The sequence below is a fragment of the Phytophthora cinnamomi genome, assembly GCF_018691715.1.
Source record: "Phytophthora cinnamomi strain GKB4 chromosome Unknown Contig37, whole genome shotgun sequence".
In the NCBI taxonomy this organism is placed as follows: Eukaryota; Oomycota; class Peronosporomycetes; order Peronosporales; family Peronosporaceae; genus Phytophthora; species Phytophthora cinnamomi.
Genome location: NW_027150970.1, coordinates 1119899 through 1189136, shown reverse-complemented (window position 1 = coordinate 1189136; position 69238 = coordinate 1119899). Strand labels below are relative to the sequence as shown.

The following is a 69238-nucleotide window of genomic DNA, read 5'->3' as shown; positions in this document are numbered from 1 at the left end:
ATGGCTATGCCAGGAACGCCGGAATTCGGTTTGAGAGCAACGGCCGCAAAGCACGCGACCACGTCAAGCGGTTCCTCGAGACTTGCGGTGACCGAGGACTCGAACGGCGCCTGTGCCACCTGCGCATCTCAGATATACATGAGTTGGAAGAGATGATCCAAGAGATATTGAAGATTGACGAGCGCAATTCGTCCCGCGAGTCGCCGCTGCATCACTCTCGAGCTCGGGATGCCTCCCGACGACGTGATGACCGCCGTCGCGACGACTCGCGAGATGCTTACAACCGCCGCGACCGACGCGAACGAGATTATGAGCGTCGTCGCGAAGACTCACGCAACATGCCTCGCGTGATCCTAGCTGAAGCATCTGTCGCCAACATCGTCGCCGAACTTCATGGACGGGATACGCGGGACACTCGAAGCGAGCTGCAGCAACAACGCCACAGATATAGTGGCGGCAGCAACAGCGAAGATGGAAGTGAACACGACAGCGACGACTCACAGCGTTACGGCGAAGACTGGGGTGATAGCTATTCGTCAGATGGGAGCGACCACTACCTTGTGGCAGCCAACGACAACGAACGCCGAGTTGCCGCTGAAGGCACGTACGCCCGGTCTGACAACCGACAACCCAGGGGTGGCTCAGCGGGCTGCAGCCAAGGCCGGGACAATCGGTTCCAGAACCGCGGTCACCGCGACGAGAAACCTCGCCAGTATGGGCCGTGCGCAGCCTGCGGAGGCCTCTAACACTCGGCGCACTACTGCCGACGTCGGTGCAAGCTGTGCAAACAAGTGCACGACGCCGGAAAATGTGAAGTATTCCAAGAAATCACCAAGATCGTCAAGTCCAAGGTGGACAAGAAAGACCTCACACCCGAGCTCCAAGAACTACTGTTTTCGGACCATTTAAACTAGGCAGCCCGCCAACTACGACTGGGTTGGTCCCAATCGGGCTGCCACAGTTAGCCGAGCCCGAAATTGAAGCAGAGTGCATCTTTGCATTCGTGGGCGAGTGCGAATGGACGAAGACTGAGTAAGATAACGGAATGAAAACGACGGAACTGGAAATGGAGAGAGGCGACTGCCTCGGTGGAGGTGTATGGTGTGAAGAAGACGATAAGGAAGAGATTGGAGATACTGCCGAAGACTGGCTGACAAGCGCAGTGCAAGAAGACTCGCGCCGACGACTCGCTCCGGAAGTACGACTCTTAGCCGGAGAACGGATGGGATGGTGGTCGGCGCAGAAATTTGACAAACGCGTAAGGATGCGGACACTGGTGAACGGAGCCGTGGGCGATTCGCGCACGAGGATATTGCTGGACACTGGGGCAAACGTCAGTGTCATCTCGGAGAAACTTGCCAAACGACTGAAACTCCGCGAAGTAGTGGGGCATGGACGTTGCATGGATGTACAAGGGATCACCAAGGGCAAGATGATGACGAGTCGCCGAGCGAAGGTGAAAATCACCCTTGGATGGGAGCGCGTTTATGTTTTTGAAGTCTGGATAATGGATCACTGCGCCAGGGTAGAAGTGGTGCTTGGCACCGACTTTATGATCCCGGCCGGTATCCGACTGGACCTCCTAAACGCGACGGCCAAGCTTCCCGACGAGGTAATGATCCCGCTGATCAAGACTCAAAACATGACGGACGAGGCCGAAAGAAGCCACGTCGCGTACGGTCCGACGGAACCAATGCAAATACCGGGCCACGAATGGGACGAGTTCAAGCTACAGCGGCGACAACCCGAGCCGACGACTCACGTGCCGTGGATTCGCCAAACAGAGACGTTTATCCCAACTGTCACCAAGTTCTACAGGGGACGTCCGGTCAGGATTCGACTGACCAACGCCCCGGATCGGCTAGTGAGCTGCCCTGTGCACTTTCCGGTGATAGTCTGGGTTCCGATGGGGTCGCTACCGAAGACTGAAGGCTACGTGTGGCTGGATTCCGCAAAGTACAAGGAGTGGCAGGTGCTCGCATACGCTGCCGCACGGGACAAGACACTACTCAACTGGCAGGCTGAACTCTACCAACAATGGTTGGCCAAGCACCCTCCAGCGGTGGAACGAGTGAGTTACCCGACGCCTAAGGGTATCCTGCAGCGACCTGACGAAGACTCGGCCGAGAAACCACCCGTCAACAGTGAACGTGACAGTGCCGACGACTCGGTGGTGACGGATGACTCAGAATGGATAGCGGAAGAACATCACCGACGACTCGACGCTACTGCCGGCGACTCGACGGGGGTGACGACAACTGACGATGAAGCCATGACTCCAGAAGCAGCTGGATCAGGACTGGAGACTGCTGAGTCGACGGTGCGCCGCGACGAAGACCGAGGACTAGAGTACAATCCGCAGGGGCATCCACCGATGACTCAGACTGCATCCAGCTGAGAAGCCGGAGCCATTTCAACGACTCTCGACCAGACGTTCATAGCAGTAATGCGCGTACTGGCCACGGAAGGTACCGTCGACAGAGACGACGAGATGACTGAGCACCCGGCGGCAGACATCGAACTGGAGGACTATGCGCATGAATTAGCATTCCTCTCCGATTTATCGGAAACAGTACCGACAACACTCGACTAATCGGCTGTGAACGTCAAGAATCCCGAGTTGTCGGCAGACCAGCAAGGGAGTCTAATCGAGGTACTCCGACGCCATGAAAGTATCATGATTGCAAGCGGGAATGCACTCCCACCGCCAGCATATGGCGTTGTCTGCGACATAGATGTGCAGGGGCACGCGCCGATCAAACAACGGGCCCGACGGATCCCATTCAAGCATCTCAAGAAATTGTACGAACTACTCAAAGGACTGCTCAAGGCAGGGCTCATCGCGTTCTCGACTTCCTGTCCCATGAAGTGTCAAAAGACGGCATTCGGCCCGACCCGAAGGAGCTGGACTCGATCACCAAGCTGTCGTTCCCACGAACGAAGAAGGGAATGCAGTCTTTCCTAGGTGCGCTGAATTATTACAGCCGCTTCATCCAAGACTTCGCGGTCTACGGCGCGGCGCTGTACCAGCTGAAGGAAGACGATTTCGCTCCGGAAGGTGACCTCACAGTTGCCCGCTGGAGTTTTCAAACTCTCCAAGACAAGGTTGCGGCAGCGCCGATACTCCGCCACTTCGACCGCACCAAGGAAGTGCACGTCATGCTGTTCGCAAATGAGTGGGCATTGAGTTCCACGTTGCTACAGCTGCATGATAACAAGTTGCACCCTATTCGCTTCTGCGGACGTGTATTGAAGGATGCCGAGATGAACTATCATGCGGCGGAGACAGAGGTGCTAGCACTGTTGCTACTGCTGAAGACTTGCTACACCCAGTTGGCGGGACGGACAATACGAGTCTACACTCGCTTCTCCACATTGGAATGGATTACCAAGTCGAAGTCACTCTTTGCTGTACAATTCGCGGTATTGCTCTCCCCGTGGCACCTGATCGTCCAACGAGTCAAGGAGACGGACTGTGCCTTCACCCAGTTGCTCCAGTCGACGGTGACCAACTTCGTGGATCTCGGTGACTCACTGGAACTGGTTGCCCCGCCGACTAAAGGCTCACCGACGACTCGCATGGACCCAAACTTGCTTTACGCACGTCTACCGACGACTCATACAGGCTTCGTGGTCTCTTTCGATGGGTCAGCGAATATTGAGAAGTACGGTGGTTACGGCAGTTGTTCATGGATCGTGTGGAGCCTTCCGGAGTGGAAAATAGTTATTGCAGCGAACGCTTACCTCGAGAAAATCACGGTCAACATCGCCGAGTACACCGGCATGAACAACGGCGTTCTCGCCGCGATCGAACACGGCGCCGAAGACTTAGTGGTCGTGGGAGACTCGAGACTCGCGATCCAGCAATCCATAGGGGTGATAGCTTGCCGGAAGGAATCACTGATGGCACAGCTGAATCATCACAAGGAAATCACGGCACGGTTGCGGTCAGTCAAATACCTGCACGTGGTACGCGAATACAATGCTGCCGCGGACTCGTTGGCAACAGAAGCCTTGGAGTCAAAGGTTTCCAAGGTCATTCTGAGTGAAAACCGGAAAGCAGAGTTGGTCGGACTTAATCGGATACAAGACGTGATCTACGAGTCGCCGCCGCAAGGATCAGAAGCGCAAAACCTGGTTCCAGGAGGCTCTATTCAAATTCTGAACGGCGTCTCAACCGTGAAACGCAAAACATTTGCTGATTTCGAACGTCCAGAGCCTGGCATGCTACTGGCGATGACTCCGGCGCAGACCAAGAACAAGAAAAACATGTCCGATTCACACACGACAAGCCGAAGCCACCGCCGAAGACTCGCCCTAACCGGAAACCTCCCGAGATTCGACCTCCAGAACCAACTCAAGCTCCACCAGCAGCTCCTAACGCACAAGACATTGATCCTGTGGAAGTCCAAGAAGAGAGACGACGGAGCATAGCTGCTGCACAAGACGAAGAATTACGATGGGCTAACCTGAAGGCCTTATTACGTGGAGTTGTCGAGAAATTTGGATACCGAGCCGCCAGAGATGCATGGAAAATCGCAGATAAGTTCGTATTGTCGGAGGACAATTTGCTACACTACATGGGAAGGAGTCGTCGGAGCGACGCTGAGTCGCAAGAAGAGATCCCGCTGCGTCTAGTGGTACCCACCACAATGATTCAAGAAGTACTCCAGAATTGGCATGACTCGCTGGAAGGTGGCCATCAGGGTGTGGTGAGAACCTACCAGCGAGTCAAGCGAGATTACTACTGGTTGGGACTCTACACCGACGTGGAGAAGCACGTGAGATCGTGCCCCGATTGCAGCACCAGCAAGAGCCGCCCCCAACTGAAAGGATACTCTCCTGGCAACGTGCTGACGGAACGGCCTTTCCAGATAGTGTCTATGGACTTTGTGATACCACTGCCGAAGACTCGGAGGGACAACACAGCCCTGCTGCTCTTCCAATGTTCTTTTACGGGTTTCATCATTGCGAAAGCCATGGCGGATACGAGCGCACTCAGGGTGGCACAAGCATTCGAGGAATGCATATTCCGACGATTCGGTGCGCCATCACTCATCCGCCATGACCGCGACCCACGGTTCATGAGCGAAGTGTTCCAAGCGTTTGCAGAAATGATGCAGTCAAGGTCCCGAGCAACGCTGAGTTACCGGCCGCAAGCCAACGGACAGCAAGAACGGTCAGTCAACACTGTAATGCAATCCGTCAAGGCATACGCCGAAGACCCGCTCCAACAAGACTGGGACGAGATCGTGGAGCGCTTGCTCTTCGCCATCAACAACTCACAAGACACGACTCGGAAGGAAACACCATTCTACTTGGTGCACGGGTGGGATGCCCAGTCAACGCTGAAAGCCATGTCATCCTCGCTCCACATGGCAAGCCCGAAGCAGTCAGACGCACTGGCGTGGCGCCGCGAGGTCAACAGACAACAGCAGATTGCTATGGAGATGGCCAGGGAATACCAAGCCACCGAGAAGACTCGCAGAGCACGGGAACACAACGCCAAACTAAGCAGGAAAGAGAAGACGATACTGGCGAAGACTCGGGATCCCGAGTCGTCGGCGGCGGCACAAGACCAACCGTCTACGGGACAAGACACCCCCGTCCCAAGTGACCTGTCGCTCAAACCAAGTGCGCATGAGCCACCGACGATTCGCGAGTCGTCGGCGAGTGCCCCAAACCAACCGTTTGCGGGACAGGGGGCACATGTCTCTCGGGACAGGGTGGATCCACCGAAGACTGGCGGAATTGAGCCGATTGCAGGTCGGAAATGAATGTTGTCGACCCCGTTTGATGTCGGCAGCAGGGTCTGGTTGTACATGGAGAGAGTCAAGCCCGGCCTTACCAAGAAACTGGCACACCGGTGGCATGGACCCTTCCGGATCAAAAAGAGGATCGAAGACTATGCCTTCGGACTCGAGTTACCGGACCGTAGTGAATATCGATTTTATCCGGTCGTCCATATCTCCCGACTGAAGCTTGTTGATGAGTTTGGAGATCGACCGAAGACTCGTCTCGCGCCCGGAAATGTCGACGAAACGCGGCTAGACTTTGGTGAAGAGCTGCTCCCCGAAGACAGCTGGGAGCCGGATCATGTGACCGGGGGATATGAAGCTGAAGCCATCTTCGACGACCGTGTGCCACTGTCCACGGGTACTGAGAGAGCAGTGCGCGAGTTTAGAGTCACATGGGTCGGCTACGATGAACCAACGTGGGAGCCAGCCGCTAACCTTTTTTGCCGCGGGCTCCTCTATGATTACCTGCGCCGAAAAAGAAGTGAACAGCGCCTGCAGATGGTTCAAGTCGCTGACGAAGACTAGTCTCGCCATGATGACCTGTGCTTGGGGCAACGCAACCCAAGACCACAGACGAAAACAGCTGCTGCGGCATTATCTTTTACATTAAAAATTAAACGCTACCAAGACGGGCAGCTAACTCAACGACAACTGAGAAGCGAGATTGAAAATGAAAGCCAAATGGATAGAAGACGCTGCCGACGACTCGCTTGAACTCAACTTCAACTGAATCAGGATCGGAGGTAACAGCTGCTGGAGCCAAAACACCAAGCAGACTCGAGTCGTCGGAGCCACCAGCAGCATCCGGAGCTTGTCCTCCCGGAACAGACGCAGCATTCGGCGAAGACTCGGACGCAGCAGGAACACGAGCATCACCAAACTCGGCCACCCATTCTGAGCTCAATTCACCCGGTTGCAGCGACGAACTTGGAACGACTCGACGACCAACATTGGCGCGCGAAGAACCAGGCGGGACAAAGAGCGGAGCCGACGGGTTGCACGGGACGAATGTGGTGTTGTAGGGGTGTTGTTCCGGCACATCGATCCAGCCGTTCCGCCAAGGCTCCGCAGCGTCCAGGGCCGCGACCTCGCTCAACCAGTCGACAGTCTTGGGCTCCCAAGGCAAGTACTCCAAAGAATACCCGGGCATGGTTGGCTCGAGCATGAACTCGGGCTTCACCTCCGAGAAGCCAGGATCCTGGCTGCTGCCCCACTTCCAGATGTACGGGACCACCTTGGCGCGGAGACGGTCGCTACGTTTGTTGCGCTCGACCACGTACCTCGACCAGGCAGCCTTCAAAGCATCCAAGTCCTTCCTCGTCCGAGTCTTCCGCGCGGCAGTCCAGTCCATCATATCCAAGTCAGCAGCAACTGCGGAGAACGTAGTATCCACGGCCTTCGGAAGGATCCAGTGATCGCGCTCCCAAAGCGAGAAACCAAGGTCGGCGTTGTCCGAGTCGCCACTCCCACGGAAATTGCTCCAATATCCCATCACCCGAGCCATCGGCGAAGCCCGCTGGGATACCTTGGAGTCGGGATCAAACTCTGAAGTGTCAAAAAGACACGCTTGAGACGAGAGTCGCCGGCGAAGCTTCTGCCACGGATGATCGGGGTTCTTGTAATCCGCGAATGCCGCGATGCCTTCAGGACTAGAAATAATTCGGAGATCCCGAGGCACCGGTGCAGGCAACCGAGCATTCAGCATCTGGGTCCAGCACTTGAGAGCCCCAGGACGTGTGAAAGGCGGCTCGATGTAAGGCACAGCCCACTTGGCCACTTGCTTGGAAAATCGGACGAGAGGTTGCTGACCCCGCACCGGCGACGGCACTGCAAGAGGACGTTGGGAGCTCGGATCCGACCCATGGGTGGACGACAAAGTGGCGACGACTCGACTGCTTCCGGAAGACGCAGGCTGGCGTGGAACGGAAGGACGACGACGTTGTCGACGGTGACTCGTTTGAGTCTTCGGAGGAGCAGGAGGTGTCTTCTTAGGCTCCACACCAACACCCTGGACAGCTCCCGACGACTCGGAACCTGGAAGCTCCAAGAGAGAAGAGGATTGGGGAACGCCCTCCGGTAACTCAATCACTGATCCAACAACCAAATTCTCCGCCTCCGAACCAGTGTCTGGAAACCACTCGAGAGAAGCGCCAGAGTCGACGTAAACTTGCTCGAACGGAGGAGAAAGAGTGCTTGGCGAGACAGCATCTTCATCCGAGGATCCCACCACACGAGAAGGCTTGCGCGAAGGAATGACAGGTGAGCTGTCCGACGAAGACTTGGCAGCGGCCCCGGAGAAGACGGCGCGAGCTGGCGGACCGGTAGACGGCCCATCGCCCCTTGGTTTTCCGCTTCGACTTGCCCTTGGACGACGAAGCCCCAGAAGCACATGAAGCTTGCACCGCCGACGTGGACGGTGATCTTGCAGCCGCGGGAGCACTTCCGGAAGACTCGACAACCTCCACCTCCGCTTCCAAGTGCTCACCATCTGGAGCAGAAGCCCGAGAATCACCAGGAGCCGTCACCGAAGACTCACGGCTACCACCTCGACGAGAAGGAGATATACGAGATCCACGAGTAGCAGAAGCTGAGTCTTCGGCGAGGCGGCGAGGTCTCTTGCCAGGACGACTGGCGGACGGACTGTGACGGAGTGACGAAGAACGAAGACGCTTTTGCGACACCGAACGGGAAACAGAGCTTGACCGACCACGCACATGACGGGAACCGGCCTCCTCTTGCGAGGAGCGCTTGCGTGAGCAACCAACCTGCGCGGCGCGTGAAGCCCGGTCCGCTTCGATGTCGGCAGCACGAGTTCCAGGCGTTGTCTTGTTCGCCTCAGCCGACCGCTCCTCCGACGACAACTCGACGTGAGAATCCGATTCCAGGAAGGCAGCGTGGGCCAAGTCAACGGCAATGGCATCCTCGGTGCGAGACGGATCGGTATCAGCCAACATGTCCTTGAGGATCCACCGAGTCTCGTGGCTAATGTCCAGCAGGTTCCAGTTCAACTCGCCAGTCGGCAAACCTGTAAGACATGAGTCATCGTCCAGAATGAGAACACAAGCCAGCACATGCAGCAACTCAACAACCAGTACGAACCTTCGGAAATCAGCACAAGGACGTCTGGGTCCATGCCTTCAAACTTGACGTGCGCCCGAAGAGTCCGGTTGGCGCGTTAGCCGCTTCACCTGCTCTTGAAGGTCTTCATTTCGGCGCTGGAGGCGAGTCGACGACGAGTCATCGCCGGTATCCAAGCGAGCCAGAAGATCATGAAGACGCTTGCTTTGTGCGGTCGACGACGCCTCGGCAGCCTTGAACGCCGTCTGCTCGCGAGTGAGCTGGGGAGCCAGACGCTTGCACTCGTCGTCAGCAGCTCCAAGGCGGTTCTCCAAGCGGGCGGCCGTCTCGGTGTGCGCATCCACGGCTCCACGAAGACCCTCCATTTCCTGGAGGTAGTGAGCCTCCAAGACCCGCAAACGCTAGACCTCCTTATTGGAGTGCTCGAGCTCCGCGCGCGCTTGCTTGAAGAACACCATGGTGTTATCGTGCTTGAACGATTCCTTCATCGCCGAGTTTTCGGCGGCAGCACGCGCGGTTTCAGCGGAATGCCACTAGCCTCGCATCACAGACAAGTCCAAGTTGATGTCATCGTGGACCCCCATGTTGGGCTGAGCCGCCGCCACCACGTCTTCCAACGAGCGAGCAGCAGCCAAGCAAGAGCCCACGTGGCGGTCTCCACGAATGTTGGGACCCTGGTGCAGGGTGACATTAAGACGGCCGATGAGATCAAGCCGAGGACCCAACACTGCGATCACGCGCTCCGACGCCTCAGCACTGGCTTCCATGACGATCTGTTCCAGAGCTTCACGCGACACCGTGATCAGCGAGTCGTCGGTGGTGGAACAGCCAGCTTGAGCACTCGAAGTAGAACGCCGAGCAACTAGCTGCGACGACTGGATCGCAACCGAGTCGCCGGCAGTATTACCAACGGGCACGCCAACCAGAGAAGTGTCCTGCAAGACAAGAGACGAAAATAAAAACCTCGAAGGTAAGCGAGAGCAGCTCAAGATCAAGGTGCAAGTCAACGAGACGTACCGAAGGAGCAGCAGGAGAGGTGGCCAGTGACGCAGACGACTCAGCGGAAGCTTCCAGCGAAGCTTGGTTCGGCGTATCGCCGCCAGTGAGTGAACTCAACCCCGGAGATGACAGGAATACCTGGGAAGCAAACGCACAAAGCCGCCAAGCATCAGCACCTCGCGTGAAGCTGACAGAAGGCAAGATGACGGCAGGAAACTCACCGTGGCCGAACTGGCCGTCGACTCAGCAGCGCTCTCATCCTCAGACACCGCCGACTGCGAGGGAGCAGGAGCAGCAGGCGAACTACCAGCACCAAGCGAGCTTCCTCGACCTGGCGAAGACTGACCAAGATACCAAGATCCTGGTTAGCAGTGAAGACGGCGAGCGAACAAGAGAAGATGGCTTACCTGGAGCGAAGACCGAGCCACACCGAGAGCCCTGAGCGCCGAGTTCACGGCGGATTGGGCAGCGCGGGAAGAACCGACCATGGTGCAGGAGCGCCCCGACGCTCACCAGCACGCGGCTCGAGTTGTGGTGGGGGCAGTGGTATCGGGAAATGAAGCCGAAGCCAAAAACCAAAGGCGGGACGAGGGGCGAAGGAGACTCGAGGCGCCGGCGCTAGCTGGCAAGTCACAACCCATCGCCAGTCATTGGACTAAACTCCCCGATCGCTGATTGGCCTAAATAGGTCGGTGACGATGATTCGTCGACGGTCCCAAGTCAAGAGCGGGCGGTTGCAGCTCGCTAAGTACAGTGCGAACCTACTGGCAAGATCCAAACTTATGAGTCGTCGGCGCCTGTCCCCAGTCGTCGGTGGCGTTTCAGCGGCCGTTTGAGTCGTCGGCAACGCCGCCACGTCGCAGAGAAAGCGTCGAAGAGTCGTGAGTTACAACTGGCGGTCCAAAATCGGACGCGTTTATACTTGATATTTGTATTGATCGATAGGAAACTTAAGAGAAGACAAGATAAGCCTTCGGGCAACAATAACAGAACAGCTTTTCCGCCCAACCACGCAAGGGCGACACCGATGCCTGTAGTGAACGACCTGCAGCTCAAGGTAAACCTGGTAGGTAGGATTATGACTGTCGGTGGGCACATCTACTAGTGTAGCGTGTGTTCATCCCTGGCAGGGCCAAGAGTTAGTGGCCGGTGTATTGGTAGCGACGAGTCGTCGCCAGGAACTGGAGGAGCGAGAGCGCACTCCATTTATTTCTTCCCGCCGGAGTATAGCTCCGGCACCCTCGTATCACGCCGTAAAAGGCCGGGACCCTTCCTTCTGAGGGCCTGCGAGGTATATTTTGTGTGTGAGAACGTGCTAGCCTTTGCTCGTGGCTAGTGACGCTGAGTCTTCCGTCGGTCGACTAGCGGAAGCTCGGTACACAGGGGAAACATCAACCCGGTGCAAGGGGAAGTTCCTGGGCCTTCAGGTTCTAACCCTAACAAGCCCATTGAGTCTTCGGTGACTTGGTGGGTGTTGTTGGTGGGGAAAGTGTGCCATATATAAATTAGCGCGTGTTCCTATACGACACAAACGCCAATGCGGGATCCAATATTCCACGTCAAAGTGTTCTTGGAGGGCCAACAGAAGGTCCTCGTAGCGCTGGCCGTGTCGTAGAATTGTCAGCGTCGCCTGCCAGGCAGGGCGGCGCACTCCGCCGTCGGCGGCGACGAGTGGACCGTGATCGGTCGGCTGAAGAAGCTTGGAACGGCGGCCCAGGGTCGCGTAGACCGGTCCCTCCAACGCTCCGTCGAGATCATCCGGCGCTTCGAGCCGCACAGTGTGGTTGGCCAGGGTGGAGTCCATCGAGGTACGGCGAGGCGGGTTCGTAGCAGGGGGAACCGTCTTGGTCGCAATGGCGGCCATAAAAAAAATTCCCTCAGGCAGCCTGGATCCGTCTTCTGGTGGCTCTGAGTTGTATCGTCGGGGAGCTCTGAGCTCTGGCGAGACGAACGGCGAATGGACTGGCTTCTCCGTTCTGTCTCGGTTCGAAAAACCCCGCTTCAGCCACTCCCTTCTCTCGTACTTAAAGCGACCACTTTCACGGCCAAATTTGGCCACAGAAATAGCTCTGGGATCGGAAAGCTATTTTTTGTTTGGCATTTGGCGATACCGTTGGCGCCACCTGTAGCTAAATCCAAGCCAAATTTGGCATTTGTCGGCTGGATAGCTCGACCGATACGGCTAACGTTAATACTACATGTAGTTCAACCTGTTGACTCGAACTCAACTTTGATGCATACAGCCCTTTTGGTCCTGGCCGGGCGGAATGTGTAATATAGAAGTTACTTAGATTGCAAGACTTGAAAGAACATCTGTACCCCCTTTGTAGCTGGGCTGGCGTCCGTCCACCGTGCGTGGCTGAGCTGGGTGACCAGTGGATTACAATGGATCATCGTGTCCACCCAGCTCAGTCACATGCTGTTGAAGGCAGAGTTCTTGCAAGGTCGACACCAATTCATTCGTCCAGCGCAGCTCGACTAGACTCGATTATGTAGCTCGAGTCTGCGCTAACCGCCCGCTCCGAGCGAGGCAAGCACCACGGACACCAACTCGGTGGCGTCGGCCACAGGAGGGCCGCGGGCTCGTTTGCGGGTCTCAACAATCGAAACAATCGAAACCCGCACGCCATCTTAGTCTCAAGTCCATCCCCATGAGTCGTCTACATGGTAGGTATGTGTACATACATACCGCATACCACGCCAAACCAACGTGGGGTCACAACAGGGACTGGAATGCACCAGACGCCACCGCGACTTAATGCGGCGCATGCGCCCCGACGATTCCGGCCGGACTGGAGCCCGTGCGCCAGGATATGTCGCCGTAGGCGAAGCATCTGACAGTCCACGCATGCGTTTGCGCGACGCCTGGGTCGCGCTTGCGCGCGATGGTTTGGTGCCGCCTGGCCTCTGTCAAAGATACTTTCGCGCGAGTCTTGCCTTGCATGTCGAGCCGCTGCGCGTCGATCTCGATGTCGAGGGAGCCTCCGATGCAGTGCCAGGGAGAGCCTTCCCAACGAAAAATTCATCCGCTTTGCCCTGACCAACGGCTCTCGCCAACGGGCAGGCTGCCCGGGGCAGCCTTTCAACACGGACCAAAGACTCGATCAGCCGCCGTTTACATGTACACGCGCTTGTCCACGCTCACAAGGCAGCAACCACAGCGCAGCGCCTTTGTAGCGAGAATGTAAGGTGGGCGGTATTTGCATCCGCCGAGATATGCAAACCATCTCGGCGCGCGCACCACTCTGCTCGGCGTGCACAGTGCTGTGTCCTCCGTGGCTGAAGTCCATCCGCATCCATCCTCGAAGACCCGTGCATAGCTAGCTTCCTGCGCTGCTATCTGTTCATGCGGGCAGGCAACAGCGTTCCGGCCGGCCGGCTGAGCCTCAGCCTGAGGGCTGGCACCGCCGTGGACAGGACACTCGGCCAAAGGCTCTTCAATTTGCGGCCATCTGCTCTGAACTTCAACGAGCTCCCTCCGCCAGCTAACGAAGATCGGCGCCAAGGCTCTGCTCTCGTCTCCTGCTGGCAGCACTGCATTTTGCTGCAGCCGAGCAGAGCGCGGAGCATCTCGGGCTTCCTCTGGGCTGTGGTTTACGCGAGCGTCGGAGCTTCCGCTGCATGAACCGAGAACAAGCGTGTTTGCTTTTCTCGCATGAGATCGTGAAGGGCGGAACGTCTGCGAGTCTGCGCCCGTGGGGGCTGGGCAAGCGCCATTGACGAACAGGAGGCAAGTTGTTGCATGCTCGGCTTGGCGTGGACATGTTGAGGACAGATGATGCGGGGCAGACAGCCTGGTCTCCTTGCGGTTGCTGTGGGCTACAACAGCCTGCTGTTTGCGGCAGTGCTTTGCTTTGCAGGCGATGCCCTCGAACTGGCGAGATTTTTTGTCGAGTCGAGCACGCCCAAGTAGCCTATTTTGTGGCTAACTCGATTGTTCTTCCAGAGCTGAGCTCCCCCATTCCAATCGAACCATTATCGGGGCTCGTGCAAGCGCAGCTACTCCGTCCTGCCTCACGGCTTCGAGAACTTGTTTCGATGAGAAACTACTAGGGCGAGGAGCACCGTCGCCCTCCCCCTGGGGAGAATGTGTCAACGCGAGACAAGCAGTGTTGGCTGGCTGCAATAGGCGCCGCCGCACTATGTGGTTTTACTGCCCCATCGCAGCCGCCCTCGTGATGCCCCCAATCCACCGCGCTTTGCATCCGCAGCGCCGAATTTCAGCTGACATTCCGCCCTTGATATCCGTTTTGGGCGTAACGCTGAATTTCTTAGCCAATCGCGCGCGTCCATCCGCACTGTTATCTTGAAACGAAGTTGACGCTATTGCACGCGCGACGATGGATACGGCGTTCAGGACAGCACCAAGCGCTAACAAACGCATGGAGCTCCACGATAGGTTGCGAAATCACCTCGTGGTGGCTCGCGGAGCACAATCCTCGTGGCGGGTTCAGTAGTAGCCGACGTCATGCTGCCGCGCTACTGAATTTTGCTGCTTGGTGAAGATTTGTAACGGCGTTCAGTTTTGATGGCGGCTTTGCTTGCTTGCTCGGTCACGCCTTTCAGGGCTTCCTCGTCTGGGGATCAACGCGTCGCCCGCACGTTTCAACGCTGCTGACCTTGCAGGTTTTTGATGGTCTATCGAAGATGGGCCAGCTATTAATCGGGCACGGGTAGCGGCGACCACTTGACTAGCAAAAGCTCGTGTTTCTCGCGCCGGCCGCGCCTGCACCAGCTCCCTGTGCGCAGGTCTACTCCCCGGGGAGCTCACAAGGGGTTATCACATGCAGCTGCTCTAAATGTTGATAGAGCGGCAGAGGGCGGGCGTGGGCCGCATCGGACAAGGCCGCCTCGCAGGGTGCACGCGGCCCTCGAGCACGCGTCGCATGCCGACCAGCCTCCGTTTCCTCCGAGGTCGCGGCCAGCCTGGATCGTGCTGTCGCCGCTGCTGCTACTGGCAGTGAAAATCCCGGCAAGAAAAACTTGTCGGTCGCAGTGGAGCGTGACGCTCCGAGCCCGCCGGTCTTTGCGGCGTTGAAGTTGTCCGCGGCTTTTCTCGCGCGGTGACTTGTTGCCTTGTTTGCGTCCGGCACAGCCGGCCGCGCCGAGCAAGCGATAGGTCCGTCGGGACATCACCGCTCGCCGGCGCCGGCAGCATGGCTCCGCGGCGAGAGCTTTTTTGCCGAGGCGCTCTCTCGCTCACTTCCGCTTTTGACGCGCACTGCACAACTCGCTCCGCCCCACACTCGACTTCCCCGGCGCCTGCGAATTTGACATGAAGGTTCTGCTACAAGTGGCTGCGGCGCTGTGGGCGCTGTCATCGCTGACAGCGTCGGCGTCCACACCCGTCTTGGACACTACGCTGACCGACGGCAACGGCAACGACTTGCCCGTGGTCAAGGACGCCAAGTGGTACTGGGAGAACGACCACGTCTTCACCTCGGAGCACCTCGATTTCTTCGAGAACTTCCACCCGAACGACGAGAACCAGACATGCTCCAGCGATAGGCACGCGACGCCCTTCAACCGACAGGTGCGCGGCGCCAATCTCGGCGGTTGGCTCGTGCTGGAGCCGTGGATCACCCCCACGCTCTTCTACCAGTTCCTGAGCACACAGGAGCGCTACGGTGACAAGGCTCCCGAGAAGACCGCAATGGACACGTACACCTTCTGCACGGCGCTCGGCAAGGAGGAGGCCAACCGTCAGCTCCGCGTTCACTACGACTCCTGGGTGACGGAGAGTGACCTCAAAGAGATGGCTGAGGCCGGCGTGAACTCGTTGCGCGTGCCTGTGGGCGACTGGATGTTCAACCCGTACGAGCCCTACATCGGGTGCACGGACGGCGCCGTCGAGGCGCTCGACCGCGTCGCCAACCTCGCCTTCAAGTACAATATCGACCTGCTGATCGACATCCACGGCTTGATCGGCTCGCAGAACGGCTTCGACAACAGTGGCATGTCCTCGTCTGTCAAGTGGACATCGATTGCCAGCACTCGTCCCATCGGTACCACCACGTTCGAGCACTGGCCCGTGCGCTCGGCAGGGTGGGCCGGCGAGTTCGACCCCGCCACCAACACGTACAAGTCCATCAACTACGAGCACCTGAACCACTCGCTCTCCACGGTCGCTGCCATCGTGGACCGATACGCTAACCACCCGGCAATCATCGGTCTGGAGCCTGTGAACGAACCGTGGGAACTGACGCCAATCAACCTACTCAAGGATTACTACTGGAAGTCGTACAAGCGCGTGAAGGCCCGCGCACCGCACTGGAAGTTCGTGCTGCACGACTCGTTCCGCTTCGGTGTGCAGTACTGGTCGCAGTTCATGCGCGGGTGCCCCGACATTGCGCTCGACACGCACATCTACCAGGCTTGGAATGCCCCCGGCACGCGCTCGGACTACTTCTCCAACGCCTGCCAGCAGAAGTACATGGTCGCAGAGATGGAGAACGCCATGATGCCCGTCATTGTGGGCGAGTGGTCACTGGGAACCGACAACTGCGCCATGTGGCTGAACGGCTTCAACGACAACCTGCCCGGCTTCCCCAACATCCAATGCCGCATGACGAAATGCCCCGTTCAAAGCACCTACCTGGGCCAGGGCTTCCCGGGCACCCCGCTGGACATCACCAAACCGATCCAGGGCCCGTACGGCACGGGTCAGTCTGGTCCATCGTTTGGCATGTGTCCGATCACTAGCAACACGTCGTTCGGCCAGCAAAACGACAACGACGAGCTCGAGTTCACGCGCAACCTGAACATGAAAAAGCTGAACGCGTTCGCGGTGGGTCACGGCTGGTACTTCTGGAATTTCAAGACGGAGTTTGGCTCGCGCTGGAGCTTCTTGGACCTGGTCCGCAAGGGCGCGTTCCCGAAGAACGTGTCGAACTACCGCACTGAGGAAGATGTGTTCACGGCCTGCCTGGCAGAGGACAAGGGCGCCTTTATCTGCGCGGCCAAGCGTGGTGTTCGCCACTCCGACCTTGACAGAGGCCTGGACTTCGCTTGCGGTGGCAACGATGGCAAAGTGGACTGCTCGGACATTGAGAAGCGCTTCAGCACGCTCGAGGAGCGCTGCGACTGGGCTTTCAACGAATACTGGCACGCCCACCGCGAGGAGGGCGCCACGTGCGACTTTGGCGGTGCTGCTCACCTGCTGGCCATCCCCAGTCCGTCCAGCGTGGAGCGCCAGGAGTTCCTGGCCACATCGGTGAGCAAGGAGATCCTCATCTGGACCCTCATCGGCGTCGTCGTAGGCTTCAGCGGACTGGCCGTCGTCATGGCCATCACTCGTCACAGGAGGCGGGCGGAATACTCGCCGTTGATCGGGCACGTTGTGAACGTGAACGTGAACGTCTAAGCCGTGACATCGATTTGTATGTTCTTGAGTTCTTGAAACCATAGCAGGGTAATACGACAACAACTTTATCTACTGACGCACGTGTGCTATGCTTGGAATTTAAAGCTGCATGCGCTATCGCCGTGATACATGATAAAGCTGCCGCCCGCGGTACAAATCAGCGCTGGGACGGATGCGTGCAACAGGTCGTAGCGACATACACTTACGGATCCTTCCTTCGTGGTGATGGCTGATCCAGCTTTCCGCTTGCCCGGCGCGTTCTGGGCCATGGCGCCAGCGGGGTATCTCGCCTAGAGTGCTGCTCGCGGCAAAACTAGGACTGCTCGGATCGTGGGTGGCTCTGAGACTTGCGTATGCAAACTTCGCATTGCGAAGCCGTGTATCCGGATAGGGAGAAGCTGTACAGCAGTGCTGACTCAGGTCCTCACGGCGGTCTATGTGTGCCACGCAGCATTACGAAAAAAACATGCTCACAGTCTCCGTTCTAAACCAAGGTATCCTTCCGGGATAGAGTGCTTCCACAAGAAATGCGCTTCCGTGAGCGCCGCGCCGCGCGCCATGCCATGCCATGCCGGTGTCAAGGTGGCCTCTGCTTGATGGCGATGCCATCGCCAATACTGGGCGAGGTTGACGTCGATGGCCGTCATCGCGGATCTGTCGCATGGTCCTCAAATGCCCTGATTTTCGGGACTCGACTCGTTTACCTTCGGGCGCACGCCAGCCTCCGCTCACCATCAAGCACGAGCGCGCACCAACTCCTCAGCTCCTGATCATTGCTTGGTCTCACTGGGGGCGGCACTCGTGCTGGCGCCCGAGGCTTTCCTTCCGTGTGCCTGCGGATATGGCCAGGGGTCCCGCCGCAATGGCTGGCAGCCATCACGCGCCGGAAGCGGAACGATCCGACGACTTCAACGCCCAAGATCTCAACGCGGCCAGGCTGTAATTGTCAATAGTATTTGCAATTGATATAGATGTAATTCTATTGTATTATTATGTCCACTTAGTAATCACAATCACAACGGCGTAGTAGGTACCGATTTATTACTACAATATCAGGATAGTAGTACTAATGACGCCAGCGCTTTTATGGCAGAAGCTGTACCCCATAGCACAGCGGTCGTCCGTCACCAGATCGCATAATGAGTGAGCGCTCGGCTAAAAACCTGGGTCCGATAGTCCAATTGTTGTTTACATGGCAGACGTTCTCAGTACTAAGTGCCAAACGTCATTACGCTGACAGAGCAATGTACACTTCGGACAAGAAAACTCAAACGCCGACAACTATTAACTAGTCTACACGCCAATGTGATACACGTATTGGGTGTTAGTTGTTGTGAAAACTGTCGTCGTAGGCGTCGACGAATTTCCTTAGTAAGAGTGCTAGTCATTTGCCAAAAATACAACACCGGCTTCTTCCAAGTTGCGCAAAATGCATCCAATTTTTGCTACGCTTCAACGTAGGGAGTAATTGAAGAACAAGAGCGAGAAAAAACTGCTAAGATATGAAGGAAAAAAAAACACCCGACGACCTCATGAGAAGTCTTCCTGATGTTTGTAGCTGCGTAGTACTAACAATCCTAAGTACTTCTACTAACAGCATAATCACTCAGTACTATCTCTAAGTAGTAAAGTATTAATACTAATACATGTGCCGGTGCATCCAAAACTCAGGCGGCTAGTTTTGCAAGACTGGGGTCGTATCTTCGTTCGCAAGAGGGCGCATAAGCCGAAAAGATCCCGCTTCTCTCATTTCCGCATCGGCTCCGTGGTGCGCAAGTGGCTTCTTCGTCGTGGACACCGAGCAAAGAGCGAGAATGTTGGTCGCGTCGCGCTTGAAGACGGCCGCGGCGCTGTGCGCGCTCTTGGCGGTGGCGGCGCTGCAGCCCGGCGCCGTATCCGGCGACGCCGTCGTGGCCGCCGAGCCCGCCGACGTCGTGTCCATGGACATGCCGCCCGAGGGCGAGGACAACTCGCACGACGAGCCACAGCCGGCGGACCCCACGCCCGCGCCTGAGGCCCCCACGGACGCGCCTACGGACGCGCCCACGCCCGTGTCGACGCCGGTCCCGGGCCCGCACGACACGCCCGAGACACCCGACTACGAGTGGTACTGGAAGCACGGCGAGGCCTCCATGTTCTCGCAGGACAGCCCCGTGTTCAAGACGTTCAAGCCCAACGACACGGACCAGACGTGCTCCCAGGATACGCACGCCACGCCCTTCAACAAGCAGGTGCGCGGCGTGAACCTCGGCGGCTGGCTCGTGCTGGAGCCGTGGATCACCCCCACGCTCTTCTACCAGTTCCTCAACACGCAGCAGCGCTTCGGAGACAAGGCGCCCGAGAAGACGGCCATGGACCTCTACACCTTCTGCACGTCGCTCGGCAAGGAGGAAGCCAACCGTCAGCTGCGCGTCCACTACGACAACTGGGTCTCGGAGAAGGACATCGCCGCCCTGGCCGCTGCAGGCATCAACTCCATGCGCGTGCCCGTGGGCGACTGGATGTTCAACCCGTACGAACCCTACAGTGGCTGCACGGACGGCGCCCTCGAGGCGCTCGACCGCGTGGCGGACCTTGCTGTCCAGTACGACATCGAGATCCTGCTCGACATTCACGGCCTCATCGGCTCGCAGAACGGCTTCGACAACAGTGGCAAGTCCTCGTCCGTCAAGTGGACGTCCATTGCCAGCACGCAACCCGTGGGAACCACCACGTTCGAGCACTGGCCCATCCGCCAGGCCGAGTGGGCAGGCACCTTCGATGTGGAGACCCACAACTACACCAGCATCAACTACGCCAACCTGAACCACTCCATCGTGGCTGTGGAGGCTATCATCAACCGCTACAAGGGCCACAAGGCCATCATCGGCCTCGAACCGGTGAATGAGCCGTGGGAGCTCACCCCCATTGAGGTGCTGAAGGAGTACTACTGGAAGTCGTATAAGCGTGTGAAGGCACTTGCTCCTACCTGGAAGTTCGTCATCCACGACTCGTTCCGCTTCGGCCTGTCGTTCTGGGCTGATTTCCTGAAGGGTTGCCCCGATATCGCTCTGGACACGCACATCTACCAGGCATGGAACCCGCCTGGAACGATTGCGGATTTCTTCTCCAACGCCTGCCAGCAGAAGTACGTGATCTCCGACATGGAGAACGCTATGATGCCTGTCATTGTTGGTGAGTGGTCGATCGGCACGGACAACTGTGCTATGTGGCTGAATGGCTTCAACGACAACCTGCCCGGCTTCCCCAAGGTGCAGTGCACCATGGTGGACTGCCCGATCAACAGCACGTACCTCGGTGAGGATTTCCCGGGCACTCCACTTGACCAGACCAAGCCGATCCAGGGTCCGTACGGCACTGGTATGTCTGGCCCGTCCTTTGGCAAGTGCCCCGTTACCAGTGACAATTCGTTCGACCAGCCGGATGACGCCGCATTGACCAGGTCGCTGACTCTGAAGAAGCTGAACGCTTTCGCCGTGGGTCACGGCTGGTACTTCTGGAACTTCAAGACGGAGTTTGCCACGAAGTGGAGCTTCTTGGACCTGGTGCGTCTGGGCATGTTCCCGAAGAATGTGTCAGACTACCACGAGAGCGAGGGTGTGGAATCGGCCTGCAGGAAGGAAGACAGGGGTGAGTTTGTCTGCCGTGCCAAGCGTGGCGTCCAGGAGTTCGAGCTCAAGAGTGGCCTCGCGTTTGCGTGCAACTTCCCGGAAATCGATTGCAAGGACATCAAGAAGCGTTTCCTTACCCTGGAGGAGCAGTGCGACTGGGCGTTCAACCAGTACTGGCACCTCAACCGCGAAAAGGGTGCGACGTGCGATTTCGGTGGTGCTGCCCACCTGCTGAACGTTCCGGGATCTGCTCCTACCCAGCTGCCTGCCGCGGTGCCCGCCCCAACGCCCGAGAAGATCAAGGAAGAGAAACCGGGTCACTTGCTCGTGTCGGTGGCCAAGTGGAGTATTGCTGCCATCTTGGGCTTCGTTGCTCTGGCCTTCGCGGCGGTCGCTGCTGCGATTTTCGCTGTGGTGCGTTGGCGCCAGAACCGCATGCGCCGCCAATACTCGCCGATTGGCAGCCGCGTGTAAGTAGATCAACTCGCAGCTCGTATGTAGTGCTTGCCCGATTCGTGAAAGCGAATTTTATTTTTCGACAGCTAGAAAGTTATTCGCTCGCAGGGTTGAGCAACATGAGCATCGTAGGGAGACACGTATGGTGTGGGAGGTCTGTAACATCGACCTAATGCAATTGAAGTTACAGATGCAATGAAAACCAAGAAGTGATCAAAACAAACTCGCATTCGTTAGGAGCCTTTCAACCTGAACCTTGGTTACTCCAGAGCTTACTCGGCGCGCTGCGCGTTAGTAAGTGGAGCCGATGTCGCCCACGCGAATGTTCATGAACTTGACGGTGGCATCCGGGTGCTGTGCTTCAACTTCCGCAGGGCGACCACCCGACGTCGGGCACGTACCGCGCTTGACTCCGGGCTTGGACGAGTCCGCTTCAGCAGGGTAGCTGCTGTCAAGCCAGAGACAGTAGGCGGCGTGATCCGACCACAGGCTCATGGCGAGCGTCATACCGTTCGCCATTTGCTTGCCCATGCGCGCTAGCCCGCCCTTCGCGGCATGGTCGTTCTGATCGCCGAAGACCTTCTTGGACGTCTCACACATCGAGTCGGTGATGGAGTTGGCACCGTTCAGGCCAGGCCAGACGCTGCCCGGTGTCGCTACGACACGATCGTCCTGCTTGAACAAGCGTCGGATCTCCACGAGGTCACCGGTAGCAGTGTTGTCGCTAGTCAAAAACTGCGTGATGATCGTGAACTTGCGCGTGGAGTCGATGGTGAACTGCGAACCGGGGCCGTAGAAGGTCTGGTTCCCCATCCGGAACGGGTTGAAGTCGCAGCCATCCTTGTCACACACGCCCTTGTAGCGATTGCCGTCACCGGAGCCGCAATTTTCTGGGCTCGAGCAGCGCGTCTGTCCCTCCGGCGTGCACGGGTGCGAGGTGAATGCGTTGCTCACACTGTTGGCCTCCCAAATATCGAGTTCGGCGCAGCAGGCACCGTATTTGCCACCACCGGAGTTTTCGCTCGTGGCACCCCAGTCCAACGTATTGGCTTCGCCGTTGATGAACTTGATGTCGTGGGGACACTGTGCATCGCAGTAGCCCGTGCCGTAGTTCGACCCAGCCTTGTTGGTAGGGAAGCGGCCGGTGCCACCGTCAGCGTCCATCTCGACGAAGTAAAGCGCGCCATTGAGTCCGCAAGGTAGCTTCGAGACGTCCACGTCGAGAGTGAACTCTTGGTTCAGCAGCTTGAACTGCTTGTACTTGGAGCCCGTTGCATCGAGGAGGTACACGCGAGAGCCGACGTTTGTGCCATACTGGGTTTGCGTGACCAGCTTGAGCTGCAACTCATCGGCGGAAGTCGTGATGCCGTAGGTGCCTTGGTAGTCGGCGCCTTCGAGAGCGCAATTTTGGGCACACGCCTCCGGACTCGAGCACAGCGTGGCGTCCCACTGGTTCCCAGTGTAGCAGTTCTTGTAGTCGCCGACTTGGTGCAGCCAGCGCCAGTTGGCATCCAGCACAATCGATGTGGCATCAGTCACGCAGCCGCCAGCCTTGGAACATTGTTTGGACACAAGGGAGGGGTGCACTTCAGGAGTGCTGGTTCCGACCTGCTGGGCAGGTACCTGGAGCACAGCCATCGACACAACGGCGGCCACGAGCGCGAATACAGAGGTCGAGGGCTTCATCGGTCGGTTTTGGCTTGATCAAATGCTTGGAGTGAAGCTGCAGTCGGTGGAGCTGGCAGATTGAAAAGTGAGCATGGAAATGGAGTCTGACTGAGTGTGCTTGCCACGTTCGTGGAGTGGCCGAAGAGCGCAATGCGGACGAACTCAGATTGAGATGACGTAGACCAGTTCCTTGACACACGCTGAGATCGCAAGGTACTGGCGTACTTCTCAGTCTTCAGCGCCAATGTTGTATTTGGTCAATCGTCAGCTTCACGCGATACAGGTCAATGCCTTGACAATCCGTTCTAGGTGGTTGATCAATTGAAGTAGATGGCACTTCCGTGGCGATTACTTTCGGACAGCGCACGGAGCCCACCTCAGCCTCACACACTTGAAACAAGTGGGCAAAAAATCACCACTTCGCTTTGCGGTACTCAGATTCCTACCACCAGCGGAAGTCCAACGACTTTGGATCGGCCCAAGTTGAAGCGGCACACGTCACAGATTTCATGGTGTGTGGTCCACAGGTCAATAACATCAGCACATTATGGTATACTCGATCGAAGTGTAAAATTGATTGGGCCGCTGGCTGGCGGACGCGCGGCAGGCAGCAGCTCAGTCATTCTCCGTTTTCCGGGCGCTAGAGCAAAAAGTGCTCTTGGTAGCTGTCGTATACGACCAGCAGCTCCTTGCTGTTGCACCTCACAGAAGTTCACTTGGTTCTCCGTCTGAGCTGTTCTTTTTTCTGGTGCGAAAGCCACATTGGCTCGCCTGCTTTCACGCCGCGCCTCACTCCTCCGTGGCCGGTGTGCAACAATTGCGAGCCGACATCCCCGAACTCAACTCAGAATATCAATAGCAGTAGATGTCCTAAAAGTAGATGTGTGCTAGCTAGTTACCTGTAGCACCTCACAGAAGGCGGCTTGGTCTTCCCGTCAGAGACCGTCTTTTTCGGTGCGAGAGGAACATGGGCCCGCCTGCTTTCATGTCGAATCAGAGCTCCGTGGTCGACGTGCAACACTTGCGTGCCGAAATGCCCTACTCAGACTGCATGGGCTGCATTTCCGTAGCTGGCTGCAGCTAATTCGCCTGTCAATAATAAGCACAGGCGTCAAACTCTGACCACAAAGATAGGGCCCTTGGCCGAAGTACGTGGCAGTTTTGGGAACACTTGTCGTAGATAGAATGAAACGTATCTTCAGAGATCAATCGGGCGCAGGGCATCACGCCCGCCCTCTTCATTGCTACGCCCAGCTCCACGCCGCTAGACAGCCCTCTTGCGGGCACCATCCTTCTCTACTACTACCACCGTAGCGTATTGGAGCCGATCTCTGTGTCTGTCTGGCTCTGGGTTGGTCTAATTGGCAGCCACAGCGTCAGCACGCGTCTGCTCGAGCGGCGAGGCCTTGAGCTGCACGAACAGCTGCCGCATCCGGGAGACGTCCTCCTCGTCCTCGGGCGTCTTCTTGGCGGGCACGGCCACGGGCTTGGGGTCCTGCTTCTTCGCGTCCTTCTTGTTGTTGAGCGCGTCCAGCTTCTTCTTGCGGCTCGTCTCCAGGTCCACGAGCGTCACCACGCGCTCCCACGGGTTCTCGTTCTGCAGATCGGCCACCATCTTCTCGAGCGTGGCCTGCTCGAACACGCGGTTGGACTGCATCTTGGACTCCTTGATGCGCTGGCGCTCGGCCACGAACTGGGCCATGTCCTCCTCGGCCTTGGCCTTGCACTCCACGGCCACCTTCTCCTGCTCCTGCGCCTTCAGCGCGATCTTCTCCTCGTACTCGCGCATAAACTTACTGGTAACATCAGCAACGAAAGAATAAAACCAACGTCAGCAACTAGCTCTAATTAAATCCCCCCCTCTGCAACTCCCCACGCCGCTGCGCAACGTACGTGAGCTCGTTGTCCTCCTCCACGACGGGGATCTGGGCGGGGATCTCCATGGGGGCAGGCACCTCGGCCTGGAAGTCGGCGGCGGGCGTCTCTACGGGCTGCTCCTGGGCGGCGAAGTCCATGGGCTGATAGCTCTCCGTCTGCTCCTGGTACGAGTGCTCCTGGTACGCCTGCTCCTCGAACGTGCCGTTGCTCGCGGCCTCCGTGGGCTCCACCTCGTAGAAGCTGCCGCATCATAGAGTAAAAATGAGTAAATTCCGGATCTAGAATTTGGTTTTGGATTCCGATCTTCCTGCTGCACGCACTCTCCGGTGTTGTCCGAGGGCGGCGCGAAGTCCGAGATCTCGGCGGGCACGTCGCCCTCCACGGGCTGGCTGTCTCCGAACGGGTCCATGCTGTCTCTGTGTCTGCTCTAGCGAGGCGCTCTGGCGGGGCTGCGGCCGTTCGGTCGCGCGCGGTCGAGATTTCGGCTTTGGCTCCCCCCTCCGTGCTGCTGAAACGACGGGGCATACTCAGGCCAAGTCAGAAGGTGGTGTACGCCACCTCACTCTTCTACAAGGTTTTATCAGCGCTTCAAATTGAGGTTTTACAAAAATAACGTGGCTCACATAAACACTATTCTAGGACGACGTTCAACCTAGTGTGGCGCACATTTGCGCGAATCGACTGGTGGCTAGCGTTTGGAGCCGCCGCGGGAGACCCTCAAGCGAGACGAAAGCGCCGCCACAGTAGGAAAACCAAGCCAATCCGACGCCAAAATGGTCAAGCAGAAAAACCACACCGCCCGTAACAACACGGTGAAGGCTCACCGCAACGGTATCAAGAAGCCGAAGAACCACCGCTTCCACTCCACGCGCGGCGTACGTCCCCGCCGCCAACCTGGTTCAGAGACGCAGGACAGTGAACTGACCTAGGACATCTCCTCCTCTTCCTTGCACAGCTGGACCCCAAGTTCCTGCGCAACCAGCACTGGGCCAAGAAGTTCGACAAGAAGCACCGCAACCGCAAGAACAAGGACAAGGTGCGTGCGCCTCCCTTCGCCGGAAGGGTTGAATCAGGTGGCTTATCAGTCGTGGATGGTGTTTCAATGATACAGGAGGAATAAGTTAAGCGCCATGGACACTAGTCGACGGAGAGTTTCTCCTTCCTGCGGGCTACTCTCCCAGTGAACGCCAGTGCTCGGTTTTGGCCGGGGGTGGAAGAAAATGGAGCGCTTTTCCTTCCTTTTCCTTCTTCTGTTGGCTGAGCCTGAGCTCGGGGGATGAGTGGCGAGTTAGGGTCGGTCGTGGTTGATTGGGGCGCGATGCGGACGGGCACGGGGGCACAGGATTCTGCATCGTCGTGTTCCGAGGCGTCGCGTCTTCGCTTGGAAAACCGAAAATGCAGTAAAGCAGAGGGGGAATGGCTGTTCCTCTCTCTCTTTCGTTTGCATCGAACGCTCGCTGGGACTTCTATTGTTTGTGGATGACAGGGCTACGGGACGCGTGTGAGGCAGCAAAATACAGGCATAAGCAGCATTGACAGGAGTACTTAGGTGTGTGGCGGTGTGAAGAGTGGACTGGGCGAGTCGCGAGAACGGAGATGACGATCCAATCAAATTATCTACATTCTCCGAACCAAAGCGTGAGCATGGAAAACAACACACGGATCCGTTCTTAAGACAGCCCAGTGCACTCAAGAGTTTGATGCACCGAAATTGCACGGATGCGTGTTTGCGGACTTGGATGAAGAAGATGATGATTTCCAAATCTTATCTACATTTTCTGAAGCTGCTTCAAGCTGCTTTATGAAGACTACTTTCGGCGTGATTCTTCATCCAGGTTTCTTTTGTAGTAGTAGTAGTGTAGCCAAATGCAGCAGTTTTTAATGAAAAGATTTCTATTTGAATTCAACACCTTGAGTCAAACGAACTATCCTATTCCTTGGTTGCGACATCTTCGCTCGACTTGTCCTCCGTGGTCTCGTCCTTCTTGTCTTCCGCTTCAGCCAAGGCATCCTTGACTGCGTCATCCTCCTTCTTGTCCGCCTTGCCATCCTTGTCTCCCTTCTTGGCTGTCTGCTGGCCAGGGACGGGCGGGTCAATGATCGAGCGCACGTTGTACTTCTTGAAGCGGTGGAAGTCCGTCAAGATGCTGAATCCGCACGTGTTGCGGAACACCTCGATCAGCAAGACCGAGCGGGGCGTCGTCAGGTTCACCTTGGTCTTGTCCTCCCCGACCAGCTCCACGAGCCCGTTGATGACGTCCATGCTGTTGAGGTTGGTGCAGTTGCGGCGCTTGAACTCCACCGCGAACTCGAGCGGTTCGTCCGTGCCCGCAGCCTTCTGCTCCTCCTTGAAGGCTTCCAGGTGGGTCTTGATCATGGGGGCTGCGAGCTCCTTAATGGCCTCGACACTAGAATAGCCCACCTTCTCCAGCGGGATCATCCTCATGATGAACCTGGAAGCAAAGTCCTTGGTGCACTCCACCTGCTCAAAGATCTTGGACAGCAGTGCCGTGGGGGACACGTTGTCGTCCTTGAACTGGATGAGAATGGCGCCCTTAACGCCCGTGTCCAGCGGCGTGAACCTGCCAGTCTGGCGGCTCTTGGCCTGCGTCTGCAGCGCCGCGATCTCCTCCTGCAGTTTCTTCTGCACGGAGTCGGCTCCTTCCTCCTCCGCAGCCTCCTCCGTCCCCTGGTCCTTCTTGTCCTCCTCCGCCACCGGGAAGAACTTGTCGGCCGCCTCGTTGAGGATGTTGAGGGCGTCGCTCACGCTCTGGCGCTCCTTGGTCTTGTCGCACGTCACCAGCACCGCGCCGTGGCCCTTGGCCGTGGCGGCAGCACCCAGCGCGCCCTTGTGCCGCTTGTTATTGCCGTCGCGGCCGCCCATCCACTGCTTCTTGCGCTTGTCGCCTCCTCCTTCACGTCCCATGGTCACCACCCAGCGTCACCTTCGATAATGACCCCAGCACTGCTCATCGTCTATTTTCAACGAATCAGCGTGCTGGAAATCGATTTTCCACTCAAATTCTGCCAATCATAGCGTCGCAAGGTATTGGACGTCAATGCTTGGGCGTCATTCCCGCATCGAAGAGCTCCGCTAAGCACTAAGCATGGCGACCACGGCGCTGGCGGACCACGTGCTGCTGCTGGGCTCGAGCCAGGAGAACGAGCTGCTTGTGGCCGACGCGTCCACCGGCGGCCAGTTGTACTGCTTCAAGAACTGCCGCTCGGCGCTCAATGGCGTGCACCCGGTGCCCCGCACCGACCACTTGGTGGCCGTGCAGGAGGGCAAGCTGGCGCTCAACCTCTGGAACTGGGGCAAGGACATGCCCGTGTGGAAGTGCCACGTGGCCGAGAAGATGGGCCCCGTGACGTCCTCGAGCTGCGGCAACTTTCTGTTCGCTGGAGCGGAGTCGGGCAAAGTCTACGTGTGGGATGTCAAGACCGGCGAGCTGGTGACGGTGTTCGACGCCCACTACAAGCGCGTGTCAGCGCTGGCGCTCACGTCGGACGACTCGCACCTGGTCACGGCCGGAGAGGACGCGCTGGTGCACGCCTGGAGGCTGGTGGACTTGCTGGACGAACCGGACGCTGCGTCGAGCTTCCAGCAGGGAGTGACGCCAGTGGTGAGCTTCACGGACCACGTGCTGCCGGTCACCTCGCTGCACGTAGGTCGCGGTGGCGTCAACGCCCGCATCTACACGTCGTCGTTGGACCGCACCTGCAAGATTTGGTCGCTCAGCTCATCGCAGTGTCTGTACAGTGTGTCGTGCCCGTCGTACGTCAACGCGTGCATCGCCGACCCCATGGAGCAGCGGCTTTTCATGGGATGCGGCAATGGACAGATCTACGCATTGGACTTGAACGCTGCAGCGACGGCAGCCACCACTGCTACGGCACGCGTTGCCAGTGTATCGACGGGTCCAGCTTCTGCCAGCGGTGCCAATGCTTCGCCGTGGGGCCCGGAGGCTTTGCTGCCGGATTCGTTTGAAGGCCACGAAACCAGCGTAACCACATTGCAGATTCACGCCAGCGGTGCGTTCCTTGTGTCGGGAGACGAGAGCGGCGCTGTGCACGTGTGGGATAGTCTGAGCCGCCAGTCGCTGCGCAACATCAAGTTGTTCAAGGGCAAAGTTACCGCCTTGGTGCTGCTTCCTCGGCCGCGACACCTCTTCCGCCAGGCGAAGGCGGCGTTCACCATGGAGAGCGAGGACCCCGATGACATGCTGGCCACGCCGCTGCCTGTCGCCCCACTCAAGAAATATATGAACGCCACCAACGACAACTAGATAGCACCATTGTAGTCATTCAACAGCGAAGCCATGCTGAGTGTGTGGCGCATCATGGAAAAATAGACCTTGCATTCTACATGAACTTGTCTTGTGCTTTATTTCTAGCTTTTCATTTCCGCGTATATTTCCGTCCTGGGACGTGGCGGAGAATGAGTGAGCGAATGAATACCTTGGCATACCTGGAAGCAAAAGCTCAAGGCGACAAGCTGCCACGCTAGACTAGTTGATCAATTGGTTGCAATGATGGACGATGGTACGCTGAGAGAGCCGCAGCCCACGGGCGAGTTTGAGGAGGTATCGACGCCCAAGCTCCAGGAGCGGATGGACAAGGCCACGCAAGACCAGGTTCGTGAAGATATCGGTTAGTCGAGTTGTACGGGTAGCTAAACGAGCTCGTATGACCGCAGGAGCGGCAACTTGATGCCATTTACTCGGGCGTGAAGAGGCTCCACCAAGCGGCTGACGCAACGAACGAGGAGGTCATTTCGCAAAACGCCATGCTGGACCACGTCAGCGTGCAAGTGAGTGATACGGACCAAGTCGTGCAGCAACAAACGAAGGCAGCTCGCAAGGTTGTGAAAGCGCACCGCAAACTAGGCTGCTACTACGTGATCATCTTCTTGCTGCTGGTGGCGCTGCTCATCGTTATCTTCATCTGAACAATTGACTTGCTTCCGAGAACTTTTAATGCAAACGAAAGAGGAGATTGAGGAATGACAACCAATTGGTTGCGAATGCTTAACATTAGTTTCTGAATACCATTGCAGTCTTCTTTGGTGCTACGTTGGCTACGTGGGTTGGACAGAGCATTGTGGTGGGCAAAGCAGCAGGAAGACGCTTCTCAGCACAATGAAAGAGCGGCAGCTCTATCTCTGCCGGGGCTCAAACAGCCTCAGCACCCAGCGGAAGACCGAGCGAGATCTAGTCGAAACGAAGACGGCAGAACCCGCCGCTTAGTAGCGGTAGGTCTCCGGCTTGAAGGGGCCCGTGGGCTTGACGCCAATGTACTCGGCCTGCTCGTCCGAGAGCACGGTGAGCTGGGCGCCCAGGTTGTCGAGGTGCAGACGAGCGACCTTCTCGTCGAGCTCCTTGGGCAGCACGTAGACCTTGCCGGTGGCGTACTTGCCGGAGTCGCGCTCCTTCCAGAGCTCGATCTGAGCCAGGGTCTGGTTCGTGAACGAGTTGGACATGACGAACGAGGGGTGGCCCGTGGCGCAGCCCAGGTTGAGCAGGCGGCCCTCGGCCAGGATGATGACAGCGTGGCCGTCCTCGAAGATGAAGCGGTCCACCTGGGGCTTGATGTTCTGGCGCTTGGCGATCTTGGTCACGCCAGCCATGTCGATCTCGTTGTCGAAGTGGCCGATGTTGCCCACAATGGCGTTGTTCTTCATCTTGGCCATGTCGGTGGCCATGATGATGTCCTTGTTGCCCGTCGTGGTGATGAAGATGTCGGCCTCGGACACCACAGTGTCGAGACGCACGACCTGGAAGCCCTCCATGCAGGCCTGCAGGGCGCAGATGGGGTCAACCTCCGTGACGTACACGACGGAGCCGGCGGCCTTCATGGCCTGGGCGCAGCCCTTGCCGACGTCGCCGAAGCCGCAGATGACGACGCGCTTGCCCGCAAGCATCACGTCCGTGGCGCGCATGATGCCATCAGGCAGCGAGTGGCGGCAGCCGTACAGGTTGTCGAACTTGGACTTGGTGACCGAGTCGTTCGACGTTGATGGCGGGGAACAGCAGCGTGCCGTTCTTCTCCATCTGGTAGAGGCGGTGCACGCCCGTCGTGGTCTCCTCCGAGACGCCCTTGCAGCGCTGCGCGATCTGCGTCCACTTCTTGGGGTTCGTCTTGAGCGTGCGCGCGATGATGTTGAGCACGCACTTCATCTCGGCGTTGTCCGTGGACTCCGGGTCGGGCACGGCGCCGTTCTCGGCGAAGGCCTTCTCGGCCTTGAAGCCCTCGTGGATCAGCAGCGTCATGTCGCCGCCGTCGTCCACGATGATGTCCGGGCCGTCGCCCTTGCCGTCGTCCGAGGGCCACGTGATGGCGTTCAGCGTGCACTCCCAGTACTCCTCGAGGGTCTCGCCCTTCCAGGCGAACACGGCGGCCGAGTTGTCGCGCGCGATGGCGGCGGCCGCGTGGTCCTGCGTCGAGAAGATGTTGCACGAGCACCAGCGCATGTCGCCGCCCAGCGCCTTGAGCGTCTCGATCAGCACGGCCGTCTGGATCGTCATGTGCAGCGAGCCAGCCACGCGCGCGCCCTTGAGCGGCTGCGACGGGCCGAACTCCTTGCGGCTCTGCATCAGGCCGGGCATCTCGATCTCCGCGATCTCGATCTCCTTGCGGCCGAAGTCAGCCAGCGAAATGTCCGCCACGCGGTAGTCTCCGAGCGAAGCCATGGTTCAGTGAAGAAGAAGGGGAAGGGGTGAGGGGTGCTTGGGCTTCTAGGCGCGAATTCCGAAGTGAGCGCTAGGGGCGACAAGAGGCAACAGGATTGGACGCAGTCAAGGCGCCGGAGGAGAGCGCTACACCACCCGTTAGAGAGCGTAGACGGAGTATCCATATATGCGATTCGATAGTTCCTTTGAATAGTGGATATTTTTGATCTTAGAAGCACTGTTATTTGAAGTAAATATGTACAGAACTACCTTCATACAACGATCCCCGTGAAAATCATTATGTATGATAGTAACGTTGATTGGAAGGTATACGGATAAAGTGATCTTACCAGATGGCTACACTTCGCAACTGAGCCGTGAAACAGTTGTTGCGTGGATGAACCAGATTCCTGCACTGCCGTCGCGCGCAATATTCCTCCGACGGCGATGGCGAACGTGAACGATGCCCTTATGCGTCGCGGCAAAATCGGAGGGGGCAACTCCGCCGCTAAGCGCAAGCGCAGCAACAAGAGCTCCAGCGGCGACGACTTTACCGGCAAGAAGTCCAGGAGCTCCGCAATGGCTTCGTGGCTGTCGCCTGCGGTCCCTAGCAAAACCGTCAAGCCGACGATCACGCCGGATCCGAAAGCTGCAGCGTCCTCAAAGGCTCACGACGCACTGCTGTCTCCGAGCAAAGCGCGTCCTTCTACGCAGTCCTACATTGATGTAGGCCAGCGCAGCTTCGGCAAACAAGTCACCTGCCCTACGTGCGGGCTGCTCTACACAGCTGGAGAGGAAGAGGACGAGAAGGAGCATCAACAATTCTGCAAGCAGATGAAACGAGGAATCACTTTCTCCAAGTGGAAGACGGAGAGGGTGCTGAGGAGCTTTCCGGACACCGGCGCGAGGATCCTGGAAATCCGAGGAGACGACCCTACCTCCCACGTGAAGAAGCTGCTGGAGATTAAGACCGTGCTGGATGACGCGTTGGGCTTCGTCGAAGAAGAGGCGTTCTTGCGACGCAGCCACTTTGTGTACATTCAAAACCACAAAGTGGTCGGGTGCGTCAACACAGAGCGCATCGCGGAAGCCTTTACATTAGACAAGAGCGCGACGAATTTAGTTACCCAGACAAACTCCGACGAAGAGGGCTCAGTAGGTGTGGAAGGTGCGGTGACTGCATCTGCGGCCTCGCAGCCCGCCGTTGTTGGTATTTGCCAGTTCTGGGTGCACCCTTCGATGCGCAGGAAGAGCATTGCCACCCGAATGGTGGACGTCGTGCGCGAAAAGTCAATCTACGGCATGCGCGTAGCCAAGAGCCTCATTGCCTTCGCACAACCGACCCGCAACGGTCTTCTATTCGCACAAAAGTACATGGCTCCGAGCGAGGTTCTTATTTATTGAGATCGTGATAATGCAAGTACAGTACAGGGAACGTCGTATTGAATCTGCTCTCTCGTCCAATCACAAAACTACTCGCACCAAAATGGCACCAAATCCCCACAGTCTCCGCTTCGTGAACGTTGATGCGTGGGACCCGTCCTCCCCTGAATGGCATCGACTGTTGCGCCAGCTCCCTGCGCACGAGCAGCAGCAGGTGACGCGCTTCGTGTTCGCGAAGGACCAGAAGCTGGCGCTGGCCAGTCGCTTGCTTCAGCGGAAGCTCATCCACGAGCTGTTCGGCGTCGACTACGACACCATCGACATTGCACGCACTCCCGAGGTGAGTCTCACTCGGTTCTGTTCGTGACAATACTGCTTGTTGTGTGGCTCACGTGTGTTGCTTCTTAATAGAATAAGCCATACTGGAAGCGTTCGTCGGAGAGCCCTGCCCCTCCATCGTGGAACTACAATGTCTCTCACCATGGCACCGTCGTGGCAATTGCCAGTGATTCTCGTGCTCTAGTGGGGGTGGACGTTGTCCGGCTCACAGATCGTCCTAAGCGAAAGACGTCGGTGGAGGAGTTCTTCGGAGCTTTTGCTGATCACTTTAACCCTGGGGAGTGGAAATACATCCGTGAGATCGAGGACGAAAATGAACAATACAGTCGATTTTATCGACTTTGGTCGCTGAAGGAGGCGTACATCAAGGCGGTGGGCATCGGGCTGGGATTTTCATTGCTGCGAGCCGAGTTCGCCCGCGTAGATTCGACCGGGGAGGACCACTGGGAACTCTTTCTGGACGGACGGAGGGCTGGCGAATGGCGATTCACACGCGCCCAAATCGATGCAGTGCACCTGGCGAGCGTTGCATACGGACCATTCTCGGCAGCGTGGAAACCCGAAGCAACTTCCCTGTTCTCAAATACTAGATCGCTTACGGATGCGCAGAGTGCCGATGTTGCTGGCGAGAGTGAAGACAAGGTCGAATGGCGGGAATGGAGACTACATGATTTTCTTCGTTAGCGCCAGACTAACGATGCCAATACAAAATGATCGGGGCATTTGTGTGGGTGATATGCATCCCATGGAGCTGCGAGACCGAGGTGCTTGTGCAACATAGACGACGGAGCGCAATGAGGCAAATGAAGTGCTGGCGGCAATAGCCTCTGAAGGTGCGAAGTCAAGCGAATGAAGTGACGCCAAAGATTTTTACCATGCACAAAGTTCATTCTACACGTTCCAATTCCCTAATCGGAATCGCTTCGTAAGAAACGGTTCAGCGATCAGCATATCCATCTCTAGGACAAAACATGAGTATGGTGTTTGCTGAGTTGCGTCCGGCGTCAGTGTCGGAGTGCCTGGTCTCGCGAGTGTCGGCGTCGGTCTGGGCAACGGCGGCGTGAACGTCGGCGCCAACGTGCTGGGCCTCGGTGCGAACATCGGAGTGGGTGTGCCGGGCCTCGGCCATCCGTACGGCGCGCCTGTGAACAGCTACAATGCCCCTCCGCCCGCTGTGAACAGCTACAACGCTGCCCCCGTCTACCCGAACAACGGGGCGCCCGCTACTGTCGTGAACAGCGCCCCTACAGCGGCAACGACTACGACCTCCGGCGCCAACGGCGCGTCCACTGCGAATGCCAACGCGAACGCCGGCAACAATAGTCCGTACTCGAGCAAGACCGTCACCGTCACGAACGGAGACGGAACGTCGAAAACTGCGTCCGTGTCGAACGGTAATGGCGCAGCGACTGGTGGTGCGTCGGCGAGCGCCAGTGCGAGCGCCACTGCGAGTGCGTTTGCTAGGGCCACGGCTGGCACGTCGTCTCAGAAGACGTACCGCCAGCTTCGCTCGGTGGAATGAGCGAGTTCATTGTCCTCAGCGTCTGTGGAGGGGTGAGGTGAGGTGAGGTGAGGCGAGGCGAGGTGAGGCGAGGTGAGGCGAGGCGAGGCGAGACAGCTCTGGGTAAGCAGCGCAGCAAAGAGCTTGGTGTATCTGGGCAGCTTCGAATCGCCCCTCCACGAGAGCCTCCTGTCGTTGGCGTTTCCGTGCTTGTCTTGTGTGTAGTCTATAGCGTAAGCAGTAAAAAGGTCGAATGCAATCGGTGTTTTGTCTGAGACTAGGTTGCTCGCAGTGCTGTCGTTCGAGCGTGCATCTGGGTGAACAAGTCCGGCAGGTACGAAGTAGATGCTGGTGTTTGTAGGCACGAGGTCGGTGAGTGTCGTGCTCGTTGCGTCCGGCGTTAATCTAATCAACTCGTTGGATGGGACCTCCTGATTGGTCCAGTGAACTTCAACAAAGTGCATACAAACGATAGTATAAAGTGATAGGATACAAACTCGAAATCGAGGAACCAAGCTGAGCCGAGCCGAGGCAGCGGTCAGATACCTCCCACCCACGTGGCGCCCAGCATCTCCACGGCACACATCACACAGCACGACTGAGACTCGATGCACTATACGAAACGAACGAGCAAACCGAGCTTCGTACATGTAGTGGAAAAGCGAATAAGAAAGTGGTCGGTAAAGTACGAGCTGGGCGAGTGGCTGAACCGTGGGGAGCCAGCACGCAATCTCGACCATTCGCAGATTGGCACGCCAGAGCTCAGAGCTCCAACGACCAGGCCAAGAAGCAAAGAACATCGACCGAGCCCAGGGCTCCACGAAGACGCAGCCAGGCTGCCAGTGAAGAATTTTATGGCTGTCATTTCCTCTCGTCCGTCTCCGCCAGGGCGGACCAATCCCTCTGCGGCCTCGGTTCGTCGCTGCCACAGTCGCACCGTGAGGCTCGAATGCCCCGACGAACTCGCAGGCGTCTGGGACGGCCCTGTGTACGCAACTTTGGGTCGTGACCCTGTCAACAAGCGTCCGGCCATCGACACGCCGTTTCTCGACCCGGACGACAGCATCCAGCGGCCTGCCTGGCAGGCCACTTTGACGATCCTCCGACATGACCAGCGACTGCAAGACTTACCTGCCCCGTTACGAGATCATGTCGACGCCGTACACTTCATCCCGCACTGGCGGTTGACCGAGCCCCAGCGCGACCTCAAGGCCGAGCTCCTGGAGCGGCCCCTGCTATCTGTCTTCCGGTTCGTCCGGTTCTCCACGTACTTCCTCGCGTCGCCGCGTTGCGACACCAAGTTCGTTCGAGTGACGTCAGACGTCTATCTCTGTGGCCAAGTTATTGCCTACTCCGCCGCCTCGCGCATGAGTCTCGTGGACGACACGGACTTACTCATTGAGCCTAGCTCCGGATTCGTATGCCACGTGGCCATTCGCCACTACGCCGACGAGCTCCGCCGCGTTGTGGCAATTCCGCTTGAGGACGTGCGAGTCTGCCATATCAGCCAGACTGAATATCTGTTGGGATACTACCACCTACTAACCGTAGGCATGGCTCCTTATGGTTTCGATGCTGTTTGGGCGGAAATCGACCTGCCACCCGGACAACCCGCCTCTGAGGCGGTTAAGCGTATTACGTCAGACTTGGTCGTGCCAGGCACGCCTTCCTTATCCACTGTGGACTCGAGCCCCCGGTCGGTTGCGTACATCACCCCTCGGGGCGAGAAGACGGCATCAACGATTGTGGCTTATATCCAGGACAAAAAGCTTCCGCCGCCTATGGCTGAGGACGGCGCCGTCGCCGGGATCGACTCGCCCCCTCCGGTTCTTCCGCTCCTCAGCCGCGAAGACGCCATACTTACTCCGTCAGACGTGTTTGGGGTGCTGACCAGGTCGCATCCAACTGGGCCTGCATCCCCGGCTGCGGATGCTGTTAACCTGGCGCCACCGGCTTCGGACCCTGGGTCCTTACCAGCGTCTTCGCCTACGGCTTCGGGGATTCGGGCTGACGATCCTGTGATCCTGCGATTATTCGCCCAACAGGCACAGCTGCTGCAGCAAGTGAACATATTGTCAGCTTCCGTCATTCAACGTTCCAGCCAGGCTGGAAGCGCGCTACCCCTACCGCCTTGCCGGGGTGCCGAGCACGTATCCGCTGCTATTCCTTCCGGCCATCCTCGTCCAAGTTCCCGGTCGGGCGACCAGTCCCGACGCTCTCGCAGTCGATCTCGTTCGGTGCGCCAGGCGCACCGCTATCAATACTACGGATCTCCCCCTACGCGCCAGGCGCGCTCTCCGAGTCCATACGACCGCTTCATCCCACGCCAGGCGCGCTCTCCGAGTCCATACGACCGCTTCATCCCACGCCAGGCGTGGCAGCGTTCGCGTTCTCGATCCCGTGGTCGTCGTCGCCGTTCTCGTTCTCGGAGCTCGCGTCGTCGCAACCGGTCTGGCAGCCCGCCACGTCGGTCTCGCTCGCGAAGTCCGCGCCGTCATTCCCGGTCTCGCGATAGGTCCCCACGGACCTCACGACCGACCGGCAATGCCTTGTTTCGTCCTACTGATCGTGGAGCCCAAGTTCATGCCATCGCTCGCGTCGGCCCGCGGTCTGGGGGCCCCCATCCAGGTAACGATGATTCCTTTGATCGGTTCGAAGCCATGAGTCCACACGACAGGGTCTGTTTCATGCTACAACATGAGCGTTCTCGGGGTCGATACCGGGTGACCAAAGTCACCATCAAGATGCTGTACGCCGTCGACTTTACCAGTCGCCCCTTCAATCACTTCCTGTCCTCTGAGGACCCGACGTCCTACCGGCAAGACCGTACCGTCCTGCATGACGACGGTCAGTGGGGTGGGCCTGAGCCTCCCCCACGCTTCCAGATCCGCCAGGTGGCTCAACTCCATTCTGTGCTGTGGATGCCGCCACAGAGTGGTACCCTCCCGACGTCGTTGCGGTGTTTCGGGCCGTACACACCCATGCTATCTACGACGTGCCAGGCACTGCACCGCTGCAGGAAGTTCATGCCATGTGCAATTTGTACCAAGCTGTCTTCCGCCAGCTCTTTGAGGACATCCTCCACGGGACCCCGAGCCGGGACTTGGAGGACCGTGCGCGTCGCATGCTCAGCCGCGATTCCCCGGAGTATCTTCGCTTTGTTGCGCGTGTGCTCAGCGATGCAGTCCACCGCGCCCTACTTCGGCAGCCGGGGCAGGGCACGGCGACCCAGCGGACCCAGCGCCAGGCGCTACCCCGCAACCGACCGCCCACCATTCGAGCCCCAGGGAGCCAACGTGCACAGCCGTCGGTGATCCCTCTCGCGACCCGGAATCTGATTCCACTGGAGGGCGGAACCCAAGTTTGTCTGCGTTTTCAAGTCGTGAAGGGCTGCACCTTCCCTCGGTGCCCACATGTTCACCAGCTTCGGACGCTTCCTCCCGAAGTTCTGCAGTGGGTAACGGCTCATCACGGCGAACTCAAGTCGGGCCACCCCCAACATTCGTGACGGCACGGGGGCGGTCACCGAGTCGGTCTTAGTTTATCCAGCGATAATCTGAACTGCGACCTTCCGTTTTCGCCCCTGGTTGCCGACGCGTCAGACGCGTGGCTTACTGCCCCACGATCACTTACCCTGGGTGCGCCTGGCGCAATACCCCATCTGGCGTCGGACGCCTCCGTTCCTGACCCTGCCGCTTTGGCCTCGCCTGCGTCTGACGCACCGCCAGTCCTTATCGGCAAGCCAAGCGTGTGTCCGACGATTGCCGCAGGAGCTATTGTCTCGTCATCTGCGCCAGGCGCCTTTCCTGCGAGGTTCCCGCCGTCCGACGTCTTGCGTTTGGATACAGTTCCAATGAAGCTGTGTGCGTCTGACGCACATACCGCGGCCTCCCGTACGCCTGGCGTTCCTCTCATTCCGGTGCTGACGCCGGGTGGTCCACATCCTGTATTGCCAGAGGCACCTGGTGCTCTTCCTGTGATGTCGTCGATGTCTGACGTCCTTCGTTCTGGCACAGTCCCAATGGATGTGTGTGCGTCTGACGCACATACAGGGTCCTCCGGTGCATCATGTACCCTACCTCTGATGTCTTCGGCGTTCGACGCCTCTGCCCACTACACCCACGATAATCACGGGTGGCCACCTCGTCGCGGCCTTCGACGGGGGCTGTCGCCCACGGACGGGCGGAAGCGCCTACGCTTGGTGTGTGTGGTCGGCTTTCCATGAGCTTCTCCAGTGGGAGGCTCATACATTCGGCGACGTCCAGACCAACAACGCAATGGATGCTCAGGGCCTCCTTTCGTGTCTCCGGTGGCTGCGACCGCACAGTCACACCGCCAACGTCCATGTGTTCGGTGATTTGGATCTCATCGTGGGCCAGGCCCTCATGCAGTCTGACTGCAAGGCTTCGCATCTCCGCCCGTACGTTGCTGCTATTCGATCCTTGGGGGCGGTATTGTCCCTCACTTACTTGCGGCACGTACGGCGGGAGTTTAACGCCGCGGCTGACGCTCTGTGTAACTGGATCATATGGATACCGTCCCCCCTGGGGTGGACGACCACATCCGCGGCGAGGTCTGGCCTGACCAGCTCCAGCCCACTCTGGCTCACAGCCCGGCTACCCTCTGCTCCCTTTCGGCTGGGACCGTGACGGACTGTGGTGCTCACTCGCGGGCGACCTGGTCGCTGGTGAATTTCGAACTCCATTCGCTCAGACACCTCATTCGAAGACGATTTGTCCCACGGTGGCCAGATCGTCCAGTACACGACCCAGGGCGTGATCGACCAGCGCCGAGCCACATCTACACGTCCGTCCGGGACCTGAAGTCCGTGTTCGATCTCGACATCTCTTGCTCTTGTGTCGTGAACGGAGTCCCCGCTGCGTCCCAGCGGATGTCTTCGACACACTGCGATCTACCGCCAGGCGGTTTAACATCCCGTTTCCTACGGATTCGGCGTTCTTGGCAGCTGGTTCTTCGCCGTTGTCTATCCCTCTCGCTGATGCTGGCATCCTGGATGCCCTCATCGCGGTTCCCCAATTGGGAATTACTGGGACATTGCGCGTATTTAGAGGTCAGACCTCCGACGACCCTCGACCGAACAAAGCGCTCCGCCCATGGCTCTATCAAGTCCACTTGGCCACGTATCCTCAGCTCCGGCTCCTATGTGCCATCGCCACCGATGGCGTCGTTCCTCCATGGACCAACTCCACCGCACGGCGTGGGGTGCGACCCCTTCCGGATAACTATGGAGGTGCCGAGGCCGGTGCGGAAGTGGTCGTCGACAAGCTCCTCACTGACTACTACAAGGGACGCTGCTTGGTCGCCACTCTATCGGCGCTTCAGTTGGACCCAGGGTTCCATTCCAGATCGTTTGCTCTAGTGCCCAAGAAGGACATACCTCTCCACCTCGACGGTCGTATCATCCATGACTTATCGGCGCCGCCTGGCGGCTCGGTCAATGACCAGACCAATTCCGCAGCATCCCCTGACGCTACTTGGGATCCATTTGATTCTATCGCTCAACGTGTGCGCGATCTTCATCGCCGGTACCCTGGGTACGCTATCTACGCCATGGTCGCGGATATCGCCGACGCATTCCACCATGTCCCCGTTCATGCTGATCACGCGTCCGCCATTGGGGGAAGAATGCCGCGTTCCAACCATGGCATAGTATCGGGCATGGCCGTCTTCGGGTGGACGTCATCCCCGGGCTTCTTCGCGGTGTTTGGCAAAAGCTGTCAGACACTACCAGCGCACTGGCACATCAAGCGTTCTCGATTACTCGGAACTGTTTTGGATATTCCAGTGGGTGGACGACATCGTCCTCATCGAAGTCGACATCGGCAACCGCCTTCAGAAGGCAGAACAACGTCTCCGAGACGGTGTCAAACTCGTGTTCGGATCAGCAGGCTGGCATGAAGGGAAGTTCACGACCTGGTCGCGATGCTTCCACGCAGTCGGCATTGACTGGGACATTCCCAACGAGCTCATCTCGGTTCCTCAGAGGAAGATCCAGAAAATGCGCAGGACATTGGACGACATCGCCAGGCGAAAGTTCGTGACAATGAAACAACTGGACAGCCTGGTTGGAGTCCTGCGGCATGTCATCAGTTTCATCCCGATCACAAAGCCTTTCATCCAGCGTTTGGTGGCCATCCAAACAAGATGCCGGAGACGTCACAAGGCCGGTGTACCAATGCTGGAGACCCTTCAGAAGGACATCCAGTGGTGGAGAGAGCTAGCCTTCCAAAACGAGTTCGCCGGGATCCCCATGGAACTGTTCGAACGCAGAGCGCACATCGACGACGTCTGGCTGGTGCAGATACATCAAAACGGCCTAGCGATCTCAAGTATGGTTCTCAGATAACGTCTCCTGATCACCTGCACCGATACCGTAGTGGACGATGTAGAAGTAACCCGTGCGATCACAAGGGTAACCAAGGAATGGGGACCAGGTCTCACCACCAAGGACGCCTGGCGGCATGTTACTATCCACAGCGAGTCCCGCTGGGTCACGCGACTCATCGACAGGATGAACTGTCCTTCACCTGAAGGGCAGGAACATTTGCGCCAGTGCGCCCTGAGCCAGGCTCGTTATCGGATTCACCTTTCGACTCACACGTTCTGCAGAACCATGGAGCAGACCCCAAAGTGTGATGTACATACTAGTACTAACCAGTGTTACTACGATGAACAGATCGCGAGCGCCGGCGAAGGATCGAGGACAAGACAACACAGCTCAAGGAGGCTGCAATTGCCAAAGGGACCCTCGGACGATACAGCAAGAACTTCAAGTTTTGGGAGTCGTTCTGCAACGACTTCGGTTTTCCTGTGTGGATCGACGAGCTGCCCAGGGCACAACAAGCCAGGATGGTCGGACTGTTCGCCGGGTGGTGCGCCTCAGAGGGGCACAACAAGTCCAGGACAGGCAACAAGTACCAGACCTTCGACGGAAAAATGGCAGCGGTGGCATTCGCGCACAAGGCAGTCCGGAACGCCAGACTCGATTACCGTGATCCGGAATTTGAGCTCATCGCTCAAGGGTACAAACGCTCAAACAGTCAAGTAGATCGGAAGCAGCCAGTTACTACACCAATGCTGCTCGAGATGCGAAATCGACTAGGGTCTTTGGATGAACAAGGGCGCCTCCTGTGGGGATCAATCGTGCTAGCGTTCTTCTTCCTCGATAGAAGCTCAGAGCTTTGGGGACCAGTATCAGTGGACAACTCAACAGGCAACAACAGAACACACTGCGTCAAGGCTGACAACGTGATCCTACGAAACAGACAAGGTGACCAAGTAAGCCCCAGGGGCGACGACGTCCATTCGGTGGAGGTTCTCTTCGAATCTCACAAAGGCGACCGGGCTGCTCAAGGAGTGGTCGTACGACATTACCGCTCAGAGCACCAGGTGCTGTGCCCAGTGGTAGCGACGCAAGAGTGCCTCCAGATACGAGAGAACTGGATGGCAGCAAGCGTGGCCCTGGGCCCATATCTCACATCCACCTCACGGCGAGGGACCATCAAGAAGACGACCGTGGCGAACCTCATCAAGGAAGCGGCAAGAGGCTTAGGCTTATCACCTCAAGGCTACTCCTGTCATTCATTGCGAATAGGAGGTGCATGCGCACTTCTGGCGGCAGGGAAGAGTGACCTGGTCATTCAACTAATGGGAAGGTGGTCCAGCTGGTGCTTCACAGTGTACACCCGTTTACAACCTGGCATGCTCCGAGATGCGGCAAGAAGCATGATCACGGCCTCGACATGGGAGCACAACGAGACCAATCACGATGCGCTCGAGGGGGAACTCCAGCGAGCCTAACTCTCCAAGCTAATCAAGTCTACTTGCCCCATGAAGTGATGATCGAAGGAGGAAAGTGGTCGGTTAAGTACGAGCTGGGCGAGTGGCTGAACCGTGGGTTTTCGAACCGAGCCAGCACGCAATCTCGACCATTCGCAGATTGGCACGCCAGAGCTCAGAGCTCCAACGACCAGGCCAAGAAGCAAAGAACATCGACCGAGCCCAGGGCTCCACGAAGACGCAGCCAGGCTGCCAGTGAAGAATTTTTTTCATTCTTCTCGTCTTCACGAGACTTGATTAGCGGCTCAAGTAGAAGTCCTTCTAGGACGGGTTTTCCCCCTTTGATAAGGTTTTATCCCGTGGTAGGACTTAGGATTGGAACTCCAGCGAGCCTAACTCTCCAAGCTAATCAAGTCTACTTGCCCCATGAAGTGATGATCGAAGGAGGAAAGCGGAGAAAGCGTAGAGAAAGGGGAGGGTTAACGTAACAACTGCTCCGCGCGGAGACACAAAGTCGTGACTCCAGCCGGATGACGTCGAGCCTTGAGCAGGTGTCGTTCTTGGGGTCAATGACGGTCAAGGACGTACACCACATGCCTGACGGCTCTTCCGGATCTTTGCAAAACATCCATGCAGCCCCCTCCCCCTTCCGTAGTGTAGGTGGTGCAGTACTGCGCACAGTATGTCTACGCTGCCATCACCTGGCCGCTCAACTCGCCGCTATGCACCAGCATCTGTGTGAAGGTGGTGACCGTGGTGACCCCACCGGTGCCGGTACACTAGCACTTTATCCGTTGCGTGGAGGAATTTGGGGGAGGGCGGCTGAAAGAGAAATGCCGTTCCCCGCAGTTCAGGCAGATGGAGGCCACGTGGCCTCCACAGCTGCCCTACATCTGCCTTTATATTAGATTAACTATTTGCATACAATATCCTAGTCTGATACTATACCTTCTCGTATCCGGTCATCCGGATACACTCACCCCCCTTCCAAGAAGACATTCTCGGATCTTCATCGCGGGTCGTCGTCACTGGCTGTCCCCGCCGTTGCTGCCGCCTGGACCTCCACTGCTGGTCCTCGGTGTCTGGATGTCAACCCGTCACTGCTTGGCCGTCTACCCGTTGCTGCTGTGCTGGAGTTCGTCGCTGCCGTGGCTTGGAATTCGTCGGGGGCTGGGTCGTCCTCTGGTGCTGAGAGTGCTGTGGCCGGCCCCGCGTCTGATGGAGACCTCCGCTACTGCTGCTCGGTCCACGCCTTCGGCCTCGGGCTCCTCGTCGTGCGCTTCTCCGCCCGCTGCGTCGCCTGCAGTGGCGTTCGCTGAGTCGACCGCCGAGCCAAGCGCCGCCGCGCTGGCGTCGTCCGTCGAATCACTGCTCCCTGTCGCGCCTTCTGTGGCCGTGCTGCCATCGCTGCCGGCTACCGTGCCGCCTGCCACGTCTTCTACTGAAGATGCCGAGCGTGCTGACCGCGCCGCTGCGCGTGCTGATCGAGATGAAGCCGTCGCTGTCGTTCACAGTGTTGCTGTGCCTTCGGAGAGTACCATTCCTGATAATACAGTGCGCCCCGTGACCACTGTTTCTGACGTATTGAACGCCTCGACGTTGTTGAACGCCGCGAACTCCCAGCCTCGGACACTATTGAGCGCCTTGCTCTGACCATACCCGATGATGTCACTCTCGCCATGGACGAGTTGGTGCATGCTGTGGAGTCCTCAGTGGTGCCGTTGCTAGGTGCGCATGCATCTTCACCAAGTTCGCAGGAAACATCGCTAAGTTCGCATGAATCGCCACAAACTGTCGTGATGGTTGATCCCACAAGTGTTGATGCCGACTCCTGTTCGGGTTTGTTTGATGCGTCGTCTGGTCAGCGCAGATTGAAGAGGCTCTGTCGCGCTGGAGAGCCTCCGTTGTGGCACCCGCCGCTACCACCGGTTCCCGCAACGAATCCTCATCTTGGGTGGAAAAACTATTACAAGCCAGGAGAGTCTTTCGATCGCAATAAGACGTACCTGCTTCGCCACCTTCACGACGTGTAGGGGGATCCCCGTCATCGCTGCTACCTCGTGCAATGGAGTGGCAAGCCCCACCAGTTATCCTGGGTGTGGATGGAAAATCTGGTGGACTACCCAGAGCTTACCAGACAAGTCGATGAGTGGAAAGAATCCGGGTCGTCCGTGTGCTTCATGAAGTATCACCGGGTTGCGTTCTCCGGAGCAACAGCTTCCAAGTCTGGACTCTGCTTCTTGGATGCTGTGCGTATGGCCTTGGTCTATTTGGGACGACCGTCTCTCGTGACCTTGGAGATGTGGGACGACTTTGAAGAACACCACACCCGCAGTATGGAGTACGGCGTTCGTCGTGGTGATGCCGTTGCCGACTGAAATCCAAGTCCTTGACGGATATGATGAAGCCATAAGTCCGCCTTACACAGTACAAGAGTTCATGGACCAGGAGTGGATCGACAGCGTGCGCTTTATGCACTTGCTATCTCTTGCCCCGCAAGCAACATCACGTCATGGCAAGCGTCCGAATCGCAGTGAGAAGAATGCGTCCAAGCGCTTGAAGTTGGAGCAGTTTTGATGTAATGCTTGATTCGTAGTTTCAAGTTCGCTTCTTTCGTTTTCGACGGTTGTTTCTCCTCTCGTTCTCAAATGCTGAAATTAAGTCTGGGATCTGCCCCAAATTTTCAATGGGCTCCCATGTTGGTTCATCTTCACCCACCCACTCCACAAGAAATTGACTGCCCCGCTGGACATCGTCTTCGTAGCATCCATCACCGTGGTTCCAGCCGCCGCCATCGTACTCGTCGGCGCCATCGCCGTCGTGTTCGCTTCGCTCATCGTCGTCACAGGCGGCAGCTTCTCGTGCTGCGCCGCATTACTCGTCAGTGCATCCGCCGTCGATTGGCGAGCCACCCTTTGATGCGTTCGACAGCCCCTGGGGCATCACTAGCCATTCCCAGAGCATCCCGCTCGGGGTACTCACAGCCGTGAGAGGGATGTCACTCGCAAGAGCAATTGATAATATCCGTCGACTAAGTCGAGCGCACTGTAGATGGTACAGCCCGTCATATTGTTCTGAAGAACATCCTTCGTAGGAATCGGCGTCTGTGCCGGAATGGTCGCAGCGTTGAGCTTGTTAAAAACATGCACGATACGCCACTTGCCATTCGGCTTTCTGACACAGAAGGTGGGAGTGTGGAGACTTGCCCTCACGCACCATGCCGGCCTCATGCTTCGCACGGAAGAAAGCGTCAATGACATCACATTGCTCCTTTGGCAAAGGCCACTGCCTCGTCACGCAGTATTTAGTTCCGGGAACAAGTCAATTTCATGACGCACACCTCGATCCGGAGGTAGCCCTGAGGACGTCTCCTTGGACACCACGTCCTCGTACTCCTTTACCACAGGGTAAAAGGGATCAGAAGCGTCCTTCAGGATAGCGGACCCGCTACGCGCATTCAGCGCCTTTTTGATGTTCTCGAGGACAGTTTCATCAAGAAGCGATGACGAGTTCAGTTCTTCATCCGGTCGTATCACGACCACCTCGGCTAATTCGCCGGCGCTCAGGGCCTCGCCGAGCTCGACCAAGGATATTTCGTCCAGCTCTATGTGAGCCTCGAGTGAGGGCAACGCGTCGAGACGAATACACCCGTCGACGTCGCCCGTCACTCCGTTCACGAGTGTGTTGAGCTGCTCGCTCTCGCGTGGAGCATCCCCGCTCGACACGCCATTCTCGACTCGTGCGAGTTCAGACGCCTTGCGCCTCACAGCCAGCGCACGGCGCCGCTGCCTCTTCTTTGCCGCCGTGGTCCGTCGCGAAGAGACCTTCAAATTCGCGCTTCTACCGGCGCCAGGTGTTGCCACCTCATTCAGCTCTGGAAGCGCTCCGGTGTCTCGACCGACACCCAGCGAAGTGCTGCTCGATCCACAGCCTCCATTCAGTGGATTACGTGCCACTCCACAGTTCCTCTGCATCATGCCGACCGCGCCAACGCTGGCACGCAGCGAGGCGCCGCCCTCAAGTGCGCTCCCACTCAGCGGAAATAGTGCCGCTCCACATCCCTCAGCCGGGCATCGCCCCGGGCCCCTCGGTATCGTGCCAACCGTGCTTTCAGTAGCACGCAGCAGTGTCTCGCTCTCCGGGCTTTCACCGCTCAGCGGAATTCGTGCCGCTCCACGTACAGTGACCGAGTCACGCTCGGAACACTCCTTCTCAACACTCAGTGTTCACCAACTCGGAAACTCCGACCTCTAGCACATGGACCACCTCGGTCCCGTGCTCGCACCAAAAGCGCTTCTGCTTCCTAGCAGAGGTGGGTTCATGACTCGCCAAAGCTCCACCAGGAGAGAAGTGCGTAGCACAAAGGGTCTTGGACCGCCAATCTATCCAAGGCTCATGGCGTTCTAGCCACGCCATTCCAAGGACGAGATCGTACCTCGAATCCAAGTCCAAGACCAGACAGCGTTCCACGCTATCGAAATCCAAAAACTTCACGCCCAGATCCACCGGGACCTTGGGCACTGTGACACGAGTGCCCGTCGCAAGACGAACAGTGACAATGTCACCAACACGCGCTGCCAGCGCCTCAGCATACAGCTGACTTCCATCCATCGTGGAGCGCCGGGCGTAGTTATCCGACGCTCCTGAATCGATCAAAATCGCCCATGGCTTCTGAAAGCCCTTCATAGTCCCCTGGACGACTAGCAAGCCCGGCTTGCACGCACGGTCCGTGTTAGAGAGTACGGCTCTCTTCGGGGCTAAGTCCTGGGGACTTCCACCTCGCCGAGGCTCAACAGGACTTAGTTCTTCCCCAGTAGGCCGCCCCGCGCCTACTGGGTCTTCTTGTTTCCCCGAGACGAACCAGGGGTCTGGCTCAAAGCGGATCTATTGCTTGTCGAAGCCTGACGCTGGTTGCGCAGCGGACAGCCGACTCGCAGGTGATGGGTATGAAGCATCTGCGGATACCCCGCCGCTGCTCAGCAGCCCGAAGCTCAGCTTCCTCGTCTTTAGCATAGCTGAGGTCCATGGGTTCCGGACCACTCGACGTGTTAGCGTACGACGCAATTCACCCATGTCGTGACGACTTAAAATTGAACTCATCGTTCAGCGCGATGTTCACAGCCTCCTCAAAAGGGGTGGGATGCACACGGAATACCTCCGTCCTGGTAACGCCGGTGCGCAAACCCTCCATAACACCGTTACGGTGACTGCCTCAGGCAGAGGATTAGCAGACATGCCTGCAATAAGGGTCCTCAACTCCTGGACATAGTCCACCAATTTCTTTTTACTCTGTCGAGTAGCCAGGAAACGTGACCGCACGCGATACGCCTGGTTAAGCGGGGCGAACACTCGGGGCAGTTGCTGTTTTAGCAGGTCCCACGTCGAGAAGGCCACGTCAACCGACGTCCCGCACGTTAGTGCCCACTCTCTCGCTCGCCCACCGAGTTTCGAGATAGCTAGCACCACACGCTGTTGCTCCGTCCGGAGCATGGCTGATCCTATAGCCATCTCGACCTCTCGGGTCCACAACATGAGACTCTCTCCTTCATTGCCTTCAAAGGTCTTCACGCTCACCATGAGCGGCTTGGGTCTTGGACCAGCGTCGGATGACGACGCGGGCGCCGGGGGCGCCGCAGGCGCGGCCATTCTCTGCTGAAGGTGCTCCAACAGAGCATTCTCATATTGGAGAATGCCTCGAGACGCGCGTTTACCGCATCGGGGCCTTGCTGCTCAAGTTGCGTCACGCCCACCGGGCCAAGCAAGGACATAAGCTATTTAAGCGCTTCCTGCTGGTTCGGGGGCAAACGAGCGAACTGCTCCATCCTCACAGAGGGTCGGTCTTTCCAGACTCCGGTGTCGGATTGACTACGAGTGCTACCAAGTGCAGCGGGGCTGCCGTAGCTTTGCGTCAGAGGAAGACGGGCTAGACTCACCGAGTCTTAGCTAGGGATAGCGGTCGTTCTAATACCAGAACGACGTACGAGTCCGTACACCTTACGGACTCCAAGAGTCAACACAAGACCCTTAAGTGTAAATCCCAAACTGAATGTATTTCTCTGTCTTGGTGTAATAAATGTATGACGCTCACTATCTAGCATAGTGAGCCCTAGTCTTTTGCATATCCATTGGCTATAAAGCCACCTACTGACGTTCCTACTGATTTAGGTTAAGATGTGGACCCCACAACTCCTTTGTGTCCCACACTCTGTAGCCATCGAGTAACCTTCGTGTAACCCCGTTACACGCACTCAGCCAACAAAACCTTTCAACCATGCTGTACCAACCAGAGAGACCACCGAACGCACTCAGTGTCTCGCACTCACCTCGTTTCGATTACCTCGGTAGCTCAGACCTGTCAGCCGCCGGGTCTCGCTGCTGTGCAATCATAGCGCTGGGCTGATGTTTACCAGGGTGGAGCTGGATGGATGCTCGATCTTGTGGACCGGAGCTAGTGTACCGGCACCGGTGGGGTCACCACGGTCACCACCTTCACACAGATGCTGGTGCATAGCGGTGAGTTGAACGGTCTGGTGATGGCAGCGTAGACATACTGTGCGCAGTACTGCACCACCTACACTACGGAAGGGGGAGGGGGCTGCATGGATGTTTTGCAAAGATCCGGAAGAGCCGTTAGGCATGTGGTGTACGTCCTTGACCGTCATTGACCCCAAGAACGACACCTGCTCAAGGCTTGACGTCATCCGGCTGGAGTCACGACTTTGTGTCCCCGCGCGGAGCAGTTGTTACGTTAACCCTCCCTTTCTCTACGCTTTCTCCGCTTTCTTATTCGCTTTTCCACTAAATGTACGAAGCTCGGTTTGCTGGTTCGTTTCGTATAGTGCATCGAGTCTCAGTCGTGCTGTGTGATGTGTGCCGTGGAGATGCTGGGCGCCACGTGGGTGGGAGGTATCTGACCGCTGCCTCGCCTCGGCTCGGCTCGGCTCAGCTTGGTTCCTCGATTTCGAGGTTGTATCCTATCACTTTATACTATCGTTTGTATGCACTTTGTTGAAGTTCGCTGGACCAATCAGGAGGTCCCATCCAACGAGTTGATTAGATTAACGACGGACGCAACGAGCACGACACTCACCGACCTCGTGCCTACAAACACCAGCATCTACTTCGTACCTGCCGGTCTCGTTCACCCTGATACGCGCTCGAACGACAGCACTGCGAGCAAGCTAGTCTCAGACAAAACACCGATTGCATTCGACCTTCTTACTCCTTACGCTATAGACTAAACACAATGTGCAGGTCCTCATATCTTGCCCGAACCGCTGGGCAGGTCGTACACACATGGTGCGAGGTCGCTCGTGAGCTTCGTAGTCTCAACACAGTACTGGCCGTCAGAGATCCACTCGATATCCCCCTGCCGGAACTCCCGCCTCTTGCGTTCGTTCCAATTTTATTAAGATATTAGTCAATAACCTCAATAGAGCTAGAAAATACCAACACTGTACTCGTTCTCGTCCTCGTACAACCACTCGCACGCGTTCAAGTAGCACGCCGACTGTCTCCAGATTCCGCTCGTGACGCTTCTGAAACACCCCCGGGCCTCAGTGTCCGCCGTTGCTTCCACCCACGTCGTACGCCGCCTGGAACTCACTTGTCGCACCGCTTGCTGCCACACTCGTAGCCCACAGTGGCGTCTCCGCCACCACACTCATTCTCATTTACTCTCGCTCGGGGAGCTCTCTCTCCACCTCGTCCAATCCATAAGAGGGGGGCTCACTTCGCCGTCACCCGTCCAATTCGCAAGTGGGGCGCTCACTACGCCGTCACCCTCAGTCGTCCGCACGTTTACTCAACCGACCGCCTGGAGGTACTTCAACGCGCTCGGCAGCACGGCGGTCGCGCTCTCCACCTATGCGCGTCCTCCGATCGTGCCACTCGCACGTTTGATTCTCCTCAGCATTTCCGCAACGCATCCCCAACAAACTCGCTCTTTGCTCGTCGTGCTCGCTGCACTCGTCGCGCACGTCGCGTTCGTCAAGCACGTCGCGTTCACCGCGCACATGACGTCCATCTCGTACATGTGCCTGCTGAAGGCCCACCCATATACCTCCACTGTTACACGCCTTCATCCACTCCAGAGTCTTCCACGACTCTGTCGGCTTGGAACAACGCGTCGTACTCCTTGACTGATTCTAATCGACTTCGATCATTTGCACGTGGGTTTCGTCGTCGCTGTTCCGCCGTTCGCACAGGCCTGAGCTCATACTCGAGCACATATTGTCCTGCTGGATCCCTGCGTCATCGTCTCCGAAGTTCCACCAAGAGCTCGTGCGATCTCCACCGCACTTTCGGACTCACCATTGGTCGTTCACGTCGCTTCTTGCCGATTGCCGCAACCGCTGTCTGGACAGGAACCGCCGCTGCTGGAGCAGTTGCCGCTGGTGGCGCACCATCCGCCCGCCGTCCGACTGCATTCTCGTAGTTCAGCTGTATCTCGATATCTGCCGCTGCAATGATGCCACCGGGTAGTGATAAGATACCAGGTACGACACGCGTGCAATGTGCCGCTCCGGCTCACTCGTCACGTCCTCGCGCTCGACCAAGTAGTTGTCGTATCCCACCGGCTCGACCACACGCATCGGGCCTAACCATTGATGTACGAATTTAGACACCTTAGGCCCACGTGGAGGCTTAAACATCCAAACACGATCTCCGGAACAGATCGTCCGTCTGTTCCGCACTTTCCTGTTGTAATACTTGGCTTGTCGCTCTTGCTCACGCGTCCTAGCCTCCTCTGCACACCGTCTGCCGCTTCCATTGCCGTCAACAATATACCATCACCTCACCGGCCTCGCTAACACTCGTACTTCTCATCAGCTCGTTGGGGCTTCTCAACCTTCTGCCCATCATGAGCTCGGTCGGTGACAGTCTGACTGTCGAATGCTGTCCAGAATTATATGCATAGACCGCAAAGTTCACCCATACATTCCAGTCTCGCTGTGTGTCCTCATTCATGTATGTCGCTACGCAATCCTTCCCTGTCCTATGGAACCGCTCAATCACGTGCTTCATCAGGAACTCGGCCACGCTCTCGGCCGTATACTGTTTCACCGTCACGGCCACAGCGTAGCGCGTCACGTACTCCAGTGCCGCAATTACGTAGCGCTGACCGTCATCACTCATCGGCAAAGGCCCTGCACCATCCAGCGCCCACCGGTCGCCGACGTCGCCGCCTCTGATACTTCGGAGCGGAGGTACTATCTCACGTGGCCTCACTTTCCTGCTTCCGCACTCCTGACAGCCGCGTACCCATTGTTTCACCTCTTGGAGTAGCCCTGGCCACCAATATACTTGGGCGATCCGTGCGTGGGTATCGGGATCTCTCAAGTGCCCTGCCCACACGGAATCGTGGCTCTCCTTAAAGACAATCGCCCATAGCTCCGGTGGTAACACCACACGTCGTCCATTCGCGGTGTTGATCAGCACCAAGCCGTGCCGTGTCTCAATCTTCATGCTCTTGTGCTCGCCCGCGCTCACAAGTCACTGCACTAGCCTACTCCTTTTCTGTGCTGTCACGGTGTCTTCGTCCGTCAGCTGGAGCCACGCGCTGCTCGTTCTTCTCGTTCACTGACGTCGCCTGCCGTTCGTTGGCATGCGTCGCCGCCGATGTCTTGGTTGCAACGCCGTCACCGCCAAGTATGGGTCCTACTCGTGGTGCTTCATCTCCTGCCAAATCCCGTGGCGTCGTCGTCATTTGCTGCCGTCGCCCGCTTCGTTGTACGGCACCACCGTCGTGCGTCTTGGCCATGTGCGGCCTTGTGCCGCTCGTCTTCGTTATGCCGCTCGTCATCGTCGTGCCGCTCAAAACCTCCGTGCCGTTCGTGGCATCCGTCGCTGCTCGTGGTGCCCGGACATCGCTGTCCGTGCCCCCTACGTCCTGCCGAACACCAGTCGTGCTCGTGTCTATGCTGCGTTCTGCGCGGCGCGGAATTCCGCGTGCTCCCTTCGTCGCCTCACCGCTCGGCGCGGCGTTCGCGTTCAAGTCCGCCTTCTCGTCGACCACCATGAACTGCACTTCCCGCGATTCCTCCGGCGTTCTCATCAGTGCCCCTCGTCTCGACATGGGCGTCCTCGGAGTGCTCGCCGTCGTCAACGTTGCTGCTTCCACCGTCTCGCGTTTCGTGCTTGACTTGACGGAGCCGTGCTTGCGCTGTTTCGTCGTTCCGGATGATGGTTGTGTTGCGGTTGCCACTGCGTTGGCTCGCTCCGCGTCACCCCCGTCACGGTGTCGTCGTCTGTCATCACGCCGTACGGCGGCATCGTCATTCTGCCGCCCGTCGCTCTCGTTGCCACCGACAACGTCGCTAGCCCATGTCACTCGCCTCCATCGTGGTAGCTGGTCACGCTCGTCGTCCGCGTCGCGCAGTTCGGAGTCGCCGCCGTACACGGTCACCACTGCATCAGCTTCGTGTCGGTCGTCGCCTCCGCGCTGGCCCCGTCGTCACCCCCCTCAAGTGGCTGTCCGCCGCCTGCTTCAGATACACGCCCTCGTGGCTGGGGTCGCCCGCGTACTGCACATCCGTCGTGCCCGTCGAGCAGGTCGCCGCGGTTGTTCTTCGTTCTCGCCGTCTTCTCACTGTCTCGCGGCTCCACCGCTACTTGTTCAATCTGGTGCTCGTCCTCCCGAGCAGAGTCGACCGCCTTCGCCGTGGTTTTCGCTATTTTGTCCGCGGTGCCTGCTGCTGCTGCGGCCACTCGCCGCTTAGCCTTCCGCCGTCTTCCAATCCGTAGCAGGTGTCGGTGCTCGCGACAATGCATCAGCGGCGACCACGTTTGTTGCTCCCGGCCGATTTTGCACATCGAAATCAAACTCCTGCATAGTCAACGCCCACCGGTGTAGCTTTCCCGTCAGGTCTGGACTCGTCATGAGCCATTTCAACGCCGAATGGTCCGTGATGATAGTAAATCGTCGGCCGTATAAATATGGCCTGAACAATTTAATAGACCAGACCACTGCTAGACATTCTAGCTCTTAATTCGCCTCTGTCACGCTATTCACCTTACTTGCGTACGCAACTGGTTGCCATCCACCCCCGCGATCTTGCATGAGGCATGTACTGAGCCCCACCTTGCTTGCGTCGGTTACTAGTCGAAAGGGCAGAGAGAAATCGGGATATCAAAAGAGGCCGAGTCGTCAGTACCTCCTTCACGTGCTCGAACGCCGTCTGTTGTGCGCTTGTCCATTCCCATTGTACTCCCTTCCGTAGCAGTTTGGTCATAGGCGCCATGATACCGCCAAACCCCTAAATGCAGCGGCGGTAATACCCGCTAAGTGCACGAATTGCTTCACTTCAACAACTTCTCGTGGTTGTGGGAAATGTCGCACCGCACTTACGATCCTATCCAAGGGTCGTACGCCATCTGCGCTCAGTTCGTGACTAAGGTATTCCATCCGTCGTGCCGCAAACACACACTTTTTAAGCTTCAATGTAAGTCCTGCCGCCGCAGGTCTCTCAAGCACGCAAGCCAACTCCAAAATGTGTCTCTCAATTCCTCCACGTGTATAAACCACGATGCCGTCCAGATAAACTAAACACGTAGTCCATGTCAGCCCTCGTAGTACATTGTTCATCATTCGCTGAAATGTAGACGGTGCGTTAGTTAGTCCAAATGGCATTCGCACGAACTGATACAACCCTTGCTTCGTTGTGAAGGCCGTCTTCGCTTTGTCTTTCTCAGCAACTCGAATCTGCCAATATCCAGCTTTTAGGTCCAAAGTGCTGAACAACAAGGCTCCACCAAGTGCCTCGAGAGTCTCATCGATTCGCGGAAGTGGATACACATCTTTCTTCGTAATCTTGTTGAGCGCACGATAGTCCACGCAAAACCGTACTTCGCCATTCTTCTTACGAACCAATACAACGGGGAAACTCCACGCTCCGTCGCCTTCTTCAATTACACCAGCAGCTAACATCTTTTTCACACTGGACTCGATCACCGAATCCTCCGCTTGCGCCTGAAGCCGTCTCAAAGGGCGCTGCGTCACCCGTATCAATATGGTGTTCCGTGCTGAGCACCGTGGCAGGTGGACAATCGCCAGTGTCTGCCGTCAGCTGGCGGTACACACGCAACAGCCGCACTATTAACTTTCTGCTCGCGTCGTCCTTGGTGCCAATGTTCACGTTCGTCTCATCCTCCAGCGGCTCGTCACTACCGCTTAATCCGTTCAACCACTCGTGGATCCGCTCACGCCGCAATTCTCCGTTCATTTGCAATAGCTCTACGCTGCTATCTAGCGGTACCCACTGACCCAACTCTTGCCTTGCTGGTAATCGAACCTGCGCGTTCTTTGCGTTCACCGCCGGCACTATCGCTTTGCCGTTCTTGACCTTTGTGACGGTCGCCGCCAACACCACCGCGCTGGTGTACTTCGTAGGCAGGAAGACGCCTACTTCATCATCATTCGCCGCTACTGCCACCTCGACCGGTGTCACTGCACATGCATCAATTTCTGTTCTTCGCACTATTCGCACAGCAGCCACTCGTGCTCCATTACCGTCGCCGCTCGTCCTAAACGGGATGACCACTATCCGGCCCTCCGTAGTGTAGCGAATTTCATTCCTATCGAAATCCATAGTTGCCCCATGCTCACGCATGAAGTCAACGCCAAGGAGGAACTCGTCCGTGCATCCGGACACAATACATGCCTCCACACGAATGATTTCACCAAAGACACTGCGCATGTGGAACTCCCACACACCCACTATGACCAAACAAAAAGCCACCAATGCCTTCAACATAGTCGACAGGGGCTACTCGCTCAACTCGATCGCCATACTGCATCCAGTCTGTGCCTGCCACCGTGTACCTCGCTCCACTGCCGAACTTCACGTGTTTCCTCGCGCCCGACACTTCCATGATCGCGGTTTGTAGCCCGTCATCCGCTCCAATGAACTCCACGATATCGCCACGAACTGGCCGTCGCTCAACTTGGTCACCGCGATGCTGCACAAGGCTGACTCGTGCAAGCTTGGCTTGCTGCTGCACTCGTCCCTCGGCTTCGTCATGCGCACGCTGTTGCTTGCGTTCGTCGCGCTCCTTCATGGCGTCATCGGCCACACGCTGCCGCTCCGCCAGTCGCTCGTCACTCATGCGCTACTGCTCCGCCACTCTCTCACGCTCCGCACTTCGTTTGCGAGCAATCCGAACCTTTGCACGCTCACGTTTCATATGTTGGCGAGCCTCCCGTCGTGCAACGCGTGCTTGTTCAACTTCGACACGCTCGAAGGCATTACCGCCCGATTCACTGCTCGCCTCGCTCGTCGCGTCGCCGTCCGTGGCCACGTCGCCGTTCGGATTGTTCACCGCGGCCTCGTGCATCGTCGCGGGCGCCGTCTCCACCGACTCCCCTGTTCCCATCGTCCTCGTGGACTCCGGTGCACTCGCGCAGGTCACCACCAAGCACGCTTTCGCTGCACGGCTTCTCGTCACCGGGACTGGCTCCGCCGTGTCCTTCTCCATCGAGGTGTCGTCTGCCATCATCTTCTCCCCGTTCGCATCTTCGGCCAGCTTCTCGTGCGCATCGTCCGCTACGGCGACGCTCTTCATTGACGCTGTACTCGCACTCGATGCGGTGCGCGGATCCCTCGTCGTAATCGTATGCATCACTGCGCACGAACTGTTCATCCTGCTCGGGCGCATCGTGAGCACCGTGCTCGTCTTCCTCACGCCCGACTCCGTCGTGCCCACAGTCGCCACCAGCGACTCGTTCGCCTGCACCGCCATGTTCTCATTCGTCGTCGCGTCCGCGTCCGTCGTCACCGACACGTCCGTCCTTGTACTCGTCATCATCACCGCTGCCGTTGCACGTGGCACCGATGCCAACACGCGGAGGCTGCTCATCGTCATCTCGTCCACGGTTGCCGCCGCCGACGCACTTGACTGCGCGCCTTCTCCAGCACCAAGAGGGTCTGCGCCTTCTCCAGGCAGACGTCCATCGTTCGCCCTCCGTGTCACTTTATCCTTGTCTCGTTGTTCATGCCGGTGGTCAGCTCGCACGTATCGCGCAGCTGCCATCGCTGGTGGCTACGTAGATAGCAGTTCGCACTGTGTCTTTCGCCTCTGCCTCCTTCATCATCTCCACGACCGAAGTCGCGCCGTCGTTGCGCAGGTGTACCGCTCCCGTCATCGTGCGCACAAGGACACCTCTCCTCGCCCTGCGTTCCTCGTTCTCGTCGGCATTTACCGCCCTCGTCTCGCTCATCTCGCCAGAGTCGGCCGCGCGTGGCGCCTCTCTGTTCCGTACATCGTTTCTTCCGTTCACCAGCCGAACAGTCGTCGTCTGCTCAGCTCTTTTCGTCCTCATCGTGTCGGTCGCTGGCGCAACCTTCACCTGCTTCCGTTCATCGTTACCATCCGCCGTCAACCCTTCCAGCCGGGGTTTTTCGACGCTATACCCCCTCAATGGCGCCCGCTACTCGTTTTCAGCCGCTGGACGTGGCTTATGCCCACGCTGTTCCAAATAGGCATCGTTCTGCGCCTTCGCATCAGCGTCGGTGCATGCTCGTGCGTAGTGACCAGGCTGGTGACACGAAAAACATTTCGGCTCGTTCGGGCACTGCGTTGCCCAGTGGCCTGGCTGACCGCAGTGGAAACACACTCCGCTGTTCGGTCGGCTCGTGCCGCTTGGCCTGCTGTTCGTACGCTTCTCTTCCGTCGTCCTCGACGCCACTCGCCGCTTGTCTCCACCAGCCTGTTTGACTGCCGCTTTGAACTTCTTACGCGGTTTGACATCGGACTCGTCGCCACTGGACTCGTCTGTCTTGACAGCTCTCTTGCCCGACGCTTAGGCGCTCGTCACCACCTTCGCAGCCGTTCGCTTCCTGTCCGACTTGCGAGGCTCGTACCAGTACTTCCCGTTCCAGACATGTCCCGGAGGCGGACCCCACGCACCAGTGACCTTGTTATAGACAACTTGAGGATTCGTAAAGAGCGCCACATGCTCCATGTCCCTCCTAGCCATTATTCCCTCATTCGTGCTCACGGTGCTTAGCATTTCGGCCGGCAGGCCCATACTTCCGATCTCAGGTATCATTTGACCCGTCGTTCCAGCCATCGGTATCAAGTACGGCCTCGGTGCCATGGCCCACGGCAAGTCGCTGTTCAACATCGCTTGGGCGACGTTATCCATCGGGTCGTCGATCTCGGTGGCCTTGTCCACGGCCACTTCCAGTGTCTTCGGCCTTGGTTCTTGTCGGACAAGCTTCCGCGTAGTCTTATCAAGACACCGATAAAATTGCGCGAACAGGACGCGCTCATGCACATTGTTACGGCCGATGACATCTCGCAGGCCAGCCGCAAAATCTGCATACGTTTCTCCAAGCACCATCGGCCGCATGCTCAGTCGCCACTCTGCCGCTGACTGTCCTTGCGTTCGCCGTAGCGGCGTAGCAGAGCCTTCTTGAGGTTCGACCACTTCCTCTTCCTTGTAGGTAGCCTCCTGTTCATGTTGATGGCGTCCTCCATCAGTTTGTTGCCTAGGATATAGTAGAGTGCAGTGTTCGACCACCTTCCATCAGTTTGTTGCCTAGGATATAGTAGAGTGCAGTGTTCGACCACTTTCCTCGTCCCGACTCTTCAGCTCCTTGGAGGGCCAACTCTACACGGTCGATCCACGTCGAGACCGATACCTTCGGCGATGGCGTGTAGGTCTGATGCTCCAGATCCTTGACATTCTTTCGTCGTGAGTGCCGCTCACGACGCGCTAGTTGTCCACGTCGCTCGTTACGTCGGCGCCGTCCGCTGACGTCGTCGTCCGAGCTATCGCTCGAGTCGTCGCAACCGTCACTGTCACCGCTCGAACTGCTCTCACTGGATCTGCTGCTCGACTCAGACGAGCTGCTCTCGTCATCAGGCGCTCCTGGTGTCGCCCTCGTCTCGTTATCACGACGTTGCAGCCCACGCGTTGCAGATCGTCGCCCGTGCGTCTCGTCGCTCGGCGTCGGTGGCTGCAGGTGCGCTACCATCGCTGCCAACTGCTGCATGGTCGTCGCCATAGACTCCAGCTCAGGCGTAGTCGCCGTCGTTGTCCCCGTCGTCGTTGAAGGTGTAACCGTCGCCGTACAACTCACCGCCGTACGCTCCGTTGTCGTCGGGATTGCTGAGATGCTGCCCGTAGTCGCCGGCACCACCTCCACGCGTCGTGCGCTGCCGCTCCTCGTCTCAGCGTCCGCCCGCAGCACTTCTCCACGTGCCGTTCGTTGTTGTGCATCCGGTTCGGCTCGTTCGTCCACACTCGCGTCCGCAGCACGCGTGCTCTCGTCTGCGCGTGTTCTCGGCAACCTGGGCTTGGCGGCAGGATACAGTGGTCGTAAGTTGGTGCAGTGTGGTGGCAATAACCGCTACTTCCTGCACAGGCGCTGATGCCGTTCCCTCGTTGTTTCGTTCGTCGTGCTCACTCGCGATGACGCCGGTCATCTCTCGTCTTGTCGGCTTCTCTGTCTCCGTGTTTTGCTCGTGCTGGCGTAGGGTATTGGATGCCGTGATCGGAAGCCTTCGTCTTTTCCGTCGCGCGCCTCTTCATCTGGGCCGGAATATCTTGGGTGCCGTGCTCATCAGCTTCGCCCTGGCTCGACTCGTCGTCATCGTCGGTCTGGACCAGCAAATCCTTGGTCTTGCGCCGGGTGATGCGCTTCGATTTGCCGGACCTGGATGCCGTCTTCGTGCGCGTGGAAGTCAAAATCGTCATGGGCGATGCCTTCGTCGCTGATACACTCTCTGTAACGGGGTTACACGTTCAAGTGGCTACAAGCCACTTGTGAATTTAGCAGATAGGATATCTGTTAAAAGTTTTAGATACTTCCTCACCTTGGTGTAAGTCACACCAATGGATACACCACCACAATGAGTGGTCCACACATACCCAAAAATCCTATTGGTAGAAAGCAGCATCTTTCTACCAATTAGAGACGTGCATATTGGCGGGGCTCTAACTGCCAGCCGCTGTCAAACCCTTTTATAGATGATAAACAGTTTTAGCAGATTTAGGAGGAAGATCAATTTACAAACAATACAGTTCTCATCTTTACCTAATCTAAGTCACTTGGAGTCTTATCTGATTTAAATTATATTTGTGTATTCAAATATAATTAACCTAGGTAATTACTAAGTACTCACGCTTCCTCATACACGTAGCGCAACGTGTAAGCTAAAGTAGTGAGTCAAGTTAGACCCACTACACCTGGTAGCACTTTGTAGTCCGTCCAATGACCGACTGCTTGACGTTCGTATGCGGTGTACGAACGCGGAGCCGAGAACCACATGAGCACGGAGGTGCCCATGGAGAGCTCCAACACGCCTGCAACGCATGTTGCACGCGCTGACTGCCCCCACCTGTCTGACCCAGAGTGGGAGGCCCTCCAACGACTGTCAACAGTCATTGGAGAAGCGGCGATAGCTACAATGCTGCGTACGCTATCGCCGACGGAGCAACATGGTGTTGCTCTGGGATTCATCATGAAGGAGCAGCGTGACGCTGCTTCCTCAGTGACGGCGTCGTCAGGGACGACACCGCGTGCTCAACCATTAAAGTTGAGCGTAAGCAATTACGTGGGAAGAGAGGGAGAGCCTCTCCTCCGATGGCTTGTCGAACTCGACACAGCCATAGCGGCTCGACGTATCGTCGACCCGTTGTCAAAGGTTGCGTTCGCCATGTCATGTCTTAGCGGACGAGCGAGGAGTTGGGCGTACGGACGCCGACTCTCCGATCCTACGTGCTTTAGCACGTACGAGATATTCAAAGAGGAGCTCAAACAAGCGTTTGAGCCCCCGCAAAACGAGTTCCGGTCGAGGGCGGAGTTCCTCGACCTTCAGCAGGGTAAACATGACGTCCATGCTTACGCGCAGCGCGCACGATATTTGGTATCGAATATCGTAACTAACCCGATTGACGAGGCGACCAAGGTCGTCACGTTCATGAAAGGGCTTAGAGATGGGCCTGTGAAGACCTATCTCTTCCGAGAGTACCCGAGTACTCTCGAAGCTGCAATCGCCCTTGCCATGCAAGAAGAGTTTAGCCTGCGGCAGGCTAAGCTCCATGCAAATGCGCCGAGGCCGCAACCGCGCCCGGTAGCGAGGACGGGAGGTCCAGAACCAATGGACTTCTCGAACGCAACAACTGCTGGTTACCAGCAGCAGGGAGGCAACGTGCGATTCTTCCGTTGCGGAAGGATCGGTCACTTTGCACGGGAGGGCACAGCTCCCATGTCCCCTGGAGGAGGCCGTCGTGGCGATGCTAGGCATCGCCGCGGACCAACAAAAAACGCGAACATCCAGTAGGCGCGGGGCGCCCTACTGGTAATGCAGTCGCGCGTGCCGACATCGGACACGCGACACTGAGGACTGCAGCCCCCAGTGAGACTAGCTCTCGCTGCAAGAAGCAAGATGACAGGCCGAACCTAGTCATCTTGAAGGTTTACTCGAAGAGAGCGAGTGACTCTCTTCGAGCTTTGGTAGACTCAGGCGCGTCGAACAACTTTGTTCGACTACGAAGCCTGTCGAGACTTGACTTCGAGGAGGTAGATACACCTCGAAGTCTTCTGGAGGTACGATTGGCAACAGGTGCCATCGTAAAAACCAAGAAGCGCGTCGTGAACGTGCGCTTCTCGTACAAACAACAAGTGTTTGTCGAACACTTTATCGTCCTGGACCTGGACGATAAGTTCGACGTAGTAATGGGCATGCCGTGGCTTGCACGGTATGATCCGGTAATTGACTGGAAGAAGCGCACGATCGTGCGCTTCGGCCGCGACAGCGGAACAGAGAGCGATGGCCGTGTTATCGCAGGGCACACACCAACAGGTGCGCGCGGCTCACCAGTCGAGACAGCGCTTAATGCTGCTGTCTCGGAGTGCCCAAGAAGTGCGCGAGGGCGCGCACAAGTGAGACCCACGTCGGCAATGCTGCCGACGTCGGAAGAAAAAGATGTGCTGGTTCCGGGAACCAACACCAACGTTCAAGCGTGTAAGGGACAGTCCCTGACCCAAAGAGGTCAGGTCGATAACGACGCGTCGGCTCCGGGAGCCGACGCACCCTCGGTCATGAGGGGCTCCGCCAATGAATGGCGTCGAGCTGACGAAGGCGTGTCAACTCCGGGAGTTGATGCTGTAAACAGTGCGGACGGTTGCAAACGTGCCGCACTGACGCAATCTGCATGATGTCGTGCAGCCGGGCTGCACGACGAAGCGCCATGCGATCAAGCCGGGCCTGATATCGCGCGCCCGCAGACAGGGTCTGCCGGCGAAGGAACACATTTCCGTGCAGCCGGGCTGCACGAAGGAACATGCGGTCAAGCCGGGCTTGATACCGCGCGCCTGCGGGCAGGGTTCGCCGGTGAACAACTGCCCACGGCCGGGCCTGGACTAGAAGAACAACTGTGCGGAGCCCGGCTCCGCACAACAACAAGACGGCGCATGCGAAGAACGCTGCGCAAGTCTCGGTCCGGGACCGAGACGCAACAAGAACAGTCTGCTGGGCAGACTGAGGCGGTGACGCCGTTACGTCGAGACGCTGAACGTCTTGACGCACACCGATACTGGATTCCAGTATCAGGAAATGGAACTCGCTAATCCTCCGACGAGGGCGTCGGAGTTGACTTCGCTTCCAGTCATGAGCTGGAAGCGCTTCACGCGCGACTTGCACGATGGACGCATCGAGCAAGTCTGCGTTCTTTCGGACAGCGAAAGAACGGAGAGCGAGAGCGAAGAGCTGAGGCAGCTCTTCATGGGAAGTACCTCTGAGAGTGAAGACACTCTCAGTGCGAAGACGAAGCGAGAGCGCTTCGAGGAACAAGGTTGGGACTCGCTGAAGTCGAGTCCCTATTACGAATTATTGAGGGAGTACAAAGACGTACTCCCGGAAGAGATTCCTGCGGAGCTTCCGCAGGATAAGGGCATTCAGCACGAGATTGATCTCGTGCCGGGCACGAAGTACTGTGTTACGCTGCAGTGGCCACTGCGGCGAGAGCAAGTAAAAGCAATCGACGACTTCTTTGAAAGTCGTCGCAAAGCAGGACACGTGCGGGAATCGAAGTCCCCGCACAGTGCTCCGACGTTCTGTGTCAAAAAGCCACAGGGCGGGTGGCGCATCGTTCATGCGTACAACAAGCTGAACGATGCGACGGTACCGGCGCAGACGCCGATACCGCGAAAAGATGTTATCATCGATTCGATGGCCGGGAGCACCGTTTACAGTGCTCTCGACTTGCGAGATGGATTCTATCCGATCCTAATGCGTGAGAGCGACATCCCTCTCACGGCAGTGAGCACGCCAAGCGGCATGCTCTGGGAACGGCTAGTAATGCCGCAGGGGCTCAAGAACGCCCCTGCGACCTCCAACAAGTGCGTGACGCACTTGTTGTGCTCGGTGCGCGACTTCGCACCGAGCTACTTCGATGATGTGTTCATCCACAGCCGAGCTGAGGACGGGAAGCCCGACGTAGAAATACACAGGGTGCATCTCCGGAAGCTACTCGAACTTATGCGAAAGCATAAGCTCTACGCGAACCTGAAGAAGTGTATCTTCGGGGCAAGCGAGATACCCGTCCTCGGGTGTATCGTAGGGAAAAATGGTGTTCGCCCTGACCCGGAAAAGGTCAGAGTGATTAATGAATGGCCAACGCCTTCAAGTGCAAGGAACTGAGACAGTTCCTTGGCTTGGCCACGTACTTGTGCAAGTACGTGGAGGATTACGCGGGCAAGATCCGCCGGCTGTCACAGTCCCTCAAGAAGGAAGCTGTGTGGAATCGGACAACCGATTGCCAAATGGCATTCGATACAGTCAAGCGGGGCTTGACTGAGGCGCCGATCTTGGCAGTGGCTGACCAAGATCGCCCATTTCACGTAGTGTGTGATGCATCCGATTTCGCGATCGGATGCGCGTTGATGCAGCATGATCCCGAGGACCGTGATCGCGTCGTCTACTTCAGCTGAAGCCAACTGAGCGCAACTATCCGGTACATGACAAGGAACCCCTTGCTATGAAATATGCACTCACAAAGGTCCGAGTGAATCTACTTGGAAGTAGACCATTTGTGGTCTACACCGACCATGCATCACTGCGCCTCACAGTGAAGTCGCCACACATATCACAAAGAATGGCGAGATGGCTCTCATTCTTTGCAGAATATAACTTCCGGGTCGAATACAAACCCGGAAGATTGAATGTGGTGGCCGACGCGTTATCACCTCGGCCGGACTACGCAGAAGCAGCTGACGTCAATGCCATTGACGTCACGCGATCGAGCAACCTACACCGTCTCTGTTGGACGATGTGAAGGCCGCGTACGCGCGCGACGCGGGCACGAAACTCTTGCTGGCCTATGGCACAGCGCCTTCTGACAAGTCCCATCAGAAGCTGCCCAAGCACCTTCGTGCGCGTGCACACCGCTTTCGAGTGCGCGACGGAATACGGCTTTATAATGCAGTCGACGGCAACGCGGATCGCGTTGTCGTACCGAATGATCATGACCTGCGACTCAGGATCATGTATGAATATCACGATGCCCCGACTGCGCGACATCTCGGACGTGAGAAGACACACGTTCTTCTCACGCGCGATTCTACTGGCACCACCAGTATAAGTGGGTGCGCAAGTACATCCGTGCTTGCGAGGTATGCCAACGCGTAAAGCCTGCGCCATTCGCGCAGGCTCCTTTGCACTCACTACCGACTCCGTCAGAGTGTTGGAAGTCCATCTCTTTCGACTTCATCTTTGGCCTTCCCCCGGACAGCGGAGGGAATACCGGTGTTGTGGTCTTCGTCGACCGCTTCAGCAAGATGGTACATCTTGCTGCGGTGCCGGCAGAGGTGACCGCGAAGCAGACGGCCCGTCTGTTCGTCGACATGGTGTTCAAACACCAGGGTATGCCGACCGACATCGTGTCGGACAGAGACCCGCGCTTCACAGCGCACCTGTGGCAAGAAGTGTTTACACTACTTGGGAGCCAACTTTCAATGTCGACTGCGGATCATCCGCAGCCGGACGGTCAAACTGAGCGCGTGAATCGCGTGCTCGTCGATATGTTGAAGAGCTACGCTCACTCGTTCCAATACTGGAGCGAGTGTTTGTCGATGGCGGAATTCGCTACCAACAACTCAGTGCATGCATCGACTGGGCATACACCGTTTTTTGTGAATGCCATGCGGCATCCCCGTCTGCCGAGTTTACTCGGAGTGGTGGCTCCCACTTTAAGTGGGGGAGGATCTACGACTGCAATACAGCAGCCGCAGAAAACCGCTGACACTTGCACAGTGTCAGCTGCAATAATGAACAAACCACATGAGTCTGCGCAGGGCGCAGCCACCGCGAGGAATCACGCAGAGGCCGGGCCTCTAGCGGAGAGCGAGCTGAATGACTTCAGCTCGGATGCAATCAACTTCATCACCAAAAGACAAGCCGTAATTCGGTTTGTCCAAGACACAATAGCAGCTTCTGTTGATCAACATAAGCTGAACGCAGACAATGTGGGCAGAGGCAACACAAATGAATTTAAAGTTGGTTCATTAGTTTTGTTAGCTACGCAAAACCTGCCTAAACATGCAGTTTCGGATTTCGGAGCAAGCAAGCTTGCTCCGCGCTTCATCGGGCCGTTCACGGTGTTGGCACGGCACGGCAACGCATACACGCTAGACATACCGTCTAGCATGCGCCTGCATCCGACCTTTTACGTCGGACGGCTGAAGCCATACCTGCAGCACGAGCCATCTAGCTCGGCTGACCCGAAGCCTCGGCAGGAGCCGAGGCAGAAGCGGAAGCCTTGGCCTCGGCAACGATCAGCCTCTCCTCCAGCGCGCGGACGCGCTGGAGCAACTCCTTCATCCGGGTCCCCAACTCGACCTGGATATTCGAGGTGGTCTGTGAGACCGCCGCGACTTGGGCCTTCTGGTTCGCCAGCTCCTGCTTCAGGGCGGCAAACGCAGCGCCCTGCAGACGCTCCACGGCGGTCACCCGGTCGTGGAGAGACGCGTACTGATCAGCCCGGGACTGATCATACCCGGGGCGTGTTCCCACCCCCGCCACCGCCGATCCGTGACGCCCGCGGCTCAACCCGCTGGATTGTTGAGCGGATTGTTGACCATAGTATCCCGAAAACGAATCCTCAAGGGGCTCGTTTTCGTATTCGTTGGAGAGGATTTCCTCCCCATCAAGATACTTGGGAGCCGCGGAACGTCTTGCTGGAGGACGTTCCGGAAATGGTGAGGGCGTACGAGGAGCAGTACGCACTGGGGCAGCGGAAGTAGTACGAGCGCTGCGGTCATCGCTAGCGCCCGAACCCTCACGTCCTAAGAATTTAGCACGGAGCTCTTTGAGACTCTCGGGCACACGGAACGACGTGTACCCGTTCAGGTCGCGGTCGCTCAAGCGGACCGCGCCTGGGAAGCACTTCGTGCACTGAAAGCCCTCGGGCACAGCGCACGGCACATTTGCCTCCTCCGCAGCAACGTGGAGTTGCTCCAACTTTCCACGCTTCGAGTACGTCTCAAAGCGATCACGCGCTTGCTTAATCCGATCACGGTAAGCACTCGGTTTCTTGTTGAAGTTTTCAACAAAGGCGTTCCAATTTTGACAAAGTGCCTGCCATTCGGGCACTTTGCTGCGAGAAGATGTCTTCTTGCTTTGAAACCATCGGAGCTCATGGAAGAGTCCGATGTAATAATCGCGCCTTTGATGCGTCTTCGCATCAAAGTTCAGCTCTGCAGCCACGGCGTCATCTTTGATGGCGCTGCATATGTACAGCGGCACCTCATTCGGAGGTACCGAGTTCCCATACCGGTCCGTGATCTCGGACGCGGACGGCATCCACGGATCGCGCGCGGCGCCTGCTGCGCGCGGAGTACTGAGAGCCCCAGCGGAAGCGAGTGGGGTATCACTCTCAGTTCGCGAACGCTTCGAACTCGAAGTCTCGTACATGTGCCTGCTGAAGGCCCACCCGTAGACCTCCACTGTTACAACAAGACAAGTACAGAAACGCCAACGACAGGAGACTCTCGTGGAGGGGTGATTCGAAGCTGCCCAAATACACCAAGCGCTTTGCTGCACAGCTTACCCAGAGCTGTCTCGCCTCGCCTCCCGTCACCTCGCCTCACCTCACCACTCCACAGACGCCGACGACCATGCACTCGCTCATTCCACCGAGCGAAGCTGGCGGCACGTCTTCTGAGACGACGTGCCAGCCGTGGCCCTAGCAGACGCACTCGCAGTGGCGCTCGCACTAGCGCTCGCCGACGCACCGCCAGTCGCTCCGCCATTACCGTTCGACACGGACGCAGTGTTCGACGTTCCGTCTCCGTTCGTGACGGTGACGGTCTTGCTCGAGTACGGACTATTGTTGCCGGCGTTCGCGCCGGAGGTCGTAGTCGTTGCCGTTGTAGGGGCGCTGTCCACGACAGTAGCGGGCGCCCCGTTGTTCGGGTAGACGGGGGCAGCGTTGTAGCTGTTCACAGCGGGCGGAGGGACATTGTAGCTGCGAGACGCTGAGTGCGTTCCGTGGTCACTCTGGTTACTACAGCATGCTTGAAAGGTGAAGTTGGTTGAGTACCGACTAGTGTACTTGTTGAAGTAGGGAGTGGTGGTTGAGGTCTTTGACCATGATGCCCGTGGCTATGAGAGAATTAAGAGTGTTCTGCCGGATAAGACCTGCGGGTTCTGGGAACTGCTTCTGCATGCGAGCAGAATTCTTCTAAGGCTGCGACCGGTGTAGTCAAGAGTAGTCAACGGGGGTTTTGTGGCTCAAGGTGCTTTCCCCTACAACAACACTTAAACAACAATAACACAATCAGTTTTCTCTCGAATTGCACACTTGTTTTACTACTCGATGCTCGGTCTCGTGTGACCATCTCGCTACTACCTGTTCCACATAGACGAAGTGCTGCGAGTGCGACCGAGCATCTCGCCGGTTATGAGCCCATGTGGCTTCTGTGTGGGATTTGGAGTTAAGCAAGAAGCAAGATGGAGTTTGGTGCGTTGCAGCGCCATGGTAACGCTGGAAGTCAACAAGGGCATCGACAAGGGCAGCCGCACCACAGCAACAAGATTGAAGACATGGTCAACAAGTAGGTCGAGCTCTCCAACGGCAACAAGAGGTGCGGAAAGTGGCCGCTACTACTAAAACGCCCAAGTATGATGCAGATGGTGGTTTTGATTTGTATCGGGCTCGATTGGAAGCATATCTGAGGCAACGAGACTGCTGGAATGTGGTTGTGGGGACCGAGGGTCCAGACGCGCAGAATGCCGCCCAGCAACAAATTTATGAAGAACGCAACCTGTTTGCGCGGGATGCTTTGGTCTGTGGGCTTCTCCCAAAGGATGCCAATTAAGTCTGCAAGTTCGCGCGGGTGAGTGAGATGTGGACAGCCTTCGTGCGAGACAAGACACGGCGAGACTTCGCAAACAGTATTCGGATTCGTGCTAAGTTGTATGGCGCGAAATTTGTGAAGGGTATGAAAATGGATAAATATTTGGAGGATATAGAGGATTATCGCCACCAACTCGAGAACATGAATGATCAGATCGGTGATGCTGAGATGGCAAGTATCATTCTAACGGGAGTAGAAGGAACCTATCGAAATGTTGTCCGAATGTTCAATAGAGATGAAAATCCTCCTGATCCCGAACGAGTGCTGAATTCTCTGCGGAGTGAAGCCGAAATGGATGAAGCCGATGATGAAAACAACGATCTCTCCAAGAAAAAGAAGGAGGACGGCGACAAAATTATTGATTCAGTCCAGGGAAAAAGACTGGTAAGCCAAGAAACAAAACAAAGTAGGTCCTGGAAAGAAGTCCCAAGGAGGAGGCAAGTGGAAAGAGACCCGTGAATGTCATTTTTGCCATAAAGTTGGTCATCTTCTGGCTACGTGCAGAAAGTGGCTTGCCGAACAAAAGAAAAAGGAGAAAGCGGGCCAAAATGATGATGAAGACGACAGTGAGGACAGCGAGACGCGAGGTAAAAACGCCTCACAGAAGAAAAAAGAATAAGAAAATTGACCTCATGGGTCGATCGGTAAAATCCTCTGGTACCATTGGAATGATGCGAGGTTCGAGTGATGCTGCGGCTTCACGACAGGTCCTGGCTGCTTCAGATGAATTTACGCAGGAATGGATGTTAGATACCCGTACTGATGTGCATGTGTCCACTAATGTGGACTCATTTCAGCATGAATTGATCGAAGATGATATGTATTTCAATGACTGGAAGGGGGTAGTGCCAAAGCTGAAGGCATTGTCTGGTCCAAGTACGGACAATGAATGTTTTAGATCCGAATGGCTCCGGATTTATATTGAACTTGGAGGAAACGCGTTATTCTCCGAATGGACTCATTAATCTTCTGAGTCAAGAATTGCATGAACTGGATGGCTGGATTCCATCCACGCCGTTTACCCGTAACCCAGCAGATAGAGTCACCTACTTAACTAATGAGATGTATGAAGGTGTGAAGCTGATGTTCAAGAAGAGGAATGGGCATTACTGGCTGGATACGTCCCCCGTTCGCTCGAACGCTACTGTGCGTAGAATGACTTCAACTCCAAAGGAGAACAAATTACTGTTGTGGCACATGCGTTTTGCTCATCAGAATGTCGAAGCTATGAGAAAGATGGTTCAATTGGAGATGGTTGAAGGTATAGAGTCGCTCACTTTGAACAATTTTAAGGGTCCGTTGCGCTGGATTGCCTGTCAGTGTGCGAAA

At 57.3% G+C, this 69238-nt stretch overlaps 12 protein-coding genes across 12 annotated transcripts; 7 read left to right on the top strand and 5 right to left on the bottom strand.

Annotated features, from left to right (window-relative positions):
- Positions 1-15150: 15150 nt before the first annotated feature.
- Positions 15151-17238, top strand: IUM83_11926 (putative exo-1,3-beta-glucanase; the record flags this gene model as incomplete). Its single annotated transcript, XM_067936518.1, has 1 exon — positions 15151-17238. One exon carries the CDS (start codon positions 15151-15153, stop codon positions 17236-17238), a length of 2088 nt encoding a protein of 695 aa, XP_067792117.1.
- Positions 17239-19052: 1814 nt separating this feature from the next.
- On the top strand, positions 19053-21323 carry IUM83_11925 (putative glucan 1,3-beta-glucosidase; the record flags this gene model as incomplete). Its single annotated transcript, XM_067936517.1, has 1 exon — positions 19053-21323. The coding sequence occupies one exon, from the start codon at positions 19053-19055 to the stop codon at positions 21321-21323; it is 2271 nt and encodes a 756-aa protein (XP_067792243.1).
- Positions 21324-21596: 273 nt separating this feature from the next.
- On the bottom strand, positions 21597-22991 carry IUM83_11924 (putative glycosyl hydrolase family 7 protein; the record flags this gene model as incomplete). The annotated part of the gene is made up of 1 exon (XM_067936516.1): positions 21597-22991. One exon carries the CDS (start codon positions 22989-22991, stop codon positions 21597-21599), a length of 1395 nt encoding a protein of 464 aa, XP_067792244.1.
- Positions 22992-24330: 1339 nt separating this feature from the next.
- Positions 24331-25260, bottom strand: IUM83_11923 (clathrin light chain; the record flags this gene model as incomplete). The annotated part of the gene is made up of 3 exons (XM_067936515.1): positions 24331-24769; positions 24867-25091; positions 25172-25260. The coding sequence occupies 3 exons, from the start codon at positions 25258-25260 to the stop codon at positions 24331-24333; spliced, it is 753 nt and encodes a 250-aa protein (XP_067792245.1).
- A 1521-nt stretch (positions 25261-26781) lies between these two features.
- Positions 26782-27777, bottom strand: IUM83_11922 (Trna acetyltransferase; the record flags this gene model as incomplete). The annotated part of the gene is made up of 1 exon (XM_067936514.1): positions 26782-27777. The coding sequence occupies one exon, from the start codon at positions 27775-27777 to the stop codon at positions 26782-26784; it is 996 nt and encodes a 331-aa protein (XP_067792246.1).
- A 181-nt stretch (positions 27778-27958) lies between these two features.
- IUM83_11921 (putative WD domain-containing protein) lies at positions 27959-29137 on the top strand (the record flags this gene model as incomplete). Its single annotated transcript, XM_067936513.1, has 1 exon — positions 27959-29137. The coding sequence occupies one exon, from the start codon at positions 27959-27961 to the stop codon at positions 29135-29137; it is 1179 nt and encodes a 392-aa protein (XP_067792176.1).
- A 243-nt stretch (positions 29138-29380) lies between these two features.
- IUM83_11920 (ubiquitin extension protein) lies at positions 29381-29799 on the top strand (the record flags this gene model as incomplete). The annotated part of the gene is made up of 2 exons (XM_067936512.1): positions 29381-29485; positions 29548-29799. The coding sequence occupies 2 exons, from the start codon at positions 29381-29383 to the stop codon at positions 29797-29799; spliced, it is 357 nt and encodes a 118-aa protein (XP_067792247.1).
- Positions 29800-30093: 294 nt separating this feature from the next.
- Positions 30094-30771, bottom strand: IUM83_11919 (Adenosylhomocysteinase; the record flags this gene model as incomplete). Its single annotated transcript, XM_067936511.1, has 1 exon — positions 30094-30771. The coding sequence occupies one exon, from the start codon at positions 30769-30771 to the stop codon at positions 30094-30096; it is 678 nt and encodes a 225-aa protein (XP_067792150.1).
- Positions 30772-30796: 25 nt separating this feature from the next.
- Positions 30797-31540, bottom strand: IUM83_11918 (Adenosylhomocysteinase; the record flags this gene model as incomplete). The annotated part of the gene is made up of 1 exon (XM_067936510.1): positions 30797-31540. One exon carries the CDS (start codon positions 31538-31540, stop codon positions 30797-30799), a length of 744 nt encoding a protein of 247 aa, XP_067792149.1.
- A 426-nt stretch (positions 31541-31966) lies between these two features.
- On the top strand, positions 31967-32923 carry IUM83_11917 (putative N-acetyltransferase; the record flags this gene model as incomplete). The annotated part of the gene is made up of 1 exon (XM_067936509.1): positions 31967-32923. One exon carries the CDS (start codon positions 31967-31969, stop codon positions 32921-32923), a length of 957 nt encoding a protein of 318 aa, XP_067792220.1.
- Positions 32924-33005: 82 nt separating this feature from the next.
- IUM83_11916 (L-aminoadipate-semialdehyde dehydrogenase-phosphopantetheinyl transferase) lies at positions 33006-34763 on the top strand (the record flags this gene model as incomplete). Its single annotated transcript, XM_067936508.1, has 3 exons — positions 33006-33242; positions 33314-33651; positions 34250-34763. The coding sequence occupies 3 exons, from the start codon at positions 33006-33008 to the stop codon at positions 34761-34763; spliced, it is 1089 nt and encodes a 362-aa protein (XP_067792151.1).
- An 8997-nt stretch (positions 34764-43760) lies between these two features.
- On the top strand, positions 43761-44195 carry IUM83_11915 (uncharacterized protein; the record flags this gene model as incomplete). The annotated part of the gene is made up of 1 exon (XM_067936507.1): positions 43761-44195. One exon carries the CDS (start codon positions 43761-43763, stop codon positions 44193-44195), a length of 435 nt encoding a protein of 144 aa, XP_067792240.1.
- Positions 44196-69238: the final 25043 nt, after the last annotated feature.